This window comes from Haliotis asinina, chromosome 8 (assembly GCF_037392515.1).
Source record: "Haliotis asinina isolate JCU_RB_2024 chromosome 8, JCU_Hal_asi_v2, whole genome shotgun sequence".
In the NCBI taxonomy this organism is placed as follows: Eukaryota; Metazoa; Mollusca; class Gastropoda; order Lepetellida; family Haliotidae; genus Haliotis; species Haliotis asinina.
The window spans coordinates 32,679,820-32,751,908 of record NC_090287.1 but is presented as its reverse complement, the minus strand read 5'-3'; the positions used below and the strand labels follow the sequence as shown (position 1 = coordinate 32,751,908).

General features: G+C 39.3%; 1 protein-coding gene across 1 annotated transcript; it reads right to left on the bottom strand.

Annotated features, from left to right (window-relative positions):
* Positions 1-33,357: 33,357 nt before the first annotated feature.
* On the bottom strand, positions 33,358-49,659 carry LOC137294692 (uncharacterized). The gene is made up of 10 exons (XM_067825766.1): positions 49,481-49,659; positions 47,383-47,513; positions 46,718-46,815; positions 45,368-45,586; positions 43,420-43,511; positions 41,469-41,599; positions 40,978-41,069; positions 39,991-40,209; positions 37,353-37,388; positions 33,358-35,650 (listed from the first exon to the last, which is right to left on the bottom strand). The coding sequence occupies exons 1-10, from the start codon at positions 49,607-49,609 to the stop codon at positions 35,565-35,567; spliced, it is 1,233 nt and encodes a 410-aa protein (XP_067681867.1). The 5' UTR covers positions 49,610-49,659; the 3' UTR covers positions 33,358-35,564.
* Between the last annotated feature and the right edge of the window lie 22,430 nt (positions 49,660-72,089).

Genomic DNA, 72,089 nt, shown 5'->3' with positions numbered 1-72,089 from the left:
CAGATCACACCATACCAGGGTCCATGGGACTTTGCTACCTGCATGGACGTACTTGGATTTACACCATCTCCTCAGCTGTTGGCGATTGTAAGAAAGTTTAGCCGAATTTAAGATCGGGTAAGCAAAAATTAAACAGTTTTGGAACTTACGTACCCTCTCGGAAGGACAAAAAAACTTACGATACTGTAGCCCCCCCTTGGGGATACAGCCAGTAACAATACCAGTTGCTACTTTTTACTACCAGGTTTAAAAACAATTTATATATGTACAAATCACTTAACAAATCTAAAACTTTTAAAAATGCAGTACTTAAATGAGAACTGACATTATATAAAAAATCCTCCACATTTCGTAATTTGAAATAGATATCCTTTGTTATGGAATATTCAACACGGCGGTAATGATAGATAATAGAGAGATGTTATTAACATTCTCGCTATTTATTGACGAGCATTTGGTTGTGTTCAGAGATTACCTTGCCAACATGACAAAGTGTAACTACAGCAGCGAGGTATTTAGTGTATGGAGGTCGGTCACATGTAGAAATAGTCAGAAAGTAATGTTTGAACTCTTATCGTTGTGTGCCCCTTGATTGGTTGCCTCCAAGCGATTAGTTCACCATCTAGCCGTTACTTGACGCTTCGACGCAATCCTCGCAGTTGTAGTAGATTAAGGTGTCTGAAGCTGCTAGCTGCTTCTGATTGCTGTACTTCGAACGACATTCGTTGTGGACAACCACAGCCATTGCTAGAGACCATCGAACTGTGAAGATCCGGGTTAGAATTGGTGTTCAGTAATCCATATTTGTCGTAGGAGGCGGCTAACGGGGTTGGGTTGTCAGCCATGTCATCATATCCCAGTTGCGTAGAACGATGTCCATGTTGTTAATCACTGGATTGTTCAGACTGGAATGTTACGTACTGCCGCATTACAGCTGGGGTATGGCTGAATGCGGCGTTAAACATAAATCAATTTAATCAATCAGTCAATCAATCATAAAGTCAATCGAACCCCCTAAGATGAAGGGATTTGGTAGTAGTGAAACATACATGAAAAACTGAGAGTTGATGTGTAATCAATAATTGTAATCAGATCGTTGCGATATTGCTTTTAGCACATTCCACTCCGTCACTTAAGGCGAGGCGAGGCGAGGTGAGGTGAGGTGAGGTGAAATGGGTTTTAACGTCGTACTTTAAAAAAATGTTATAATATAATGATATAAGCTGGTTTTATAGTTCTAGCTCTCTGGTGTACCAGGGTGCAGATAAGCATGAATACCCACATAGACAGAGTATGCGAACTCAGAGCCGACCTGTTCTTATTGCAGCCACAAGTGCATGCGTCAATCAGGGAACAACAAGTACCACATTTCAACGATTTGGGGAATGCCGCAGTCTTCCGTTCTCTCAGCGGACGCTCTAACCACCGCACTACAGAGGCGTCCCTGTCACTTTAAGGACAACAAAACTAAGATATGCTTGAATACAAAACAAGCGCGAAAAAATCTTTGTTTTCTTGAAAGTATAGTAGTTTGTCGGTGGCTCCTCTTGTTTGGATGTAATATGTTGGGCTTTTTTATTTTCTTTACCCAAGCACGAACAAACAACAAAAAACTAAACAATACATATAGAGATCATTTAACTCCTTAGGAACAAAGAACACTATGATTCGTCCAATAAAGACAACACTGTACTAAACTCAAAATGTCCTTCAGACATGCAACTGAATCAAATTTTCTAACAACGAGAATCCTTTTCAATGTAGCACCGCTTCATTCATCTAATGTGTCAATTACTTATCTAGAATAGCGCACATACATTAACCTAAAAAAGGTTGGATCAGAACCGTGAGAATAAAGTCATAATTCTACGAAATACAAACATGACAGATTATTATATCACATGATTTCCTTCCTTTGAAGTTCTGTCAGATTCTTTCCTCTGGGGAGTTTGGTGGATGCAAATTATAGAAATATTTACAGCGTTACTAAATTTGACAATCAATCGTGAAGAATAATGTATTTTTTCTACTGGGCGTTAAAATGTTTCATGTTCTGTTATGTAACATTCAGGTTGCATGCCTCCTTACACGCACGTTGAGGAAGTATGGATTATCATCATTGGAACCGTGAAGCTATCGCGGGAATGATCAACCTTACATTCAATAACATTCGTTCTAAGGTGAATATGTGTCCCACGTTCAGCCCAGGTCGAAACTGTATATACTGCAAAGTGCAATACTGAATCATTTCTAGCGAAATCATCAGCTCAGAGAATAATGCACTTGATGTAATGATAGATGGTCAACAACTGAAAATAACATCATGTGAGGCCTGCCACTTAATTTTGCATTATGGCAAAAGTGTTCTGTCAAAGACACATTGGAGTTGACACATTGAACTCATTTCAACCTTTTTTTCTTTACGTTGTAATAATATCAGTGTCTTGTCTAGAAGACAAGATGAACTAGTCAATACAACTGCAAAAATACCAGAATGTAATTTAGCATCCCAATCATGTACACATGAGCATTAGTCTTTTATCAGTCACATCGAACCTCCCAGGCAGTCCTACTATCCACCAGACCAATAAGACGGTTATTACTCTCAGTAAACCTGCTTTTTATAACAAGCAGTACCTATTGATGATGGATATTATATATAAATGCAAGGATGAATCCAACTGCAAGAGATTGAACTATCCCACTTTCGCCCAGTACTTGCTGTATCCACCAGAACGTGGGGCAGTTGTTACTACAAATTGGAAACTAATGATCCCAATACGAGCACAATGCGACAAGGAACTTGTCATCTCTCTCTTAAGATGATGACTAAGGAACATAGAACAGCACAACCAACCCTGACTTTGTAATCTGCATGTTATCGATGAGCGACAATAAACACAGAAACGGGATCAAATTGGATCAGTCACTATACCATCCAGGCATCGGAAAAAACTACACTGCTGGGATATTTTCTTACAAACAGACAAGGAATACCAGGAATATTTTCAAATAACGGCATGTGATGGTCATCCTAATTGTTTTGGGTGAAGAAATTCTGCTAATGCGGACAGGATCCCAGCCCCCTTGTCCGTCACGGTCGAGGGAGCGGGTGCTGACCTATTTTGCTGTTTGGTTTCGTAATTAGACCGTTAGCGAGAAACATTATTCGTTCCGCATCAACACCCCTTACTTTGAAGAATATCAATTCAATTATGTTCCCCTGGTCCCTTATTTCAATAGCATCATTAGATTATGGCCTTGCCGCTGGCCATCAGAATTTGCTTTACTTCCCACAGACACCCACAATCATTTAATCCTGTAACCTCGTTGTTTCTTACTTTGCGTGTGACATATGTAGGGTACATCTGGGGTCAACATAACATACGAAGACATCAATATAGTAATGTTGTATAGTTGTAAATGGGAGAACAAACCTTCATGTTTAGCAACATGTCGAGCAACAGCTATGTAGGACACAACATCAATGGCATTCCTGCAGGGAAACACTTCGACAACCATAACATTAGTGATCCCTTGCCCTAGAAGTGCATGTCTCACCATCGTAGCGAATGTAGTGATAGTGGATGCTTTTGAAAACCAAAATTAACTACGGCGATCCTCAATCACAGATACCTGGTGGACTTACAGGACGCAGTTGCGTCGCATAAGGTGACCAGTTGCAAGCCCCCGGTTAGGTTGGACTATATACTAACTAAATAAGTTCTCGAGTAACTATTTCAGTCGTATCTATTGGCGATCACTAATGGTCAAGTTCAAATTCGTCAAGGTAAGACACCAGGCAATACGCTGTCAATGTTATGGAAACCATACTGTGCTTCTTCCAACACAACATAATCAGACTGATACCGGTATCATTGTCGATTTCAACATATTATGCGATCTAAGTTATGATCACATGTCACAAAATAAGCCTCATGTCTAATATGAAAAAATCGTGGGGAGAAGGTAGTTTGAAAATGTGTTTTTTTATGTAATCCTGAACATGTACTGCCATTTTGAAGCACCAGCTTCATCATTATGTGGACATGACGACTCTGACTTCTATAATAATATACTCATAATTCTATATCAACATGTGGAAGTTAGGGGGACACAAATCAATAGAAAACAACCTTCAGAGAGGAATGTGTTAAGCATATCACAACATACGCTTAAGAATGAAGAACAGTAGTTGATGGATTCATTGTCTTTTGCAGTGACATATCTAGGTCTGGGTAGGTTTTCATTGTGTCTTCGCCACTCTCTACTTTTTCTGCAAAGGCTTGAAGATGGATGGACTTTTTTGTTTGTTCTTGAGTAGTTTTCCCAACAACTTTACAGACGCTGACAGAAAACAGATGCTGATATCCGAATTATTACAATGGAACTCACACATGAATGAGTTTTTGCATAGAGTACCTGACATTCAGCAACATTCTTCTTCATGCACTTGTAACCACTTGTGAAGACTGGTATTTGCCATGTTTTCGTTTCGGATAAGAACTTGGGCTTAGCTCAAACAGCAATTGTCAGATATACAATTAAATATATGTAATTTACATGCTCAATCATCTACCAAGGGAGCTGGAAAAGATCGCCTCCACAATAGTCTCTGTCAGTTTGAATAAAAATGTTTTCTATTTGTATTTTAACCAAAACTGACAAATAAACATGCTTTTGACACCAACGGAGCATAATCTGTCACCCAAGATATGAGAAGACTTGTGAAAGAAAAGCACCTTTTAAAGATTTTTGTTACCGCTGACACATTTGTGACAGTGCGGGTGATGATATTTAAAACCACTATTACTTGTACAGAATTGAAATGAGTTTTCTAACTCAACATATACTGTTTAGAACAGAGTTTGTGATGCATCTAAACTAGAGTATGTGATACAGGGGACAAGGAGGGCGAGCAGTTTAGGGTGCCACGCTGGAAAGCGAAGGTGTCTGGATCGATCAACACTTGTGACTGGGTGTAAAAACCTTTGACCTGTCATTACTTGCAGGCACTTTCAGTGTAACCACAGCCCCTAATACAATACACAGCCTTTTGCACTTAATTAAACGAACCCACTCATCCAATGGTAGGTGACCAAATGGTGGACACACAAACATGTGCAAACACCAACTTGTGTTAGTTACGTGCAATATCATTGGCAAAATACTGTGACTGTGTCCCAATTCACCCAGATGCAAATGGGGACTTTGTGAGGATGACAGGGCTGCATGAGTTAGACACTCCCACGGAAACTGAGTTGGTTAAGTGAATGCCAGGAAAAAGAGATCCGTTGATCATGAAAACACTCCAGCGCATTGAGCATGTACTAGTTGCGTGGTTATGTGCGCTATGTAAATATCCTATAATAATAAATAACACATGACACAAATATGATTCTCCTGCCTCATTACCATGTGCTTCAAAAACATTTCCCCGTTCAATGTTCATCATTTCTATCCCAGCCAGCGGTAAAACACCGACATCGTGTACTACCCAATGCATATTATTGCATTGTCTAAAATTGGTGGAACGTCAGTGCAGTAGCGAGTTTCTAACAAAGGTGTCCAAAGAAAACCCACAGCAAGTGTCATTTTAAAACAACAAATACTTCCACTAGATACACCCCATCATACTTATGTACGCTATACTAATGTTAAACACTTTGTAAAGTTTGTATTTCATGCAACACAAGAAACAATAATATTAATTCTTAATTCAAAGGCTCGAAGTCGGCCGTAATCAATGGGGCGATGGCTTTTATTCACATTGAGACATTCATCATCATCATCATCATCATCATCGCATATACACGTCATCATGTCTGCATTCTGACTTAATCGGAATGGATCGATGGCCTGTATTCATATTGAGATGATGATGATGATGATGATGGTGTGGTCACATTTGCTGAATATCTTTCATTCCCTACATTCTTTCCAATTTGTATATACCAGTAATCGTGTTCAAAGCAAATTTAAATAAACTGCGGAACAACTGAAAACATACACATTACAGCGGAATTGTTTACAGAAAGTAACGGTAACTAGCATTGTCACCAGCACAACAATGATACCGATACCAAATGGATCCTGATGGTTTTAGGTGCATTTACTTTTTCTGTCAAATGCATCTAAGCTCGATGACGCAGATCAAGCTTAAACACTCTGTGCATCCGCTGAACTAAGACGTTACAAACGTTATTAACACCGATTGCACATAAATAGGTCTTAAAACCATTACAAAAACCATGCAGGTGTCTCTTTTAAAAAGGTCTTTACAGAATTCTGTTGGAACAACCCCTCTATTTTTGTCTTTTCCCATTACTGAGATTAGAACCACCATAAAACTTTCATGGTTAATTCGAACCACGTGCTAGTTCGGCATCTAAGCCTCTCTTTATCGTATGAGAGGGTTCTAGGCAAGTCAAATTATCAAGAAGTTCGTAAGAAAGTATGGAGAAACGAAACTTGGCAGATATGTTCTACAAACCTTCCTATATAACATACTAAAAGTCCCCAAAATCCAAAAAGAGATAAATCTATAGTGCACATGCAAACATGGCTACCCTATGCACCCTTGTAATAACCTAGAAGACCCACTGTGATATATCCTGAAGGAAAGAAATGGGATCACGTGAAAGCACAGTTTAGTGTATTGGAAGACAGACGTCCAATGCAGCACACAAAAAGTTCATTTGCCTAAGATTATAAATGACCTAACAGTCATATGTAAACGTCGTAAGGTCAATATAGTCTAGGGTAAATGAAGGTTTTAAGCACTAAGCACACAAAAGTTTCTTTTACCTAAGAAATAATTGACCTCACCACGTTTAAATTTATGTATGACTATCAGAGTTTAGAGTTTTTGTTTTGTGGTATATGACCGACCGACCCCATGAAAGACATAAGGAACTGGGAACCGCCAAGTCTGACAAACAAAACTGAGGCTAGAGTACCTTTGTTCTCGTGGGAACATCTTTCTCATATAGAGGTTGGTCAAACGTCACAAAAAATGTTTTCTGTCCATATTTCCTGCACTTATTAGCAGATTATGCCAGCCCAGAATATACTGCGTCTGAATTTCGTTGCCTGCAAGCTGACAAATGGCAATGAGATCACTTTGGATACAATCTTCAACACTTCATCATCATTCATCAGCTTTGTATAACATCAGATATACAGATTTACCTGGTGTTACATATATGATTCCACCCATACTATGAAGTCTGCCATAGAGATCAAGTGTGCCAGCATTTTAAAATTTGCATTGTCAATGACTAATTGTATGAATTGTAGTCATTTTGTTCCAGAAATACAAACAGATGATCAAAGTTTTTCATCCGCAGACATACCCTTCCTTCGAATAGGAGTAGAAATCAAGTTTCAATTTAAATGTTTAAATAAAAAATATCTTTCAACTATTTGGTAATATTGCATAGATAAATCATAGGTCAATTTATGTGTGTCTGTATATGACCAATTAAAAGTCATGATATCAAAACGTTTCATCCCAAAATTCAAACGAAGGGTCTCAATTTCTGAGATATCTATAGTCAAAACAAAACGGGATGTGCACGTGGTATTTTTATATACAAGACCTGTAGTCCATTATATCTGTCAAATTGGGTGAGATTATATTCATAAATAAAGGCTTTTTGAGTTAGTTCTGTTTTTGAATTTTAAACGAGATTTTCTCCGAAGAAAAGTTATCGTAGGATGTGCATGTTTCCACATGCACTATGCATTTATGCATTGTAGCCTTGACATTTTATTTATTGATTTTATATACTTTTTTCATTCACCACATGTTCTAAAAAGGGCATCTTACTTGATTCCCTTAGGGTGTTGAGAGCACTATGTTTCTAAATCAATCGTCCAAAGATGTGGTCTACTTGACCTGCGACTTATCTTAACACATTTAATCTGTGAGCGTAGACAAAGAGGTTTCGGAATCACATTTCACTCTGTCACTGTCAGCAACAGGCATCATAAGGGCAGCCGGTGAATGATCGCCTACCGAATCCTTCCTGGAGGGCATCACATGCACGTCTTAACCTGCTGTACCTCAGGAAATCTCCCAAAGCTGGTGTAATGGTTTGAGGCTAACGACGAAGCCTGCCAGATCCCTATGATGATTCTTTTCAGCTTCTGAATTACTAGTTGCTTCTCCCGGTAATCTAGTTATTTAGTCTCCGTCGGCATAAATGTTTACACTACCTTACTTCATGTTCGTGACATTGATTTTGGGAAATGCAGTTCTTGTTGTATCAGTTACTTTTGTCAGTGTAGAGTACAGGTAACAGTGTACAGAAACTAATGACTTCAGGGATGACTTTGTGGCGCATACCAGCTTCAGAAGACTACAGAGAGTTACCAGTGATATTTCCTGTCGCCCGGTGTTGATTGTTTCATTTAAACACATTATTTCCCTCCATTATCTGTGATGTTCCTTGTCGAAACTTATGGTCACTTTACTGATATTTACATTCGTTGGAAAAGTCTCCCAAAATAGTTCTGACTACATCACTCTTTTGAGAAATTGTACTGAAGTGTGCACTTCTAACAATAAGAACCATGGATATCAATACATGAACAAGCCAATCTGACAGCTGCTTCCTGTATGGGGAGTATTTATAGGTATGTCTGTTTAGCCTATAGCTGAGCGTGAACAGTTTTCCGTGAGGTTTCCGCTGGATAAATCTCGCTGTTTAGGGGGGTATCTTATGCTTATTTTGGCGCGATTTATCAGCGCTGTTTGAGGTTTACCTCATTTGACTGAAAACAAAACAAATAGAGAAACCGCAGACATTAGCAGTCTCGGATCTTTATAAACAAATCGGGACAATTCTCAGGTAGAGAAACTGACTCACTGACTCATCGATAAGAAGACTCGAAATGTAATATGGCACGTCAGGGCCATGTATAATAAATGTTGTGTTTTATTGTTTGAACATTGCATATACCATGAGCTACAAATATTCTGTCAAGGAAAAACGGGTTATTCATGAGCATAAGGATCTGCATTAATTTGTTCTCAAGACAAGCAATTGTTTCTCTGGACCCATGTAACATCCTGATATCAGTGGCTGGATGGTTAGAAGGTCTCTGTGTGGGAGAACCTTTTTAAATAGATATGGTGGCAGAATCCTCAGAAATGGTTTGTTCGTTCCATAAACTCGGAAACTTCTGATGGGAAAAATTTCGATCAAAGTTCCCATGGGGTGCCCATCATAAGACGTGTTAAGTCTCCTCACACATATTTCATTCAAACTGTTACAAAAAGTTTTTTTCCGAAAAGACACCCATCATTTGCACATTTAACAACATGAGATAACACAGTAATGGAAATGATTACGTTTGAAAACCAAATGTGAACCAAGTTCCATAAGACAATCTGCTCCAAAAAATGCCCTATGTCTCTATGTGCTAGATAGTCTTTATGGTTGTTTCATATCTTTTATGTTCAGTGTGTCTGGAGGTGTGAATGTACACGTGCGCCTAAAAGCTATTTCATGGATTTGCATATACCAACGCTTTCACTGTAAGTGTCAGTGAACCTCTGTCAGTAAACCACTGTTTTGATGTTCTTGGGTTTTTTTCATGTTTAGGAGTTATTTTGTTCTAATATCAACACTTTCTTAATATAAACTGTACAAGGACAACGTGTTGCGAGTGCATGTATTAATAGAGCAAGTGATGATGGATAATAAAGAGATTTGTACTTAACATTCTCGCTGCTGTTCATTCATAAAAGTAGCAATTTGTAACCCCAATTAGTAAAATAAGAATAGCAGATTCATGTTACTCAGCGTGGAAATTTGCAATCTCAAATCTATTCGCAGAAATTTCCATTTCGACATGTCAGGGAGTAACTAGCTAAAGTGGAGAGGTCGGTGGTCAAACGTCTAAAACCAACGTCTAAAACTTCTAATTATATTTGTATCTGTGAATGATTCTGACTGCTTGTTTAAGGGGCATTCTAGAAGTAGGTGAGTCAAAAATGAACCATACAGCTTTATAGATTACAAGTTCTTGTTCATTGCGTTGTTCGACGTTTTGATGTATATTCTTAATCGTTTTCAAGCTAAATGTGATTACAACCAAATAGTGAGGGACTTATATACATGGGATCTAACTTCTACCCGGCAGGAAACTGCTCTATCCACTAGACCATGAAGACAGTTATTACTGTCAGCTGCAAACAAGTGTCTGGTGAAGATGCTATGGAACGTATCAAATATCAATGCCCGGACTGGAAGATAAAATGAACTCCTGTAGCCGTTACAAAAAAGAATGTTATTTAGCATCCCACTTATTTATACATTCTCTAATCTTTTATCAGTTACATCGAACATTCCAGGCAGTCGCTATGTCCACCAGACCATGGAGACTCTTATTACTCTCAATAAACCTGCTTTTTCTAAGAAGCAATACTCATTGTTCATGGATGTTATTGATAAATTCAAAGATGGTACCAAGAGATAAATCCGTCAAACATTCGCTCAGTGGGCAGTTGCTCTTGGTTCACCAGATCAAGGAGACAGTCACTTTAAATTGGAAACTAACGATCACAATACAAGCACAATACAAGAAACTCGACAATCATGCCTCCAGTCTCGGAAGATGATGCCTATGGAACTTCCGTAACAGCGCTAAGAACCTTGAACTTTCAATCTTCGACAATATTTGATTTGAGGACTGTCACTGCAGTCATGTTTCCCAGGACCTTTATTGGCATCCCACCACTAGTTTCGTGTCAAGGTTAGTGCCTTCCTGCTGCATACCAGGATTGGCAGTACCTCTCACCAACGGTCACAAGTAATTTTATTTCATGTGACCTCACAGTTTGATACTTGGCATGTGACGTCCACGGGACAAAATTGGGGTCAGCATAACATAGTCTTTTTTAAAGACATGTTTGGCAATTTTCCAGGAACAATCATGTAAGATAACAATAAGACACCAGCAGAGAAACATTTTGCCCGGCCATTGTTCATTCAGAAGATGATCTCTTGCTCTACAAACTGCTTATCCTATTACTGAAGCTAGTCTCTCATTTACTACGTTTCACATGGCAGCACACTGCGAGGATGATCACTATCAAATTTCTGTCATATCTTTTACAAATACGTAAAATGCACGGCTATCACAAATGCCTGGTCAAAGCAAGGGACGCAACTGTGTCGCATACGGTGCCAGGCCCTAGCTATAGGTGTCATACAAAAACTTCGCTTCCCGAATAATCATTTTAGTACTGGACACTGGTAAAAAATATATATACAGTTTGTTTCATCAAGATAAGACACCAGGAAATCCACTTTCTATATTCAGTAATCAGATTGATACCAGTACACATGCATTATTATCAATGTCTGCAATCCCCAGCAGGAAATTAAGTCATTCAAATTATAAGGACATGTCACACAATAAGTCTTATATCTAATAAATCTGATATGGAAAATCGTTTGTGTTGAAAACTCCATACTGTCAAGCAGTACATGCTTGACCATGATTCTTTCATAACAAGGCACCTCCTTGACTAATGATTTTGTCATCACAAGGGATAGATATTTTAATATCAAAACAATCAAGGGTCTTTTAAATGTTAATTACCATTTAATCATTGTTTTTTTAAAGAAAATGGGATTATTAGATAAATTTTGAATAATATGTTTTGCAGATAGAAAACATGTATTATAAACATGGTGATATGAACTAGCAACTGCGTTTGTCAGTGGCCGTACCCTCAAAAGGGGTTAAAATATCTACAATTATTGTCCTCCTGAGAGGGTATGTAAGTCCTAAACTTTCAAAGTCAAATTTCACCTTACCAGTTTTTCAAACATAGCCTTTGTGTTCTTCTGAAAATCAACTACAATCGCCGACGGCTGAGGGGACGGTGTAAATCCAACTAGGGTCCATGCAGGTAGCCAAGGCACTCTAAGTCCCCATGGTCTCTGGTATGGTGATCTACATTCAGTTGTTGGTACTAATTTCATCTCATGTATAGTCTAAATTGTGCTGTTAGTGTTAAGTTCAGATGCTACTTTTAACTTTGAATTATGATAATCTAGTTGTATTACCGTCCTTTGACAACATATTCTGTATAACTATATTTGTTCTTGTCACGATATGGCTCAAATATTGCCGATTAGACGTTAAATAGTAACTCACTCATTCATTCATCATAAGGGATGCAAACGGAGGATCCTCACCATTTAAAATGTATTCATGAGTATATCTAGTATGGCCAATACGACATCGTCGCATGAACACCTCTTCATCGTGGGTGCAGAAACACATCCAGGAACTGGCGGTGTTCTTTGTGTCCACCCCACTTGTTTTCTTAAAGGGTTTGGTGATGGGTGGATACATTTTGTTTTTATATGTTCTTAAGTAGATAAAGATGAGACACTCGAAGATACTCTATTATTTTTGCAAGTTTATAGGCACAGACAGAAAGCAGATGCAGATCTTCGAGTGGTTACCATGGAACTAAAACGGAGAGACAGACATTCAACAACAGTTTTCTGGATGCAACCACTTGTGTAGACTGATGTTAAGCCGCTTTTCAGAGGTAGAAACTTGACCTGTACAAAAACAACGTGTCAGTTAGATAAATATATGTATGTAAATTTCGTGTTCGATCATCTATAGAAGGAGCTGGAAAACATCACCTCAATACTAATTCCTGTCAGTTTGAAGAAAATGTTGTCGAATTGGCATTAAATTTTACAAAAAGTAAACAGCCAGACAAAACAATATAGACATTACAGTATAATTTTCCTTTAGAAAAGTAACACATCAAAACACATCCGCATTGCCGAAAATGCTATAGCCATACCAATCTAGATTATATATCTATTTTTGTTCATTCTTTATTTATTGTCAGGTGCTAAACTCGATGACACAAATCCAGTTTAAATCTACACATCTGCTAATCTAAGATGTTACAAACGGCATTAAAATGTGATTGCCCATAAAACAGGTCTTAAAACTGTTACAAAAAACCTTGCAGTTGTCTTACTTAAAAAGCCTTTACAAAAATCCATTAGCGCAGTCTGTCTAATTTTCTTTCAGAAATCTCTTCCCGTTACTGAGATTAGAACAATCATTATTCTAACCACGTGCTAATTCGGCATCTGAGCCTTACTGTGTTGTATGATTGGGTCCGTTCCTACCAGATGTTATTGATATCTCCCAAACATCTTAATTCCATAAATGCTGACTTGGTATTTTGTTTATTGATTTCACATATCCTTTAAATTTCCATTCTGCCGATGTTCTGAAAAGACCATCTTACTTGATTCCTTTAAAGTTTTGAGAGCACCGTGTTTTTAAATTAATCCTCCAAAGATGTGGTCTACTTGACCTGCGACTAACTCATTTAATATGTGAGCGTAGACAATAAGGTTTTGGAATCACATTTCACTCTGTCACTGTCAGCAACAGGCATCATAACTGCAACCGGTGAATGATCTCGTGTCGTATCGTTCCTGGAGAGCATCACACGCTCGTATTAACCTGTTGTACCTATTTTGTCTATGTCAGTTACCTTTGACAGCGTGAGTCGCGATTAACCGTGTGTAGCATCTAATGGCTTTGAGAGAAAGTATAAAGGATGACTTTGTGGCGCATATCAATTTCTGAAGACAACACTTCATACCCACTGACATTTACTCAGTGAGAGAGTTTAGTTTTACGATGCACCCAACAATATTCCAGCTATATGATGGCGGTCCATAAATAAATAAATATAAATAAATTCTGGACCAGACAATTCAGTGATCAACAGCATGAGCCTCGATCTGCGCAATTGGGAGCCGATGACATGACTCAACCAAGTCAGCGAGCCTGACCACCCGGTCCCGTTAGTTGTTGATTGTTACATAACAACACGTTATATTTTCACTGTTACTCATTACAGGAAAAGCTCGACAGTGCTCCTTCACTGACGTTTACATTCAAAACGTTTACATTGCATCTTTCAGCTCGCGAAATGGTATTTAAAATATTCCACTTGCAACAAGACGAACCCTGATATCAATGAATGACCAACTTGATATGACGGTTGCTTCCTGCATGAGCATAATTTGTGCATTTCTTAAACCCGAAAGGTCGGTGTGAACATAACTTTTCCAATGGATAACCCTCGCTCTTCTGGAGGTATCGTGTGGTTATCTAGGCGAAATGTCTTATCTCATGAGAGGGTGGGTGTTGTAGGGCTCTGCGTGGGAGAACGGTCATCTCTCTCTCTGAGTGAAAATGGATTGGGGACGCACAAAGATAAAGATGACAGAATCCGCAAGAATGACCTGATAGCTGATAAAAAGCGTCGGAGGCTTGTGATTATCTGAGCATGATGGATTTGTTGTACCCTGTTTTTTCTAGGAATTCCAATCCTCGTTCCCATGGGATGTCTCTAATAACAAGTTGTTTTAAGACTCTTTATACGCATTTCATTCAGAGTGAGGCAAGGAGGTTTATTTTCCGATAATACACGACTGCACATTAACCAATACAAGAGACCACAGTAACAGGAAACGATCATGTTGCAGACGAAATCTGATAATAACTTGCAAGTTGACAACCTGCCCTACAAAATGTAAATTATTAAAATGCACTCCTACTGACTTTCATATCTTTCTTATCTTATGGATTTGTAAAGCTGCGTGAGTGTACACGTAATACTATAAGTTATCTCATGGATGTTATTCCTTTCCTCTCGTTATGCCATGGAATATAAGCCCATGCTTTCACTGTAAAAGCAGGACCCCCTGTGGGGAGACTTGTTTCATGTTTTGGAGTTGATCTTTCCAATATGACCAATGGCCCCCTTTCACAAAGGTCTCGTAAGCCTAAGATCTCGTACCTTTTCTCGTAGCTTTCGTACCTGCTATACTGTAACATAGCAAGTAGGAATGCTACGAGAAAAGTTACGTGACCTTAGGCTTACGAGAGTTTAGTGAAAGAGCACCCAGGTGGTCAGTAATGGACTGCACTTTTGTAGAAGGGAATATTGTTCTTTCTTGCAATGAGGGGCATAAGTAGCCCTTTATTCACGAAACTTGCTGAAACATGCTGGGGCTGTCAATTCCCAATCTGAAAATTACATGGTTGTCCCTCACCATGAGGAATGCCATCGATCAAATCCATAACGCTTTCATTAATTTTCAACTAACATTCAATTTCTACAACATGAGGATGGGTATGAGGGGTTATGAGGAGGATATCTTCAAATGACTCACCCGCTTTGTTTTCTCAGTGATAGCTCTCCATCTCAAGTTCAAAATGTTCATAGTTCACGCGGAAGCTAATGTTTGTGTTGTTATAATATCCACAAAGTAAAGAATATTATCAGATGCAAAGTTGGATTCAGTTAGCTCTTACAGAGTGAGACAACTATGTACGCGAATCTGTTTTACTTGGCCAATGTTGCTATGTTTTTAAATAGGCGCACTTCGAGCAAAAACGAAACAAAATAGTTTTCAATTTAGCTTTGGGCCATGGCAAATACATATGAGTACCATGTCACATCAATGTTATCCTTAAACTTCCAAGAAACAAAAAATGTTAGAACACGATTTCATACTATTCATACATTTCGTTTCAGGTATATAGTCCCATTGAAGGCTCTCTTTGGAGGACTTTTAATTGTAAATATGTGATTGAAAGAAAATTTTCTATTCTGATAGTGAAAGACCGGAGTGTCATCTCACAGGTCTAATACGTTGTATTACCGGGGATTGATGTTATCGGTGACCTCAGTTTGGTTTGATATTCAGCAATAGAGGTTAACTATTTCCAAATTTCAATTTCAATCATAAATGATCTGTTCGTTTGATCATGTTTTTGTTTTTGTTTGTTTTTTTTTTAAAAAAATAGACAGAAAGAAAACGATATTGAGTTGTTTCATACATTTCATACATCTTCTTTATGTACATAATGCATGATTTTTATGTTTGGTCGAATACATTTGATAACTAAATAATTGGAGAAGTAAAGGACACACATGAAGCAACTGCCTAATGCGAATGTGAATCTATTAAGCCGTGACGACCTTACAAGAGAACATTCACTATTGATCGTCGTTGTCAAGGTCAGGCACAAATAACAGGAACTATGAAACAAATTGGAACTGTCGCGAACCTCGTCCGTTTTGGACTGAGTGAACAAGCTTGTCAAAATGTATTTGTTACAGAATGATTCCTTATAGGCAGCGAAACTCCATTATTCCATGCTGTGCATGCCTATAGGTAAGCACGACACAACAACGTGCCTTCAAATCCGCACACAGGGCGATTTCAAGAAAAGAATTAAAAGACTCACTATGTGCTACGAATCCTTTTAAAGCAGAGGAATGCTACCAGGGGATTAAGCCTTAGTTAAGGAATATCCCGGATGTACAAAATGAAGTCTATTGTGGAGCAATACATATATGCCTTGTTTTGTAGTGAGCGAGTGAGTTTAATGTTTCGCCGCTGTGTAGCAATATCAGGCCAGGGGACACCAGGAATAAGCTTCTCACATTTAATCCATGTGGGGAATCAGACCTTGACCTTCAGCTTGACGAGAGAACGCTTTAACCACTAAGCTACCCCTGTCATACAGTCTTGTACAAAGTGAAGATCCACGTTGGATTTTATCTTTTGTAGCCCATGCTTGGCAAAGGCAATAAATGGGTTGAGGTGGTCAGGGTTGCTTACACACGTCATCGTTTCCCAGTTGCGTAGATCGGAAATCATGCCGTTGATGCTGATGTCTGGTCCAGACTCTTACTTACAGACCACAGTCATGTAGCTGGAATATTGCTGAGTTTGGTGTTAAAAACAATCAAGCAGGCAAGCAAGAATGCATAGGTCCAAGCAGCTGAGATACAGGGATTCACTAGTATTGAAACAACTTGGAAGAACAACTAACTGTTGATTAGTTACCGTAATTAGTTGTTTCACGAATAATCACTGCAATATTGCTTTGCACATCTTCACTTTGCCACCTTAAGGAGGACTTAATTCAGAACTGCTTCAAGTCAAAATACGAGGAGATGTCAATATGTTTTGAGCCTTGCATAGAAAAAGACAAAATATTGGTATGAACCACATTTAATTTTCAACATAGTCCTCTTGTGAGTCAAGACACGTGTTCCATCTTTTCTGCCAGGCGCCGATGCCATCTCTGTAGAAGGCGCCATTTTGGTCCTCAAACCAAGCCTCAGTAGCAGCAATAAGGTCATTATCATCCTGAAATCTACGACCACGCACGTGTTTCTTGAGATTTGGGAACAGATGGTTATCACTTGGTGCCAGGTCTGGAGAGTAGGGGGGATGCGGCAAGATTTCGTACCCGCATTCCTGGACAGCAGCGGTTGCAACGCGAGAGTAGTCTACTGGAGTATTGTCTTGATGTAGAAGAATACCACGTCAGATTTTGCCCCGGCGCTTCTCCTTGACAGACTGTCGCACTTGCCTCAACAAGTTACCGTAATATTCCCCATTCATTGTTCTTCCTTTTGGTAAGTAATCTATGTGGATGACGCCCTTGCTATCCCAGAAGACTGTCACCATTACCTTCTGCACTGATCTGGAGGCTTTGAACTTTTTGGTCCGGGGAGAGGTGACATGTTTCCATTCCATGGACTCTTGTTTGCTCTCAGGATCATAGTGTCGGATCCAGGTTTCATCACAGGTTACTAGCCTAAAGTAAATATCTTCTTCTCTTCTGATATCTTCTGTTGTTGGGCGACCAGGACGGGGGTCATCTTCAAGACTCTCTCTACCATGCTTAAATTCATTGACCCATGATGAGCAGATGAAGGGGAAGACTTCCCATAAACTGCTGAAAGTCTTTCCTCAATGTTCTCCGCCGAGTTTCCTTCAAGAACTAAAAACCTAATTACTGCTCTATACTCAGTTTTATTCATTTTCACTACCGTGGGGGGAGGGGGGGAGGGTCTCAGTGTGAGCTGTTCAATAACTTCTGAGAGTAGGATACCAAAACTTATATATCACATCAGCTACACCCCAAGGTTCAATGTCGTACCACAGGCTGTGACAAGGCTCATAACGTATTGACATCCCCTCGTAAATATGCAGCGAGAGGGTTTGGGTGATCCTGGCACAGTCAGGCCGGTAAGGCTATATGATCAGCTCAGGGCCCTCGCCCTTCTACGCGCAGCCCAGACAGCGAATGGGACTTCTCCCAGGAAGCACTGCCTAGTCGAACCCACAAGACCTTTCAGGGGAAAATGAAGGCTCCCACACACTGCAGCCTTCTGTTTGTTTTCTGAAATTATGGACGTGCTGTCGACGAAATCTTCTAAACGTGAGTATAATGTATTTTTTTCTTTCATCAAGGACGAACATACAGAAAAGATATACTACCGACAAGAAATAAGGGAACTAATGAAACAATAGCGAATTTGAAACTGCTTTAAAGATCCACTAAATCAATTTTAGGCGTCAAGTTCAATATTTGGTGTGTCCACCATGTTGGGCAACACATTCACGGCACCTTGATGGCAGGCTGTTAATCGATTTCCGGATGGTTGCCCGTGGTATTGCCCGCCATTCCTCTTGGAGAGCTGCACCAGGCTGGGCCAGGTTGGCGGGTCCTGGGTCCCTGGTGTACACCCTTCGACCAAGAACGTCCCAGAGATGTTCAGTTGTGGACAGGTCTGGGGACTTAGAGGGCCAGTCCAATGTCTGGATACCTTCTTGTCGGAGATAAGCGGAGACAATTCGGGCCCGATGTGGTCTGGCATTATCATCTTGGAATACAAAATTTCGGCCGATAACTCTAGCCAATGGAGCCACAACAGGACGCAATATTTGGTCAACGTATCGCTGACCAGTCATGGCTCCGTTAATGATGACCAAATCTGATCGTCTGCCATGTGTAATCCCACCACACACCATGACAGTACCACCTCCATATCGATCATGGTCACGAATTGCTGCTCTGGCATATCGCTCCCCGCTCCGACGCCAACAACGTTTTTAGCCATCTGTGAATCGTAGGCAAAACCTTGACTCATCAGAGAACATGGTGTAACGCCAGTGGCGCATAACCCGTCCCTGATGCTGCCTAGCCCATGCCAATCTTTGGCGCTTATGGTGAGCTGAAAGGGTGACACCCTTAAAAGGCCGTCTTGCTTTCAGACGAGCTTGATAGAGTCGGTTTTGAACGGTTGAGGTTGAAATGCGTCTTCCAGTGAGTGTGCGGAATTCTCTATTGATGGCAGGGGCCGATTTAATCCTATCGCGTAGAGCAATTAACGTAATGAGACGATCCACGCCCAGGTCTCGTTGCAATCCCACCCGTTTGACGGTACTTATCCCACAGGCGTGAAATTACACTTTTTGATTTACCCATCTGCCGGGCAACTTCACATAATGATGCCCCCCCCCCCCCCCCCCCCCCTTTCTATCATCCCCACAATTCTTCATTTTGTTGCTTCACCGAGATACTGCCTCCTCGGAGGCATTTCTGTCAGTAAGTGTCAATCTCTATTGCATTAGTGATTGCGACTTCTCCAGTACATTTACAGGAGTTAACTTCTGTATGCACGTGTAGCACGTGCTGGACATGCATTATGCGAAATTCCATTGTCATTGGATGTTGCGTTTGGGAGATACGCCACGATAACGGACCCTGTCACAGTCAAAGTCATCTACATTCAATTTCTTGGTTCCCTTATTTTCTGTCGGTAGTATATATTCCCTGAAGAACAATCAACACAGTGATTCGTCAAAAAACGACAACACTGTGATAAAGTTAAGTATTATTCGGGCATTTAGGAAATCAAATTTTCTCAAACCTTGAATCGTTTCCAATATAGCAACCTTTCACTTTATAATGTTTCAAATACACATTTAGGAAAGCGCACACACATGAACCATAAATTGGCATTGTTTGGATTAAATCTGTGTCATGACTGTACATAATGCAAACGTGACAGATTATTAAATCACATGATTTCCTTCCTTTGAAGTTCTGTCAGAATCTTTCCTCTAGGGAGTTTGTTGGATGAAAAACGGTTAGAGAAATACTTACAGCATACTAAATTCGACAACCAAACGTAAGGACTTTACAAAATAGAGTTATTTCTATTGGACGTTAAACTGTTGTATGTTCTGTATTTTTTAGGTCGTCAGTGCATTTAGGTTGAATATATCCATATATACTAAGGAATTACTTGTTTATAAAGCTATTACTGGAATGAGCAGCTTGTAATTTGTGGCCCTTGTTCAGTCCAGGTCGAGACTGCATTTGTTGCAAAACGCAAAACTGAATCATTAAAATTTTGAAGGAAAAATCATCGGCACATCGAATAACATACCTAATACAAAGTTAGATGGTTGATGACTAACAGAGTAAAATTTGTTAGGCTTGCCTAGCTCTTGTTCAGCATGCTCTCGGGCAGTGGGGTAGCCGTGTGGTTAAAGAGTTCGTTCAAACGAACGCTTACCAGCTTGGATACAAGTATGGAAGGAAATTTTCCCCGCCGTGATATTGCTGGAATATTGCTAAAAGCGGCGTAAAACTAAACTCACTCACTCACTGTTTTCTCTTGTGATATTGTTGACAAACTAAGTCATACACTCATGTCAACCTGTAGTCCTTATATTGTATTACAGCTTATGGGCATTGTAAGCAACTTCATCTATGGGTAATTTTAAATTGATCCAATACTCAACAGTTGGACAATGCTGTGTGATATGGGTATTTTTAAATTGATCCAATATTCAACAGTTGGACAATGCTGTGTGATATGGGAGCTTCGTTAGAGGCTTCGTAATTGCAAACTTGTGATCACAATACGACACAAGATTTTATGTCTTGACACTGGTGCCACCAATCTCTGAAGATGTTGACAACGGAATTTGAAAAATATAAATGGAATTATGTCCCTGATGACTCATTTGAATAGTATTTTTGGGTTGGTGCCTTGCGGCTGCCCATCCGAATTTAGTGTATTTCCCACTGACGCCTATAAGTGTTTTAATCCCTGTAACCTCGCTGTTTTATATGTGGCACAACATACTCTGACATCAGATGGTATTTTTGTAGTATGAGTGTTCAAACTTTCAGTTTGAACTGTACATGATTTTAGAGACAAGTTTGCGGCAACAACCAAGAAGGGGACATGAACAATGGGATTCGTGCAGGCCATCACTTCTGAAACTACAGCACTGCCACTGTTTGTTCAGATGATTTCTTGCCCTACCATTATAACGATCGTACTTAGCTTGTCATTGGAACATACTGGAAGGGTCATCAGAGTCAGCTTTCGATTATGTCGTTTACAAATATGTAAAATGCACGAGTACGTTTATGGTACATTGATACGGAGATATGGTATCTGATCCACAATTACATGTGCTTGGCGAATCACATCCACGTAGTTGCGTTTGCATAAGGTGCCAGGCCACCCTGGCTTCCGGTTCATTTAGACGTATTACATATAAGCATGCAGGGATGGGTAGATTCTCTTGGTTTACTGACCTTTTTCTCAAATAGGTTGGTAGTGGGTGGACTCTTTTTTGTTTTGGATTGTTCTTGAGTTAGTTATTAAAAGTTAGTTATTAAACATATAAGACATTTTACGTTTCGCTGTTCGAAACAACGACATTCGGGACACAAACAACAATCAGATGTAAATTAAGATTACCATGGAGCTCATACTTGTTCGCAGGAAAAGCCTTGTTTTTGCAGATGTAACCACTTGTATAGGCTGATATTTAGCTGTGTTTTCCTTTGAGGTAGGAACCTGTATAACAATTGTCAGATATATAATTAATAATTTAATATTTGTAAACAGCGATTCGATCATCTATCGAGGGAGTTGAAAACTATCGCATCCCAATAATGCATGTCAGTTTGAAATAAAATGTTTACAAAAACGACTCAGACGGAGGATATAGTGCCTCCCAAGATATGAGAAGAACTATTGATTGGCAAAGACACATTCAGGAAAATCAGTGACTCAGAGGGTGATGACACTGAAATGTTTTTAAAAATTAAGCTATTTATAACTATTATTGGTACAAAATTGAAATGCGTATATCACTCAACATTTAGTGTTTAGAACAGCGTATATACGGGCAAGACGTTCGTGTCCCATTAACATTCGCCTGAAAATCATTGCTCTGTCACCATTTATTTACCAACCACTGGTAAATCACCGACAACACCTACTACCCAAGGTATATTTCATTGAATACGTTTAGTGGAATGCCAGTGAATTTGCAATTTTCCTAATAATTGGAGACAGAAATGTGTCTAGAATAAGCCTAAAGAAATCCTTATACAATGTACACCCTAATGTACAGAGGTGCACTATACACTAATGCCTGTAAGATATTTTACAGTGTTTGTATATCATGCATCATAATGAAGAAACAATTATATTCATTCTTAAATCATAGACTGTAAGTCGACTGCAATTAGTGGGACGATGGCCTGTATTCATGTTGAGAAAAAGATGATGATGATGGTGGTGGTGGTAATGTGGTCACATTTGCCAAAAGCCATTAATGCCCTCGTGTTGGTATATACCAGTAATCATGTTCTAAACAATTTCAAATGTACTAAAAGACAATACGAAACATGCACATTATAGCTGGATTGTTTTTCATAAAGTAACAAATCAAAACGGAAAGAGGTATTGTCAGTAATACTGCACAACGATAACCATAAACAGACAAGTTTGAGTAAGTATCCTTTTTGTGTGCATTTATTGTTTGCTGTTAAATGCATCCAACCTCTGTGACGTGGATCAACCTTGATCCATCTGTCCATCTGCTGAACAAAGACGTTGCAAATGTTATCAAACATAGCATAGGTATTATAAAATCGCTACAAAGACTTGTTATTGTCTCACGTAAAGAACTTATAAAAGTCTAATGTAGAATGTTTCCCGTTACAAAGAAGTAACATGCTACTTTGCATTTGCATAATACTATTTTTTAATCACCTGCTAATTTGCATTTTATGGTATGAAGGGGTTCGTTCCTAACAGATGTTATTGATGCCTCCTAAACATCTTTATTCGATAAATGTTCCCTTGGCATCTCCTTTATTGATTTCACATATTGTTTTCATTCCCCATGTTCTGAAAAGACCATCTTACTTGATTCCTTAAAGTTGTTGAGTGCACCATGTTTCTAAATGAATTCTCCAAAGATGTATCCTACTTGACCTGCCACTTGTGTAAACAGATTTAATCTGTGAGCGTAGACAAAGAGGTTTTGGAATCACATTTCACTCTGTCACTGTCAGCTATAGGCCCCATAAGGGCAGTCGGTGAATGATCTCGTGCCGTATCCTTCCTGGAGGGCATCACACGCTCGCCTTAACCTGTTGTACCTCAGGAAGTCCCCCAAAGCTGTTGTAATAGTTTGAGGCAAACGATGGAGCCTACTGAATCCCTATGATGATTCTTTTCAGCCTCTGAATTACTAGCTGCTTCTCCTGGTAATCCCCTTATTTAGTCTCCCTCGGGGTAAATGTAGAAAGGACTTTACTTATGTTTGTGGTATTCCGATGGTTTTAGGAAGTGTAGTTCTGGTTGTATCTCTGTCAGTGTAGGGCTCGGCTAACAGCATGTAGCATGCCATGACTTTGAGAGGTAGCATCAAGGATGGCTTTGTGGAGAGTAGCCAAGTTAGAAGACCCTGCTTCCTTAACATTATCATTTACTGTCTTCCGGTGTTGATTGTTGCACAAGAATGCATTATTTTTCTCCATTTGCAGTGTTATTCCGCGTCGATAAAGACCGACAGTGTACTGGTGATTACATGTATTAGACAAGTGGCTACGATTGTTTAAATTGCACCACTTTTTAGAGATTTTTTTAAAGTTTGAACTTGCAACAAAACGAATTATGTCATCGATTAATAAACATTTCGACCTATAGGTGGTTCTTGCATGCAAAATATTTGTACATATATCTTTGCCAAGTAGCCGCGTGTAGAATTGAAATTAAAATCTATAAGTTTTCGCGTTGATATACCTCACTGCTTTTGAGGCATGTTGTACTTATCGTGACTAGATTTGCTTATCTTGGAAGATGTAACCAGTTTGGCATCATATCTTGACGTGTGTGGTACAGGGTTGCCGCAATTCACTGTCTGAACAACCAGAGAAACCCCCGAACATTCACACAGTCCACAACTAGCCAAACAAATATATAAGTCGGGTTCAGAAGCCCAGTCACCGAATACCGACTTCAAAATATTATTGCACCCAGGGCCAAGTAAAAATAATCTTGTGTTATGTTGACAATAGCAAAAGAAAAGACTACTTGTAACACATTATCAAACTATGGTGCTGTCATTCCAGAATCATGAAGAAGATGTATTGGTTTGGTGTATTGTGCAGAAATATCCCAGCTATTTGAGGGTAAGCATGCACCACACTTGTGATTGATCACATCGGTTGTAATGAAAATGGGTCCGTCCTGATCATAATTATAATAATCTAATTTTCTGTGTAATGTATAAGTAATTGGTTCTGCCTGGTGGAACCGTTATACTAACTTCTGAGAAAATAAATACCCTGCATGGGACAATAAGCATGGCAGAACCAGCAAGAATGAGTTGTTTGTTCAATATACAGCATCGGAAGTTTCTGACGTTCTGACCAAGATGGATCTGTCGTACACTGGATCTCAGATGCTCGTTTCCGTGGAATATCTTTGACAGTTTTTGGACATATTTCATTCAAAGTTAGACAAGAAGGTTTATTATTCCAAAAACACACCAGGCGGTTGCACATTTAACAACACGAGATGCCACATTACAGGAAATGATCACGTTTGAAGACAAAATGTGATACCAACATGCAAGTTCCATCTTGCAACCTGCTGGGCGAAAATGCAGAGGGCATTCCGATACATTCTCAATGGCTGTTCATATCTTAAGATTTATGTGTTGGTTTGTGAAGGTATGAGAGTGTACACGTGATGCTATAATGTAATTCATGGATATTTATTGCTGTTCTGTGTATATTAGCAACGCAGCACTAATCACAATGTCCAAAATGTAAGCCAAACCTTTCGCTGTAACTGCCAATGAACTCAATAATTGACTCAGCCTGTACTTTTGTAGAAGGGAATACCGTTATTTCTTGTAATGAGAGGCATAAATAACCCTTTACATAAAACTCTTTACGTTTAAAATATCCGGGCGCTGTCATTTCTCTATCGGGAATTCATATGGTTGTCCCTCATGTAGAAGGACGCCACCAAATTCAGAACACTTTCATTTCACTTAAGTTTACAGAACAGCCTAATAGTATGCTGACAGCCGCATGCTGGACAAGGCTTGAGCACATGCCTTCACTTCCCACAACATGAAGATGGCCAGCTCTTACGAAGAATGTCTTACAATGTGTTACATAAAAATAACCCCGTTTTGTTTTCTAAGCGATAACCTTTGCTCTCATGATCAACAGATAACCTTCGTATCGCACGAGGGAAACAAATCTAAGCAGAATGCTTCTAACATGGAAGCAAGGTAAGGGTCGAGCTATCCGATTCGTCATGTATTACAAACATAACCCAATTTTCACGAACTGCGAGTGCGGTAGAAATCTGTGCTTGGTGACACCATCACCCGATCTCTAGGAGCAGCTGGCTGCAACCTAACGATTCGTCATGTCTTTGTTGACGTCGAGAAATCTGCACAATAACGAGCTTGTTACACACTTTATAAACAACTAACTGAAAACCCTTCCTCACATTACGTCACTTCCGGTTTGCTGCAGTGCCCTGGCAACGTGACTTGTCTGTGGTCTCATGGGTGGGCCAAAGTGAAGTAGACGACCTTTTGGTAAAGTTACTCTCTCTGTATTAATTAAACACATTTTTTCTTAAGAATGAATTTGGCGGTCCGCTTAAGACTAACCACACGCATTTCATATGTACTGGTTAAAAGGGTACAAAAACAGTTTATTCGGCGTCCTTTTACAACTTCTCTTTATTGTTTAGCCAAAACCTTTCTCGTCACTGTATGGATGAAATAATGAGTGAGTGAGTTTAGTTTTACGCCGCACTAAGCAATATTCCACCTACATGGGGGCGGTTGGTAAATAATCGAGTCTGAACTGGACAGTACAGTCATCAACAGTACCAGCATCGATCTGTACAACTGGGAACCGGTGACTTCTGCCAACCAAATCAGCGGGCCTGACCACTCGACCCCAAGTAGCGACAAGTCGCCTTTTGTGGCAAGCAGGAGTGGCTGAAGACCTATTCTACCCCGTATCTTCACGGGAAATAATGTCGTGGTGACGTTGATTTTAACTCCCTCAGTCATAATACCTCAGAAAAATATGTTACTCTTATGAGCCACTATTATAAAAAGAAGTGGTTTCTTCAAACCATCTCTTCATCAAAATTTATGTATCACATGCTGTCATTTTATGTATTCAACTGCAGTAAATGATGTATTGTAATGATGTATCAGCCTTCTGTGATCTCTGGATTCAAACAAAGATTCTTCCATTGATTGAAAAATGAAATTCGCCCGCCTTGCCTAGTCAAGACCGAGTTTAAAGATGACACGTTTTAAGGTTGTAGTCTGTAAACAAATCTTGAGGATGGACATGGCCCCGAAAGACTGATCAATGTCTCGGAAATGAGTCTCTAACAATAGAGAAGACCTTTACATGTAGTGAGATATCCCAAACGTTTTCTCCTACGACGTGGTTTCCAACATACAAAGTGCGTCAGCGGTCAGCGGTCACACCGGACAAAACTTACAGCAACCCCATTGACACAGGGCTGCTAAATTTCTTGAAAGAGAAAGTAAAACGATCGATATTTATTAGTGGTGTTCACACTGAAGGTAAGTGCAGACGCCAGGCGATCAGTGGGTGACTGTTGTTTTACGCCACACCAACTATATCTACTTCAGTCAGCAGACTCTTGACCCAAGGCATGACGAACGTTAAACACAACCATCAGTGACCAAACCAGACGGTGGGTCACTGCTTCTTCAGATGAAACGTATTGCAATAATATGGTGCTGTGGATCTTTTCATCCAGGGAATCTTCAAGAGTTTCTACAGAGTACCAATGCACACAAGGACGCAACGACGATCCAATTCATCTGGCATACTTTGATAATGGGACTGTTCTTGCAACAATACTATGTTACTTTCGCTCTGAAAATCAAAACAAAATAATGACATTTTGACAAGTAACTTTATTGTTGGAGCCAACTGTATGAAACTTTTTCCAGAGTTGGTCTGATTTTTAATTGCATTCTGCGTTGAAATGAATTTTTGATCATTCAGACCCAAAAAGACTTTAATATCTCGAACAAGCTTACAGTCAAAGTAAAACTGCCTCCAAGATGAATGGACGTCGTTCCTATAATATACAGTAATAGCTTTAATATACACAATTATGCAAAGTTATGTTTTGTGCCTTTACCTAGATAATATGTGTGGGCGCTAATGAATCAAGTATATCAATGATGATAGGGAATGAAGAGATTTAATTAACGGTCTTGCACTCACTCGCATAGTACACGTAACATGTTCTGAACCTGATTCGTACAATCAGAACAACAGAACATTTCTTAACGCGGCGGGTTACAATCTCCAATCCATTTTGAGACGAACATTTGCTATTTTCAGAAATTGTCTTGCCAACATGACATTGTGTAACTGCAATGGAGCGGTATTTTGTGTGTGTAGGAGGTCGGTCGGTCATGTATACATACTACGGGGAATGTTTGAACTCTGTGGTCATGTGATCCCTGGATCGTTAGTCTCCAGATCGAAGTTATTGGTTCATTCTCCAGCCGTTCGTTGACGCATCGTCGGAGCCATAGATTATGGTAACTGCTTCTGATAGTAGGACTTTCTGTATGTAACAACACGACCATTGCTTAGTCAGATGGCAGTCAGTTGTACGGCTAAAGGTCCATGAAAGAAAATGTGATAAACAACGAACTTTATCATAATTAACAGTTTCATGAAGCATCGCCACTTGACCTTGCATTGATGTAAACGCTGTTCACTTTAAGAGGGCCTGGCACATTTCGCGGAACTGCTTAAAGACAAATTACGTGCTAATAAATCTAATCGCAGACGAATACACAGTGCCAGACATCAGAATTTCTTTCATATCGACTAGTTACGGGGTGTGTGTTGGATCTTGTTGGATGATAATATATGTTCAAATACAAACATTAATATATGTTCAAATACAAACAAAATATTAAAGTCCACGTGTTCTTTTGTGTGTGACACGTTTCCTGTTAGACAAAATGCTTCATCCCTTGAGAACAATCAACACAATGGTAACATCGTCATTAAGTCAGATGTGCTCCAGACGTGAATTTTTTTAACATGAATCGTTTTTCATATAGCAAAAAGTTCTTACGCAGTTCTTTACCAGTTACATAATTAGAATACCGCACACAAATTAACCTTAAATTGGTTGGATTAATCTGTGGGATTAAAGTAAAAATTATACAAATACAAAATATATGATGGCGTATTATATTGCATGACTTTCTTCTCTTTCCTGTCAGATTTACTCCCATGGTAAGTTTGTTTGGTGAAGATTAAAACAAATACACAATGCTTGCTTTTAATGGACGTTAAAACTTTTTTATGTTCTGTTTTCAACATATCATCTTTATCGACACTTCTCGTCTAATACAACAGAGAAGTTGCTGATCCACAAAAACTGTTCATCTTTATAATACGAATTTCCAAATGGCACATGAAGTGACATATTGTCACCTTCAATCAATGACAGACCATCGCCCAGTTTTGATGACTCAAATGCAAGCATTGCAAATCTTGTTCTCATCAGTCTTCCTCACATGTCAGAACATCCCCCTTTTAATGTGGCACCACCCGTAAAGATCCGGGTTAGATCTGGTCTTCATTAAAACCGGTTAACCCAACTTCTCATAAGAGGCGACTAATGGGATTGGGTGACCATGGTCGCTGTCTTCGTCGACAAATGTGTCGTAAACCAATTGCTTTTGAATACTGGATTGTCTAGTGCAAACCTGGATATTTTTAGACCGATGCCATATACGCCATATAACTGGAAAGGTGCGGCGTTTCATAAAAACGAAGATCCCTTCTCTCAAGTCTGAACTTTTATCATTTTCAATGTACTTATTTCTCAGTCAGCGAGATGCAAATGTTTTCCCGAGGTCAAACACACGAAAGGATACGACATTGGCGTGATGAATGCAACACAAAAATAGTCCTGTCATCAAGTCAAAATCAGGTGCTAGACAAGCGTCTCGAGCAGCAGTTAATTTCATTTGCTACTGACTGTTTTGTCATTACTGTTGGCGCTGTGATCGATGGACACTAGTATGAAAGGAACATCGCTGACATGGGTCTGGCTGGAAATATATCTATTCTAAAGACGTACAGTCATTACTGGTTTCCAAATACTGCTACATTTGTAATTAAAAGACCGGTTCAGTAAAGAATAGCACCCTTCATGTAGGGCTGTGGGTGGTTCTGACTTCAGAAACTGCATTGTCTGTACGGAGTTACCGCACTGGCATCACGTAGTGAGTGAGTTTAGTTTTACGCCGCACTCGGCAATATCAGGGCAATATGGCGGCGGCCTGTAAATAGTCGAATCTGGACCAGACAGTCCAGTGACTAACAGCATGAGCATCGATCTACGCAACTGGGATACGATGATGTCATTACCACAATTCCATTGTACACGTATAGTCGTGTATTTTCTGTATGGATGTGTATGTTTTGTGTTGTTTCTGTTCGACATGTTAGCTCAATATTATGGAAGGAGGTTCACATTCTCGTGGGTTGCACTAACTTACAGATCGCATTTGTGAGTGTCTTCCATATGACGTTGACAGTTGAAGCGGTTTTGTAGGGCATTTAATTACATACCCCACTAATTATAGGTGCCATTGGCAGATTTAGACCTAGCATGCTTAAGCATTACATGATCATAAATGAACAGTTTCTTGACAAAAGACATCCAAACTTTGTCCGCAATGGTGCATAAACCCATGGGCGTGTGAATAGTTGACTTTGACGCCGCCTTTAGTCATATTCCAGCCATATCACTTTATGAGACACTAGAACACCATGGTATTTAGATATTGGACCGTTTGAATATATATGGGATCAGTGAATCGTCCAATAGACGTGTGTTCTTTGACGTCGGGTCTGAAACAGAAACCCGGAAACCATCATAGAGTTATATTATATACTCAAAGGTTAGAAATGGTTGGAAATTCCAGACACAAAGACATCTGGATGTATTGCTCTCTTAACATATACAGTTTATGAACTATTCACGAACAGTTAAATTAAGATATATGAATATTTTGCAAACACAATTAAAGCATGCGATATTTCAACTATCTTTACACAAAGACATTTGGATGTATTGCTATCTTCAAATATGCAATGTATGAACCATTTATATTTTCTTTCTCCGACAAGTTGACAGCTTGAAACGCTGCGACTGGACATGATTTAATTGCCATATTTTTAGGACATAGGTTCCGAAGACAAATGTGCCTGCTCGTGTTTAGATATTTAAAAACATATACTCTCATTAGATTCATATTTGTGATGCTGGGTTTTTAGAACAAAGTGTTGAATGGAACAAAATGTGCTATCCGTTACTATGAACACACCTATCCACTTCGATAAACATATGTTTACACATTTCTCAATCATACTTGCGTGCTACGAAGGCTTATGTTAGAGCTTGTCTTTTGTCGTGTTTGTCACTTTCAGTATTTCTTCAGACTTGAGAATTGCTGAGACACAAGTGGTGACTACATTGAAACAATGACTTCCCTTAATAACTATGGGCTAGCATGTTAATACGACGGTTTTCAGAATATGTGAGGCTACTGTCACACAGTGTATTCTATACTGAACAGCAAAAGAAACGCAAGTTTCAAAAAATAAAATCTCATAAAAATAAGCGATCATGTGTGTGTCCTCTATTTACAAACTTGACAAGAAAGACATAGTTGCGTTTGTTTTTCAGTCAGTATATTACGACCATATCATGTAGTAGACAAAATCCACTCTTCATCGTATAGCATGTGTAGGTATATATGCTGATATCACTTTCAACTGGTATGTCACAATCAGTGTGTAAAATATGATTAATTTTGAGCAATTTGTCAAATCCTTTCAGTTTTCATTCTCTAACGACAATTCTGTCCCTGCATTTGACACCTCGACTAAATTCATGGGAAGTTCAATAGGGTTTGAATTATAACAACAACTAATTATACGAGAAATATCACCTAGTACGTTTAATATTGTTGCCGTGGTGCCGTTAAAAGCTCAAAAAGCCACCGAGAGTTACAAGCAACGTCAACTTGAACCCATAGCGTTATAAGGGTCGGGAGTTCTTCAGAGTCCAGACGAAACTATGTATGTACGTGGTGAGAATGTAATGCTTGCGAGAGACGCTTCCAAGCCTTACAACTGTTTGGAAAAGAATTCGCATGTTGGCCACGTCTGTCATACACACATGGGCACTAATATATCCCATAAAGCAATTCTAGAAAGGAAATGTAATTAAGTCTAGATTACCATAGTTGCAGCCATGAAGAAAGTCCGTGTGCTCCTTTTCATCATATTTAATGATTATAATTTTGAAACCATTATTCTGTCAAATATGGTCATTATAGAGAGTAGATATCGATGTTAGTCGAGCCACCGCCACGTTACACCTGCCACTACACTCTGTAGGGAGGGTGTCTCAACTCAGTCCTTGCTGGAATATATGGTTACACTTCACTCAGGAAACGACAAACGTCACGTTTCACGTGCTACAGCACGTTGTGGAGAGAGGCACTTGACTCAGCCTGCCTTGAAACATATGGAAATAAGACTTCGTGATCAGCTGGTCATCCTTCCGTCGATAATTAAATAACAGCTTAGTGTTTCCGATGTGGACCGAATCGTCACGTAAAGAGGAGGAATGGTTTGGTCCATTTACCGCTGTAAGAGATCAGATTGAATACAAGATTAGAAGTGCTGTCACATTAGGTTACCTTCAAGCATTGTGTGTTTTATTGATTTGTGACATGCTTACATCGGCAAGACTTGATCTGTTTAACGGCGGTCTGTGTATGATCCATTCAGGAAATATTGTACTATTTACATCATACATCTTGTTGCCGTATATAAGGCTATGGGCATCCAAATCACTGTCCAGTTCTCATTTTGATTCGAACTGAAAACATATAGCGGTCGTGTTTGTGTGTCTGTTTGTTGGTTACTGTTGTTACTCGGCAATATTTGAGCTATGGTCCGGCGGTCTGGAAATATATCGTGTCTGGACCAGGCAAACTAGTGACTAAATCACGAGCACCAATCTTTGCAACTGGGATACGATGACAACCAAATCAGCAAGCCTCACAACCCGATCCCGTTAGTCGCTTTTCACAAGCATGGGTTGCTTGAAGACAGGGATCTTATAGCGGTCATGTGCCTCAGTGATAAAGATCACCTCAATCTCACGTACAGATAGACGCCCCTCAACAATACTGTGAACAATTGATGGTGGGTTCGATTCCAAGTTTCTCTCTAATTATAGTACTTGTGGGTTTATTGGAAACACGTTCACACACTGGTGTGTCAACAATTTGCAGCAATATGAAGCAAACAGATATTTCAGGATAATATATCCGGGACGTGGGGTACAAAAGAATAACATATAAAAAGGCGGGAGTGAATTTTGGTTGCGGATGTGTCGTGTTTTCACGATCCCTATGTTTATAATAGAGAGTTTATTTTTAAAAATATGAAAACATAACTGCGTGAACCTAAGGTTAATATCTCTAAAAGTCAGTATATTGACTCAAAATTGTAATGTTTTTCTCTCCCAGTGTCGGATCAATCACGTAGAACCCATTTCTGTTCTTGCACGGGTACCCCTTACTTCTTCTAATATTAGTCCCGACTGTGTTAACAAGTCTGTTGATTAATGCCACAGGCAGCAGTCTGTCTGTATTGACGAGGAAAAATAACGGACCGTAATTATTGATATTACGGTCGGCGTCCCATCCAATGAATCACAACGTACCCAAGTGAAACACTGTGATGGATTATGTAACTCTCAGGTGCATTGACTGCTAGGTCTTTCACTTCATAGAAAACGTGAAAGAAAACAAAGGTGCTAAAGATATCATTGATCTATATTTTTAGAATGACTGAGAAAATGGTGAAAGAAAAGGTGCTGCAACCCATTCTGGATGTAAAGATAATGTCTGTCAGTATGTATTAAGCCAGGGCTGATCCTCTTCAGGTTCTCCAACAGCACTGGGCACTGTGTCATAATGAAACAAAGTCAACATATGCCTTCCATCATTTATCTACACACGTCGTTGGTTCGTTGTTGTGGTGTTTGACGCAACGTACATTTTTTATTTAATGAATATCTGGAAATCTGCAAATTTAACTTTGCAGGAAAAAATAGTATACAGTTATAATCCACGCCATGCTCTCTTATCAATACTCGTTCATATCAGTTTGCCCAGAGTGCAAGGATGAATCATGATTCTTCCGTAAGTGACATATTTGAACTGCATACATGAGTTTCAACCACCACGTTTGGGATCCGTCTTAGTCTCGACCAGACAATCCAATGAGCAACAGCAAACGAAGCAATCTGCGCATTTGGGAGAGAGTCTGACCACGCGCAACCCATTAGTAGGAACATGAAGTTGGAAACGGATTTGGGATTCGGGATTCGGGATTCGAGTCCCGAATCTGAATATTTTGTTGAGATTCGGAGTTATTAACAACAGTGTCAACATACATTATCTCACCCCTTCTAAGGTTCTAGGGGACGCTAGTAAACCTGGGTATCGTAAAAACATGAACACCCAACCTAACATTTTCCCGTATTTCAGCCAGACTCGGGATTCCAATAATTTTGTACGCAAGCCAAAGAGTTATTAGACGCTGCGAAAATGGATACTGTGGCACCATTCATAAGGAACAATGCATCAGTTGTCTCAACCCACCTTATAGATGTTTTATGGGTATAATGAACATTTAATTATTTTTTATATGTCCTCTTTCATGTTTCTAAGACAGTGTAAGTGCATCTGTATTTACATTCTTCTCTTGTCAAATGTTCTACAACAAAATATTCAGATTTGGGATTCGAATGCCGAAACCCGAATATGAAAAAAGTTAAAGTTGAGGCTGAAAAATGGAAAAATGTAGGTTTGGGTGTTCATGGTTTTACAATACCCAGGTTTACTAGTGGCCCCCAGTACCTTAGAAGGGGTGAGATAATGTACATTGACACTGTTGGTCATAACTCCAAGTCTGAACAAAATATTCAGATTCGGGATTTGAATCCAGAATCTGAACAAAATATTCAGATTCGGGATTTAGCATATAGCTGGAATATTGCTGAGTGCGGCGTAAACGCCAAATCACCCACCCACTCACTTCAATTTTTACATGACAATTCACATGTATACGAACGCCTATCTACATCGTACTGCTGATCTTTACAAATTTAGTGTTAAGTATTAGTATTCGCCTTTACTGTTTAGAAAGCACCAGCATCCCCAGGGATTGGGCTTTATTCAGATTTCTATTCTGAGCCTTCCTTATTACTGTTCGCGAAACATCACTGGAGGTTACGAGCAAAGTGAACCCAATCTAGAGTACACTTATTTGTCAAATAAGGCCAGCACTCAACGAATGGCTAAGAAAAGCTTCACAAGATCATTGTGGTAGTAGTGCCCACATTGATAGAACGTCCCACGAGGTTAAGATCACATTGTCTTCAACATACCTTGTAGCCCCAAGAGGCTGAATTTAGTACGTTCGCAATTAACTGTGTTTTAGTCTATTTTATGACTCGGCCTTACAGATATATACTAGGTGCAAATTAGGCAAAACCCTACAGCTACCGTCATTTTTGGTAACAGTTAGAGGTTCTGCAATACATGTAGGCATGGCTATTCTATTTGTACCACCAATTATTGGTAATCACCATCATAAATGAATCTGTGGATTTATTAGACCACAGAGTGCAGTTCATTAGTCGCCATTATAAATCGCCTTCACGCTGTCAAACAAGGTTGACTGGAAATAGTATAGGCTCTACTGGCTGTTCTACAGTTTCAGCGGAACTGATAATTCCTAGACGACTTTTAAGAACGTGATCCTGTTTCATCTGAAAACGTTGTGTTTTTTTTAGAAACGTAACCCATAAAAATAGCCGTAGTCTATCAAACTAATCGCCACTAAAACATACAGCATATGGCCGTGACTAGATAGCAGTTGATTATATCCAGCAGTTCGCGATAACCGTGTTCGATAAAACCGTAGTTTACTGTATGTCTGCAAATGCACGTAATATCCTAAATTTTTGTACCTCACAGCCAGCTTAGGTTGTTCACATTGACCAGGGGTAATGTTAACGTCTTGAGCAATCGCCAATGTATATTAGATCAATGTAAATACACACATTATTCTACTAGTCCACTACACACAAAGCCTAACATTAATACATACTTGTGGGTATATTAAACTATTCTCTAATGGTGAAGACATGCTCCAAGAAGTTGAAAGAAGAGCAACAACAGTAAGGGGATATCTCTTCGCCTTGCGATCCCATTGGTTTCTGAAAAGAAGGAGATAATGTATTAATAATATATATATATACATGTATCAGGGCCCCGATCCACGAAGCCTTCGTAGCACTACGGCATTCGTAAGCACATGACAACGTATAGACTTACGACATGTCGTAACGTTACGAACGCTTTGTCACTCATACATTAAATAACAGGAAATAAATCAATATTTGTTACCATCAGTGGGTGTAGTTGGGTATTTAAATGAATTCTATCTGCGATTTATTTCTTGAATTTCGTTCAAGAATGTAACGAACTTTAAGTTACATAGAAACCCCTGGCAGCCTTCAGAACCCCATACGTAATTAAGTCGAGGTAGACAAACTGTTTGCCTACATCATCAGCAGCGACACAAGGCATGTCATTTGTGTTCGGTGGCACAAAAATAGACAATCAAAGCTATAAATGCCTTGTTTAGTCGGTTAATCGAACACCGCTTGCCACTTAGATTGAATATATTCCTTGATTCCCAATACTTTTGACGTGTTAGTGGATGTAGAATCCGCTGAATGGCCCACTTCAGCAACCGAATGCATTCAATTTGTAATACGTGCAAGCCTCGACAGACCAATGATAGATACATACTAATGCCATTGTCTGCCCTGTTCAACACTCCGGGGGAGATATGGTAGCCTACTGATAACCCATGTTGCATTTCCTGAATGAGAAGAACGTGTGAAACCTGTTTCTGGTATTACCCGTCTTCATATTGCTGAATATCCCTGGAAGCGCCGTACAAATATACTCATTCACTCCAGTATTTTTTATATGTAACATTAGCCACTTCATGCTAGCCAGTTGAAGCAATTGTACATTTTCCAGTGCCTATGTCTACGAGAAATCTCATGTGCTTCCTGGGTATGGCAGGCTAATACAGAAAGTTTTGTCAAAATTGCTCACATGTTGTATCACCATTTAACAACCTTTTGGTGAAAAGGGTAAATTTCCATTGGGATTGATGTTGTCAGACTGCATTTGAAAAAAAGCCATACTCATGAATTCAGCAGTATCGCAGGCACCAAATTGTGAGAAAGCATTTTAAATTGCAAATGATGTAGGTGCAGGTGCTGTCCTGATTCAGGAGGATGATTCTGGAATTGAATCCCGTTTGTTGTTTTTCCAAGAAGCAATTGAGAAAGAAACAATAGGTCTTTTGCTAGCTTTACAGCATGTAAGTGCTTGAATGTTCTTGAATGAGTGAATTTGTATATAATGGCTGGCTTTTGAGACAGTGGACACACATAGATTAACTGGAGTACATCATTCGGCCATCATCAATCTCAGTCAACGCTTGACCTACATGACCGCTGCCTGACCGCTCGCTGTGTAACATTCAGTATATCTGTTTCTCACTCCCATACCAAGACTTCGGTGAGTTGTCATTATATTTGTGACCCATTAATTTAAAACTGACTCAGTTGTATTGTACATGAAACCTCTATTGTGTACCACTGTATGTTGCTGTTGTTTGCTGAATACATATCATTGAAAATATCAAACTTCTCAGTGCTGTATTTGCTGGTTCTGGGGGGATTTCGTATACCTTTTGTCACGGCAATTTTTAACTGTAACGACTTCAATTGCATTTGTTCAGTTAGTTTTTGAAAGGTTACCCATGGCCAGTATTCCCATTAATACATGTTCTTTACCTGTAATGTGAACAAGCATTCCAAACAGGTAGTTACTTACGGAAGAAACACGATTCACCTTTGCATTCTGGACAAGCTGAAAGGAACGATATAATGCCGGTAATCAAGAATGGTTAGAAATAAAACAAACATGTAAACTGCGATATAGGACCCGATGTTTTTATGGCAATGTTAAAGGGCAATTTGAAAGTTCCAGTAATATTTCAAAACAATAATGTAGTGGTTGTAGTTTTGTAACTTGAAAGAGTAATGTTTCCCGTACAATATCTATACGAAACATTATATAAGGCCTTACATCTGATGTGTGGCGGAGATGGATAAGAGTTGCTCGTCGAAGATCCAGCTTCGATTCCAAGCATGGGTACAGTGTTTGAAACCTATTTGTGGTGCACTCCGCCGTGACGTTGTGTTAAATCATACACACTCTAGCGCATGTTGCAGAATGAGCATGCAGACAAAGTTTTAACAGTATCACGTTATGAAAATGCCAGTGCCAGATTAATCGTCTGAAAATACACCTCTGGATTTAAAAGGGAAATAACTATCTATATCGCTGAAACCAACGATGACACCAGGTGGTCGCGAGAAAGGGCCACCTTCCGCTGCCCTACCAGTATCAATAGTTTATAGTTTGAGCTTGCCGTCCACGTGAAGCTGACGCTCTTTGATACAGCTGAAATGCTGTTCAAAGAGCAATTACCCGACAGGCTCCATCACTCAACACTACAGCTGGAACAAACAGTACAGATGTTTCCGATCCTCAAGTCTCTAATTCCACTGTATTAGCAGCTGAGAGCATATGATTACAAGGAAAAGCCATGTTTTGATTCTGACATCTCGCTCAAAGATATATCGACTTGGGTAGTCTTGAAAGAGAGAACACTGGAACCTGCGCATCACCAGACGGTGATGAAACCATCTGTTTGTTTCCATTAAGCAGACAAAAGACCTCGGAAGTAAATGTTTAGCGAAAATCTGCCTCCTTTTCTCCTATAGAGTGCATCTGACTTAGCTAAAATCATTCAGAGCAGGGTTTTTCCTTCAGTACGCCCTGTCTTGAAGCGATGCCAGTGGAAGAAGGTACCGTATATACACAGCCTCTATTATTAGCCTGTCGGTCTAAAATCAGGACTGCAAACATCTGCAGACATGCGGGTAAACGCTCTATACATTTAGAAACAGGAAGACAAGGTACTGCTGACATGTCTTATAGAACATCTTTACACACCGACCATGTTTTCTTAATCGACTGTTCTTTGCCGCGCATGTCTTGCAGAACTGATCGTTAGGATCTTTAGGGAGGTGTGAAACAGACCTATTACCCCGATTTCTGTGGCAAGAATTGTGTTACCGTAATTGCGTTGCAACGGATTGTATTACTCAAATTACTGTGCCCAGTGAGTCATCACGTCATACACGGAAGATGTTTGACAGAGAGTGTGTTTCAAATCTTCTTGCTCCCAACATGATTGCCTTGTCAAGTGTTTAATATAATGTTGTGCATGTCGCTGTGGTAGCCACGGGCGGCCAAGTCGTTAAAGGCGCGGTAGTTGTCTATGCGCCCCTCGGCACGCCAGAAACCTGGACCGGTGCGATTATGGTCCTGTTTTTATGGGAACCACGTCTATGCCCGTGGGCTTTTTGTTTAGTGAATGTCTGAAACCGGCTTTCAGTCAATCATTTCAGTCAAACTGTGCGAACACGACGCGTGACATAACTTAAGTAATCTTAAAAGCGGCTCCAAATCACTCAGTCAAAGTTACTGAAACGGCTGGGTATATAATGTTTGACCAGAAACAACAACTCTCAGTGATCCGTGTGATTAGGTCAAAGCAAGGCACCGTTGTCTCATGCTTCCAATTAGTGTATATATGGTTGCCAAAGGAATATTTTCCCACTCTTCAATAAGTGCATTGCCGCGGTATTGTAGCTTATTACAGCGTTATTTACAGCGAGAGGGCTAGCAGGAGCTCGTTTCCCAAGTTGAATTATGGTTAGGTTCGGACCGGCCACTAAATGGTTTCCAGCCCTGGCACCGTAAGGTCGTATATAAGGATGAAGTCACAAGCGCGGTCCTTCGAATACATTTACAATGCATTTCTACAACTCACAACTGTCATCATGCCTTGCTAAAGGACACTGGAACCGACTCTACTGATCCAACATCCAACACAGGTTTCCAAACACAACGTATATATCGTGCCCATGACTGCAGACCTCTTCTGTGTAACAGAAAGGGGCAACCTACTGGTTAAAGCGTTCGCCCGTTACGCCGACTCACCACATGGGTACAATGTACGAAGCTACATTCCGGCGTCCCCCGTTGTGATTTTACTGGAATATTGATAAAAGCAGTGTAAAACTAAACTCAGTCGCTTCGTTATGAAATTAATGTCATGTATGTTACCAAAATATATTGTACCGGGGAGTTCTCATTTGTTGGATGTTTCATGTCATAGAAACCTTATCCTCAAATGTGAGTACTACCTGACCAAGGAAGTATGTCCTGTTTAAACGCCATATCACACTGAAATGGGTTATTGAGATTTGACTCTACTATACATTATCTGGATTTAGACATTGGATATTCCTTTGTGTGCATATTGTTTTTTTACTAGAAATACCCAAGCCAATTAGATTAGAATGCTAGTAGTGATGGTGTAATGGTGAAGCCTTACCGTCGAGATGCGAGGTACCCAGAAAGGCCGCAGGGTTCACACATAACGCCTGCAAGACGGTGTTGGCTCTGTATTGGAACTGTCGTGCCAGTTTGTTCTTCCGGCTCCAAACGGTGGATCGAACAGCTGCACAGTTACCGTCGCTGCTGACGTTGAGACATCCGTACATGACTGCGTAATTGGTGTAGTCGGTATCAATCACCCAATACGGGAACTGATCTAGAAATGAGGACGTGTTGAGCTTAGACAGGTGGGCGTACAAAGTCGTCAATGATCTAAGGTTACAACACAAATGCGTATACATCCTTATCGTGAACACAACACTGGATTCCCCCAAATCACATTTACAATCATTATGCATTTCTGCAACGCACACCTGTCATCATGCCTTGCTAAAGGACACTGGAACCGGCCCTACTGATCCAACATCCAACACAGGTTTCCAAACACAACGTTTATATCGTGCCCATGACTGCAGACCTCTTCTATGTAACAGAAAGAGGCAACCTACTGGTTAAAGCGTTCGCCCGTTACGCCGACTCACCACATGAGTACAATGTACGAAGCTACATTCCGGCGTCCCCCGTTGTGATTTTACATACATAAACTTATACAAATCAGGGAAGTATGATGTATATAAGTACCATTTTCATATATCTTTCAGATGAAAATGAAAGGACGGCCGAGAATCAAATACCTAAATGGAGAAGTAGAAAGGGTCTACAAAAACATCCAGCATCTCCTGTTGTAATTCAATCAAGCACGGTTCTGTCGAAGATCAAAAATAGACTAAGTCAATATTTCGAACACGGTTGTGAACAGCGGTGATGTATAAAACGAACGGTTATGCCGGAGTGAAAAGCTTGATCAATGCTTATTCCATATTCAATCATTCTTGCGGGTATGTCCAACCTGGGATAACTCGAAGTGTTTCGTTGGCCCATTCAACTCCGCCACATCCTTTTTGACATTATTTTTTAATCTTACCTTTGCTTCCGTCCAACAGCTTCAGTGTAAGTTTCCCTGGTGTGGCTGAGGCCTCTAATATCGCCTTTCTATAAAAACATCCATCTTCGGTCCTGGAATAAAATATAACATCAATAAAATCTGCTCCATGCGCCTTTTTAAATGTTATCGACAGATTAAGCAATGACTCGTCGACTATCACTCGATATACTGTGTCTGTTGTATATGTATACTTCAACTGATTACAGTGAGTGAGTGAGTTTTGATTCTCAATTGTATGAACGGTTTTTTGCTGATTGCTCGTCCGCCCACCATGACAGTCTACTACCACAACCTGTCGACGCGTAACATGCTCCCGATGACTAATCAAAACCTAATGTTATTTTACGAACACGTTAAAAATAATATTCCACCGCTCAATGAATAATAGATATTTAAACTTGATTATCATGAAATGGAGAGAGAGGACTTTTTCCCTTCGGGAAAACCTGTAAAATGGAAGTGAGTGTGACCTTCCGGTGATGACAGCCGCGAGACCTCCGTCCCCCTCGGGACTGTAGACATGTTGGTAGTCCTGGAACAGCTCGGTAGACGAGATAGAGGACTGAGCCAGCCGCCTCGTCTCATACCACGAACCAGCATACTGACGACAGAGAAAACACATGTATACCTCATAACAAACTATTTAGAAACTGTAAACTCTATTTTTATGGTCATTTATGTGATTTGAAAAAAAGCAATGAAAACATGGCGGCCATCTTGAAAATAGCCGCCAAAGTGACCTTTAGTTAGGTGATGTGTATGTAATGATATCATGAACTAACTGATTTACATCCAAAGATCCATTCACATTAGCACAAAGGTCATTTTCGGTGTCAAAGTAGCACTCAACAAATCTGTGACACCACTTTTTTTTCCATATTCCGATTACACAGCAATAGAGATCTGATGCAGAAGAAGTGGGACACTAAAGTAGGTACTGATAAATTATGTAATTATTGTATAATTTATATTATATTATATTATAAAACTTTATGTCGGTTACACCTATGTGGGTAGTCAGTCCTGATTTCAAGAGGTCATTTTGAGACGATGACTACTCAGCAATACCTATTAAAAGTTGAGGATCCTCCATTTTGCATTCCATGTGTTGAATGAATCACGGTCAAGCATGTCCTGGTTGACTATATTGATTTTTCAATCACAAGGGACAAGTATTTCAATGTGAAAACAATGAAGGGTCTTTTGAATCAGGTACTTGTTAATTTAATCATTGAGTTTTTAAAAGAAACTGAATTAATGGACAAGTGTACATGTCCGTGTAATTAGCTGATATTTGTGAAAACACGAATGTTACTAATAGCCGTTGGCAGTTACACTAAGTACATAATACATACGCAGAAAGTATAACTTATAATACAAATCCTTCAAACCCTTGTGCTTCAAATCAATACTGGAAAACACCATGCATTTTATATGTCCGCTTGGTTTCGAGTTCACAGTGAAACAACAGAGTTTATTCGATACCCACTTCATTAAATGCTTTGTTGTGATGATAATGTCATTCAATATATATTGATTCGTAGTCTTGTTTATCATAATAAGTCCTCAATAATCTCTCTAATGACACAGGACAGCGTGCCTATTATAAACATGTTATAGTTATCCTCACAGTTATCCTCGGATAATGCCGTTAATTGAGATAATACAGATCTAATCAATGAGGGCGGTTTCCTCAGTTCATGTGTTATTAACTGTACACACTGGAGCACACAGACTAGCGGCACTGGATTGTAATGATACGGCTTGCATTGACACTGGTCATTATTTACAGGAGATCCTTGTGGTTACCTGGGGACCGTCTACACCTGATACACGCATGACGAAAATAGTTCCTCAATTAGAAAACGGGATACCAGTAAAACAAATGCATCATATGTAGATACATGCATAAACATTCAGAGTCCACAAGGCTGTATGACATGACCGGTGACGCCAACCTCCAAAGAGTCATTTGTCACTTTATAATGTTAGAGCTCCAGTTTGTTTATAGTGTTTACATTTGACAACTTTTGTGGTACGATCATAATGATTTCAAACAGACTTGTGCACCTCTTGACCTTCAAAAGTAGCTTGAACTAGAATACAGCATTACAGGTTCAGTCGCATAACCAACCGTGTTTCAGCACGAACGTCTCAGGAGTATTAGAGGGAATAGAGGGGCATTGTCATTTCTATTTGAAAACAAAACGTCCATACACGAGATATGCGAGTTCACTTGTGGCACTTGTATGATTGAGTGAGCATTATTTAATGAGGGACATCAGAAATGGGAATCACACATTGTACAAAAGGTACCATCGAACCCGGACATGGGTGCGAGGGGCGAAGGCTTTATCCACTTGGCTACCCTATCGCCCCCTGTCAGAATGTACACCGCGTCCCAAGGTAATTGATACCCACCTTTTGTATGTCGAAATCTTCTTGAACGGCTATGTCGGACACATCGCATTTCTGGTCAGTGTTGACGTTGTACAGGACCGGGAATTTGCACTCTGAAAAATATCAAGTCAATTTATCACGGTATGCCAGGCTAGGCTTTTACCACTTGTCATCTCACAGTGTTTGTAGTTGTATGTACTGGGACATTACACTGTGTCTGTTGAGAAGGCAGGGAGGATTATTATATTTGGACTAGGAGACAAGACCGGTGTGCATGCCTTTATGACTTCTTCTAAATGTTAAAATGAAACCAGACCCAGAGAGTTGAATAATGTATGCACTTGCTAACAGATGTTATCAACACAACTCAACACACACACGGACGCACGGACGCACGGACGCACACACACACACACCCACACACACACACACACACACACACACACACACACACACACACACACACACACACACACACACACTTGGAACCGTTTGGTACCGCCAAAGATATTAACGTATTTGACAAACCCCTGTCATAGTTACGGACATGAAAATGATGGGTTTGCTGATTATTTTCTGTCGAGCCGGCTGATGGATAATGACAGACAACCAGCATCTTTTGCAAAAGGCCTCAGTAAGATGCCAGCATTCCGCTAACCAACAATGTGCTATTATGTTAACGATTGTCAGTTGATGAGGTCCCCATGTTTGCTTGTCAGCAACGTAATCATTTGATTTTCCTTGTTATCAATTTGAAAGAAAAGTTTTCTGAAATTTGTTGTTTGTTTATGTACACGTACTGCACGTGGTGATAGTCGTCTTTGATCGTCGCTCGTACGTATCTAAAATCAATATATGTTGCGCCGGAAATATATCATACAAACAAATAAAATAATCATACGAACAAATATAATTATGATCAGAATATAAATGCCTATATGCAGGTTAAAACTGGTGTTGCGGCACTTCTTCCTTGTGTATGCTATTTCCTGGCCCCGTTGGGAGCATTAACTCCAATACGTGATGGAACAACTCTACAGAAATAAACAGTATGATGATATCTTCCAGTCGAACGCCTACTCGATCACTTCCGGTGCAGGAGGTGAAGACGCCAGTCAAATAAAAATAAACCATGGTAAAACTTGTGTTAAGGTGGAGATTGGGCTTCAGAGATATGGAATAAAAAAGGTTTTCTTAAATGCAAGGGAGCATTGTATGGCCCCCGGCCTCCATAGGGCTTCATTCATAATTGTTAGCGTTAACTAAGACTCAGTTTCAGTCCTCGCGTTGGATGTTTGACTATGCAGAGCATTAAACTTCCTGTTGTGTTTTGTCTGCTTTTTTAACCGACATGAACATAAAAAACTCCTAGAAAGATATGACCCTAAACAGACACAGTCATGGACCAAAGAACTGATTCATACCCCTGATACAATATGATGTAAAGGTCGATTCATGGGCATGCACGTTTGCCAAGGGTCTATAGATTAGCAGCCATGTGTTTCCAAGACAGTACAAAAAGTAAATACCTGATTAAATGTGACCAAATGGGTGGCTGAGTGGGTAAAGTGTTCGCTCGTCATGCTAAAGATCCCTGTTCGAATCCGTACGTGGACAAACGTGTGATGTCTTAGGTGTGACGCCGGGTAAGACGCCATAACAATACTACAGACAAATCAAGGTGACATCGTTATATAGCAAACCAGTGATTGAAAGTATGAGCGTAGGTCCAGATTACAGTGTGTGAGAAACCGATGCTTGGGATCTCGTCTGGTCCAAAATCCACTCAGGATCAAATGTCAGACAGTCATTGGAATTCATGCTGGGACTGTTAACGCCCTTATCCAATTTTCGTCAGTGAATATATTTGTGAATACTTCTGTATTTGTTAAGCATTACATGATAGCGTCCCAAGCCAGGCCTGATATGTTCATAGTGAGAGAACAAGAAGACAGAACGTCCGTTTTACCTGCTGTTTGGGGCGTTTCCAGAAAAGTTGCCGCAGACAGACAAGTCCGATTGTAGAACAAAGGAGCTCTGTCAGGTATCACTTTAGGGATACTCGGCGTTCGGCTCCATATCCACGCACGTGCTGCATTGCATGTGCCGCTCGCCGAGACGTTGTAGCAGCCGTAGACGAAGGCGTACTGGGTGTAATCAGTCTCCAACACCCAGTAGGGGTACTGTCCTGAGGACCCAGGATCGCACACAGGTTCACAATACACAATAATCAATTGTCCAAGGCATAAAAATGGTTGGCTGAGAAGAATTCAAAACATGTAAGTTACGTTGTCATACAGACAAGAACCGTTGTTTCAGTCTTGAAGGAACCTTCATAAAGAGGAGCATTTGACATGAGTTGACAGCTTCTTCAGAGCACTGGATGCGTCGTTTCGGAGCTCCAATTGCAACAAACGCTCCAGTGCATCGAAGACGTTGTTAACACGCGTAAGGTGTTCTCTATATCACATCAACTAGATACGTAGAAACCATGCTTTATCTTTGAGACAAACGTTTCTTAATGTCCTTCAAACATCAAATCACACTAAAAGTCAGTGCTACTTTTTGTGATGATGGAGTTAAGGATGGAGATGCACAAGAAGAATAGTGAACAAAGCGTCACTAAAATGCAAAACAAATTACTAAAAACACATGCAGGACGATTGCTATGTTTTTCAATGGGTCAGAGGGAGAACGATTTAGCAGCAGTATCTGTAAAGTGTGTACACGACCAGCAATGGGCTTCAGTGTGCCGATATGATGCGAAATATAAATGAAAATAAGGTCTTATGTATATTTTCATATTACAGTTCACATGTAATTGACGTTCTCTCGTTCATAATCCACTGACAAAAAGCCTTTGCAATTCACATTATTATAGCCTGCTTCCGTGGTGTAGTGTTTAGAGAGTACGCTGCGAGAGCGGAAGGTCGTGGGTTCGATTCCCATACCATAACCAAACTCTTTAATATACAGTACTTGTTGGTCTCTGCTTGACGATCTGCAGTTATGGGTACAACAAGAACTGGCCGGCTCGGAGTCAGTATAATGTGTCTGAGTGGGGTATTCATGCTTAACTGCGGCATGGTATCTCACAGAGCTTGGACTATCAAAAAAAACATTTAAGTCTGGGCTACCAAAGGCGGTTCCCATATACATGTGGCGAAATATTCTGAAGTACGAAGCTAAAAACTACATAACCTCATGTCATTATTGATTCTTAACGGATAATATTATTAAGGTAATATGTATGAGGTAAAAACGTTGTTACACTAAAACCGTATGTTTAAAACGGAAAAAAACATTGTCTTTAAAGTACCTCCAGTTTCGCTTCTCCAGAAAAACTTTCCAGGTGTGTGTGTTGGAACTAGGTGCATGTGGTAGAAGAAACATTCCCCGTCTACTTCTGTAGGATCCCTGAATAAGAAAAACGAGATATGAAATACATTTGACTTCCACTATTACACATTTACAAATTGTCCTGTTTCACATCAGTTGAATATTTTCGGCTTATTTTAGCACTAATTCGAGTTTCGTTCGGAAAACAACACGGACAAGACCTAATGTGACTATTTCTCAATCAGTCAGTCAACCATCTCACTGAAGACCTCGGTGTGTGTGCCTAGAAGGGACGTTTTTAAACTGCTACTCAAATTATTGTTAAACCTCACACGATTACTCATCCGTCCTATATGAACAGATTTGTGAGTGAGTGAATTTAACTTTTATCATCACGTCGGCAGAATTGCAAGACTTAGTGTATCGATGACAGTTATCATACCGGACTATAAAACATTAGCATGATATCACAAAATTCGACAGCTCCAAAATATTTTTTTCAAAATAATAAAATATTCTAGTCAACACACAGATTAATATCTTGGATATGCCACCGTCGACTAGAGCTAGACCACCTCACTGAGGATATGGACTTTTTAACATTGAGGAAACAAGTGAGGTTTTATATGAGTCCGACCACCTTACCTCCCACTGATGTAGTTGGTGATGTTGCCATCAGCCGTCTGCACGTAGTAGTGGAAGTAGTCCTTAAACCTCTCCTCGGGGGGATAGAACTCTAGCGTATGCCATCGGTATTCATACCATTTACCTAGATACTGGATAAACATGAAACGCAAATGGTACACGAGTAGATGACAAATGCACCTGGTTCTGCGTTTAGTGTACTTAGAGTTTCGATATGTCGAACTTTCGGTTGTCTCGACGTAATATAGGTCCCTGCCTATTCCTTACTAAGACACCTTTGTTTACGATCGTGTCAAACATCGGATAACGCGAAGTTTTAACGCAATCCCTTCAACTCAACACATCAGTATTTGACTGTGTGCTATGCCTGAAAGTTTTCAGTCCACAGAATAATTCACTAGCCCGAAATCTGACTATTGCAACTAAGGAATAGATGATAGTAATAGAGAATGAGAAGCTGTCGGCATGACACTGGTTTCATAGTTCAGCTGCTAATATGATGAACATTTTTGTCAGTCCATAAAGCTTGAATGATTTAAAAGTGTATTATAATTTAACAAGTTGGAGGGAGTGATAATATTTACAAAATAACCTCGTTAAAATTCACTAGCCTGAGAAGACTTACAGGCCCAACTGGATTTTTACACACTAGCGTACCAGTGTCTATTTCGCACATTGGAGAGTTGAGTTCTATTCAACCCCGAATTCTGGAGCAGGTTAAGTACAAGGGAAAACAGTCAGCTCAGTTGTCTAACCCGCTGCAGCTAGCTGTGGAGACATGAGCGCATGCACAACAGGAAAGAAACAGTCAACTCAAATGCCTAACTCACTGCAGTTCATTGAGAAGAGATGAGCCCAAGGACACGCCTGAGCCCCCTGCTCATAGTTTCGACCAGATGATGTTCATCAGTTTTTTGGTACCATATGCGTGCTCGAGCTTTTCACAAAACGTGATACACCAGCATCACCTTACCTTCCTCCCGCCGCAAGCTGGCACATGTGAAGAACCTGTGATGCTGGTTGAAGCGACATGAAACCTAACGTATTCACATCAACGCCAGTTTATTTTACATAAATATATGCGATGCGATCAGTTGTCATGCTGCCTGCTTCGGCGAAGGCAGATATGCCTATCATAACGTGGATATATAAACGCTCTTCTGTTAGCAATGGGATACGACTGACCGACATTTTCTGTCGTTACTGATAAAGGCCAAACCATTTGATTTAGAGTATAAACTGAAATGAAAAGCAACTTCACAATGTGTTCGTCATACATGTTACAGTTACTTTCTCTTACATAAATTCTGCAGCATCAACATTTTGCTTCTCAACAGAAATCAAATTATGACTGAAAGGACAAATCAACTTGAAGCTTCAAATGAATGATTTATCAGTCAACTTCACAGAACATATCACACTATAACCCTGTTCTTTCTTAATAATTAAACTCGCAGACAAATATCTCGGACTAACACCAATGAGAAATGTCACAGCCGCACTGTACCGCCTACAGACCTGAGTCACCATGACTTGACATACACGATACCAGTCGAACACACTGGAACAATTAAAAGCAAATATGAAACCATGCAAATCTGAAGTGTGTGGAAGATCACCATTACAATATTAACAGAACTCACAAATACGTAGTTATCATGTGGGATAAAACCGCGAACGTTTGTGATTTAAGATTTAAGTCATACCGGCAATATGTCGACAAAAACAAGTCAAATATTGACAATTTAGATTATAAAACCAAATGACGGAACTACTACAAAATCACATATATGAAATTATACCATGCCATTATATCATATTATACCACTGAAGCATGTCATGGTATTCCAACTCCGTAAGTCGATGCTCTTGTTCTTGATCACTGGGTGTATGACCTAAACTCAATCATTCTCATGTCGCAGCAATACAGCTAGAATATTTCCGAGTACGACGTCAAACACCAAACAAACAAGCAGTACAGACAGGAAAAAACATCGCCAGCAACTGAAGGTAGCCCGCCATACTGGGAACAACCATGGAGATCTACACAACGTAAATATTATCACATTCGAAGCCGAACAGGAACGATGCAACTTACCATAGCGACATCAAAATCTCTCTGCACATTTATGTCATCGACAACACAATCACCAGCCCAAGCAGGACACGTGAACAGGTGGTACAGGTAAATCACCAGAGAAGCAGATAGTTTACCATTTAATGCCATGATGCCACAGTAGGTCGTCTACAGACAGATGGAAACTATCTAACCCACATACTACAGCTTTTCCATTCCTCATTCGGGAGGTACTTAATGTCTGTTCTGCTTTTCTGGCGTATTAAGCTGGGCGTTAAACTTTAGGGACATATCCTAAAGCATATCTTGTTTGATTAACAGTTTAATTGGCACTTTGAAACTGGGGCTAGTCAGTAGATTTATGTGATACAGCAATCATTTGAGAAATGTGGTACTCAAATGGATACGAAATAACATGATTACACTCCTGCTTAATTAACAGGAACGGTTAGGGGGAAGCGTTAGACGTGTTCTGTTGTAATGATGTTTCTTGTATAAACCTACACATTATCCCAGCTTTTTGACGATGGTCTGTAAATATACGGGTCCGGACCAGACAATCCAGTGATCAACAGCATGAACATCGAAGTGGTATATGATGACATGCGTGGACCAAGTCAGTGAACTCGAACTGTAAACTGGAAACTGAAACGGTTCATAATGTTCATTAAATTATGTCCTTACATAGTCAAACGTTTTCTAGTTTGCTAACAAACATAATTCGTTGTTTTATTAATTGTCATACATCTACAGAAGAAATACTCTTTTGGCCAGTTGTCAAATATGTTATCGTCACGATACGGCTGACATATTGCCGATGTGACGTCAAACATATAGTAATTCACTCACTCACTTTTGTCCAGTGCCTAAGCAAAGCAACCATGAGAAATGCCATATCACACCATATCATATATCAGAAAAGCCCTTCCACATCCGTAAGAAATCTGTTCTGCAAGGAGAATCGATTGTACAATTCTGACTATGTCATGAATATTTGTTTGACGCTGCATTCAGCTGTATCTGTAAATCAGGGAAATAAGAATGTAACTTTGCATAAGTTTACATTTTACAAATTTCAGGGGTATCTTAAGACGCAATTGTATATAAAAGTACTCTACCACATATTACTTTTTCACAAACATTAAAGAACCAGTGAAGGTTAGATAGACCTTAATTGACTTTAACGAAATGATATCCAATAAAAATTCGAACACCTCCTTTTACTTGTCAGATTCGATAAACAAAGACAGCATGCACATCAAGGAAACACATGGCAATACTACATTTTAGTGCAACATCTTGTTAAGCGGAGAATGCTAACGCGAAAATCCATATTTGGTCCGTTACTTGCTGGTCTTCCATGGATACGAAAACCATATAATGGAGTGGTTTGTTGTTACATTTTTCCCGCAGTTATAACTATCACCATTTTTGCAAACAAACCATTCCATAAAGAGATGATGCATGTGTTGACAATGAATCTTTGTATCACACACGATGTGAGATTATATTTTCACGCTGAAAACATCAAAGAAAAGATGTGTGGAGTTTTTCTTTTCATTACACATGAAGCATACGTTCAGCTCAAGAGTGTTATTTGCAAATCAAATTATATTTGCTGTATCATTCATAATTCATCAATCCCCTTATCAAAACATTTACATTACAAGCAGCAAAGGATTCTTTTGCACCATGCACCAATTAATTACTCAGTTTAACCTCAAGCTTACAGAATATTCATAAGCCCTCGTTAAAAGTCCAAAGTTTAAATGTTGACTTTCTCATAGGACGAAAGAAATGAAAAATGTATGCTGTTATCACAGCCAAAGTGAGATCATACCACCGTCTAGACATGTAATACGTGACGTTGTGGAACAAAGTCCCACTGGAATACAACCAGTGTGTTCCAGACACCTTTTATTGTAACGTATGTGTTTATCGTCAGTCGAGGTGGTGCATCACATGTGTCATGGTCACTTCCCAGCTTACAGAGGACTATTCTGATTGACGTACATACTTTTTATTGTAGCGAGAGTGTCTGAGTGCCTGTTACAAGTCCCTGGTGATGTACAATAGTTGATATATCGTTATTGATTGAGATACAAATCTGTTGGCCGCATGAATATTCACGCAGTTGAAGATGTTAATGTTTCCATGCTGAGATTTGCATTATTTTTTCATTTATCTGAGTTTACATTCTAAAATATGTCTTTTCATAGTTTCAGCTCCTTAAATCAAAAGAAGTATTGATGGAATTGAGATTTTAGACGTTGTCAATATTGCATTATTAATGGGGTTTAACTGACAGGAAGGGTAGGCATTTTGGGCGTCTGTGCAACATTAATTGTCTTGGAAAAGGAACAATCAAAGACCCTTACCCCCAAGATAAACATAGAAAACAAGTGCAATAGTTATTCAAACATTTGATTATGAACGCAATGACATTTATAATAATACCCTTGCTGGATCATGATGTTAAGCACGATCGTCAACTTAAGAAAGATAACGGTATTATTTGAGTTTAATCCTGCTTATGGAAAAGCATTAAGCTTTCATCATTTGAATTTGAATTTGAATCCAATATTTTCGTCTGCACCAGGCCATTGTTTTCTGACGGTAAAGTTCTAAATGAAGCAAGACTTGATTAGACTGTCACTTAGACTCAGCATGTATATTGTCAAAATAGTTTTGTAAATTCAGTACAAATTCCTAGATAACGTTCTTGTTGTTTCAGATTCTGCATGTTTACCTCTTAACTTCTTAACTTCTGAGCTTCAAAATGGGACTGAACTAAGGTCATATTCTCTGAAAGTTTTCCAAGTAGGAAAATACATGGAGAAGATGAGTAACTTCCTTGGATCCCTTCATCATGTTAAGTATTTCGCCACATATTGCAACAGTCTCTCATAAAAATAGACGCGTTACTGTCAAGGACGCCGTCGTTAATGCTCACGCTACGTGTAATTCCCAGGTACTGTGCACATGCGTCATTTAGAGTCGAAAAGGTGCTTCTAACTGATTAAGTGACGTCAGGAACAAACTTTTCACTGGGCATCTTAAGAACCTTTGATGGTCAACCCAGAGACAAAACAATAGTTCACGTGCCGATATGTCTAGTGATAATTTCTGTCTAGTCTAGTCACTATGTCTAGTGATAATTTCTACCAGGAAAATGACGTCTTTGTAGATAAACAGGGGAAGGTAAATCTAAATTTATTCCGTCCGAATTACAAGGGATATATACCAACCGTAACGGAAGTGTCCAGACGCCAACTCCATCAAGCAGAGTAAACCACCAAATGTCATGTTCAAAGGAACCATACGATCACGGTAATGCTCGCGTCAAAAAGGCTTTGGCATATTGCCCTTGCTAGGTTACAGGATGTACCTTTATAAGTGTTTGGGTTTTTTTTTGTACTGAAGAAAAGGAAACATGACAGGAATGGTAGAATCGGCAATATGTCTTGGAGATGAAGGTTATATAGAGGAAACTGTAATCCAGGAGACTTAACAGAGAGATGGTCTAGAGAACAACATTTGAGCAGGAATTCCATGTTCAAAGGAAATACACGTCAATGGAAGGTTTCATCACTTCTATAACAGTCATTCTTTAGATACAATCTTGCATTGCATGTTTGATGCATTCACTAGACATAGTTGTATAATAAATATGATGTAGGAAAGGACATATCTCTTTGTTGCAGTTTGCAGCGGGAATAACAGCATCGAAAGGCTATAACACAGATAAGTGTAATGAGTAGCGATAATTCATTGTCACAAACAACACACGACTTTCTGAAGAATATTCCATTTTCTCTCAAATAATTTCATGCTGAGATATTTTCTAACAGTGCATTACGGTATTTAATGAATCGAAGCGCGGTAACAGTGTTTCAGGATCTTTTTTTCATTTGTTGTCGTGCCTAAATTATACAAGCATGTTTCAGATGTATACATTGATGATTAAAAACAATAACATTATATATTTTGACCCAATGTTTACATTTGGTAACAGAAATACACCACTGTCTTCAAATCTTAATGTTATAAGCGAAGCCATGACAAGCTAACATGTTCACCGGTTATTGATCTAACCTTATCATATACGTGTCTTGGCGAAGTTTCAACAATGGCTACATCGTCCATTGCATTCAATCCCCTGGAATCATATTCCAGTTTTGGTCATTATTTCCATTTTTGTCTAGCCCACTTACCCCGCGAATCCCCAACCTAAACCTATGTTGATAAATGGATGACGCAACTTTCCAGTTTGGCTTGATATTGTTTCCATGTAACTGCAGTGTGGTCTGTAGATAACGGCAGATCAGGTGGCAACGTTCTCTCTTCCGGTATTACACCAGAAGACATTCACTATCACTATCCAAATTGGCTCACACGTCGAGCTACCATTCTACGATCGTCACCCAGCATTCGAAATGTCCTGAACACCTCTTTTATTTTGGGTTGCGTATACTATATATACTTAGGCAATACCACATTGGTATTACATGAACAAGTCTTTTTTAATAGTATATAGAATATAGAACAGAAAAGTATTTATGAATTACTAAGTGAGTTAAAATTTAAAATCACTTTGGTAATATGTCTACGGGTACAACTAAAAGAATATATGGACTAACAATAATTTAAGATAGATTATACAAACCTGTAAACGAAGGACAATGAAACTAAAAACTAGAATATAACAGATATACATGGAATACTTGTAATTAAATGGGCGATAGGTCGCCAACAACTGAAAGTAGATCACCATACTAAGGACCATGGAGACTTACAGTACCTTTGCTACCTGCATGGACCCCAGCTGGATTTGCCATCCCTTCAGCCGCGGGCGATTGTAAAAATATTTAGCCAACGTTAACAGAACAAAAAATCTACATTAAATTTATCTTTGAAAATCTTGTGACTTACGCACCCTCTCAGGAGGACAATAATTTTACGATACTTCAACCCCCTTTGAGGGTACAGCCACGAACAATCTCAGTTACTAATTTAAGTTATCAATGATAAATTATTTAATTATACTATTCATCAAAATGTATCCAATAATTCCATTTCTCTTACAAAATGCAGTAATTAAATGATAATTAACATTACAAAAAGATCATTCAATGATGTTTTGACAATAACACATTTAACCCCTGTGATGGAAACGTTTTTATGTAAGAATTTGTTTATACACTTATAATTATGGTAACCTTACATCAATTTAGAGCTGTACGATGGGGTTTCCTATCGGTTGTGGGTGCAATTTGTTCACATTCATTTTCGAATGCATTATGACAGACACAAAAAAACACATTATATTTAGGAGTGAGTGAGTCAGCAATTCATACAAACATGCTCTGTCATCGCATTTCACGTTTACAATCACTGGATAATTGGTTCAGAACGGAGATGTTTACAAACACTATCATACAGCTCTAATACTAATGGAACAATTATCTAATATAGTCAGATCGGCAGTATTCCAGCCATAGAGTAATAAAACCTGTAAATTTACAAGTGAACAAAAACAAACTCAATATGTTGAGGAAATGTTTTGAACATGGGATCAATTTTCTTGTACTTCAGCAGTCTGATTTGAAAGTTTTCTTTTGAAGTTTCGTTGCCTTCTTGCAATAAAGATGAGCATGGGGTAAACTCTTTCGGTGCTTGATCTGGGTTTACAATTATCCCACATGTATTCCTGTCCTACCTGCAGCTGAAACATCTCAGGGGAGAAATCAATAGAAAAGTGGTAACTTTTTCACTCGCCTCGCATTAACATGAGTCTGTACGTGTCCAAGTGCTCTCCAGGAATCGCAATCTGTCTACGTTAATGTTGGCCAGTGAAATGTATTCTGTTCAGGTATGACCAGTTCTTTACAGGGAAAAGTGGTATTAAGGTTGTGATATGTACCGAGGGTGTCCATATGAGTTAGATCGAAAATAGACGAAGTCTTCTAATGGTCTTCTCAGTCTCTGAAAAAGCGTAAGGGATGGCAGTCGTTTCGATGTATAGGTTTTAGGTACATTTGGCGCTTGAATCACATAGATTTTCTGTCTGGATTTGATAGAACTGTGAAACTATTGAAACAATTGGAATTTCTCCAAGCTTATAAACAGTCCGTTGAACACGCATCTGTTCAATAACAGATTGAAGAATGTGACGTTCCAATGCATAAACTATAATTAGAGATGCACTTTTCTTTTGTTAGGTCATTTGGTGTGTGACTTTCATATGGATTATGTTTCGCATTAATCAGTATGTATGAAACAACAAGGAATATGGCATGCAGATGAATTACATGACAATGGAAACCCTTGTGTATTCAAACAAACTGTACACATAAAACAGACGAATTTGCTCAGACAGGTAGAACTGGATACACTGATGATTCACATTCATGATGTGCAAGGTTCCACATAAGTAGAAGTCTTAATAATTTCCAGAAGCTTCGAATGAAATGGCTCTCTCACACAGGCACTTGTTTTAAGTAAAAACACAACCTTATGTGAAAACCTTACGGTGCCTTCTATGCACGAAAACAAACATCTCGCACTTTTGAATTATCTGCTAGTGCTTGCTATTCACGGGACGAAGGGAATCAGTTTCCAACTAGAGTGCATCTGCACCAACGACAAATCCAATGTGGAACACATCGACGTCATTGTTCATTCTACGTTTAACTTTGTGATTGTACATTTGCCAGTTACTGTCACAAGGTCAATTCGGTGTTGTCAGACCTACCTTCTGACTGATGACCTTTGTTGAACCGCCTACAGGCCTAACAGTATATATCTTGTTTCTGTGTGGAAAACATGGTATATTTGCACAAAGACAAAACTGGCAACGTGTCAATATATACTCTCTAAAAAGGTAGGGTACTTCATTTTTTAATATTCTTTGACCTTATTTGTTTGTTTGTTGCTTGATAGCAAACAAGAAAATACCGCTCCTGGATGGTGCATCTTAAATCATATGTACGATTTTATCTTTCAACTGCGGCCCCTCCACACACACACACATATATATAAAACAAACGGAAAACAATAAAACAAAACTGCTAGAAACAAATGCACACTACTGTGTAGAGCAAGAGTATTGTCAACATTAATGGTGTACTAAGATTTACAAAAAATCAAGGATACCTCATGCGCCTGTATGGGGCTAAATGTATACTGTGTTGTGTACGTGCATACTATGCGCTGTATTTAGGGGTGGTGATAAAGAGAGATGATGGTATGTACATGAGATGTCTGTCTTTGTACACTTTGTTAACACTTATGCTACCTTCCAACTAATAGCAGACAAAAGAAAGCCAATGAAAGTCTCAAGACGCCAAGTTCTCCAAATAGAGAAATACCTGACAGTGGTATTTCTGAACCGTACTAGGCTGTTATACTATCAGAGATATATCCTGGGAAAATGTTCCCAGTTTCGTTGTTTGGATACGATAACATGTTTTACATTGTCAAAATGATGAGTGTAATTGTTACAACAATGGCCAAAGTAATGTTTTTTTTTATTTATTGTGATCATCTATTGTTAACCCCTTAAGTACGTCTGTTCAGAGAAAAGATTTCTCATAGAAAAACAAACGTCGGCGTTTTTAGGGATGTGCGAAATATGGTAAATTATAACAAATTTTGAACACAAGCATTCCTTTCTCATTTTCAACCGTTTGTTTCATATCGGTTTGGATACCTCTTGACATGAGGATCAACAGAATGTAAATAGTATAATGAAATAATTATATTCGATGCCAACTGGAACGATGTGACTAACTATAGCGACATCAAAGTCACCCTGCACATTCATGTCATCGACACAATTATCAGCCAAAGGAGAACACGTGAATGTGTAAATGTGTGTATACCATACCGCGTCGTTTACAAACAGGTGGAAGTTATCTGGCCCACATACCACAGCATTTCCATTCCTCATTCGGGACGTAATGAATGTCTGTTCTTCTTTTCTAGCTCATTAAGCTGGACATTAAACTTCAGGAACATTTCCTAACGCTTATCCTCTTTGATTAAACTCAGCAGTTTAAGCTGAAGCTTGGTTTATGTGATACGGCAGTCATGAGAAAGAGAAACATTACACGTCTCCTTATTTGATGGGAATGGTAGGGAGTAGTTTCAGAGGTGTTCTGGTATAACATTGTTTCTTTCTTGTTTAAGACTGCACGCAATAACATTCAGCCTTTTGGGGGGAATCTGCAAATAACGAGTCTGGACCAAACTGTCCAGTAATCAACAGCATGAGCATCGACCTCAGCAACTGGAAGAATGGGTGAGTTTGGTTTTACGCTGCATTTGGGATACGATGATGTCAGTCATGCCAGCGAGGCCTAACCCCCGATCCCGTTAGTCACATCTATCGACAACCACTGGTGGCTTGAAACTGAAATTGGGATTTGAATCGGTTTATAACGTCGGTTAAATTGCGTCTTCACAAAAAAGACACATAGTCAAATGTTTTCCATTTTGCTAACTACAAATAATTTTGTTTAATTAATTGCTATACATCTAAAACACAGACAATGCTTCGTCCATGTGCCTGAGCAAAACAACCATGATCAAAGTCATACCATGTCATATCACAACGTCCCAGGCAATCAACAGAAAAAAATCTCTTCTAAAAGCGAAATCAGTTGTACATTCTGACTATGTCATCTGTATTACAGCTGTAAGTTGCTGTCTGTAACGCACGGAAAGATGAAATTGTCCATTGAATTTATCACATGTTTCACTTTTTGTTGAAAACATCGAAGTATCAGTCAGCAGTATTTTATCCAAAATCTCAAATCTATTGGCACTAAGTCTATAGAAGAATCGGTTATCTCTTTTTCGCATAAATTCACATCTTTCAAATTGCAGGGGTACCTATAGAAGCAATACGTTTGCATATAGTCACCCACTGATTATCCTTTTGACAAAGACTACAAGAACCATTGAAGGTGAGATAGATATAATCCATCTTAACGAAATTTGTATAATTTTACATTTCCTTTTGCTTCTAGATTCTAGGAAGAGATGAAACACCTGTCGCATGTACATCAATGCAACACATAGCTATTTTGAATAAGATTAAGTCATTTTTGTGCGATACCCTGTTACGTTCTGCCCGTCAAGGAGATAATACATATTTGTTCAATCACTTAAACAATGGAAACTAAACTCATAAACCGGATCAGTTTATTAATTTAAGTTTTTAATGCAACTTCAACTATTCGTATCTTCGGATACAAAGTATTCCATGAAGAGTTGACACGTGTGTTGACAAAGAATCGTTGCATCAGACTTGGTGTGAGGTGATGTTTGATGTTTTGCTTTTTATTACACATGATACGTACGTTCAGCTCACGAATGTAATTTGCAAATCAAATTACATATGCTGTATCATTCATAATGCATCAATCCCCTTATCAAAACATTTACATAAAAAGCAGCAAAGGATTCTGTTACACAATGCACCAATTAATTACACAGTTTAACTTCAGGCTTACAGAATATTCATAACCCCTAGTTAAAGTCCAAAGTTTAAATGTTGACTTTCTCATAGGACGATAAAAATGAAAAATGTATGCTGTTATCACAGCCAAAGTGAGATCATACCACCGTCTAGACATGTAATACGTGATGTTGTGGAACAAAGTCCCACTAGAATACAACCAGTGTGTTCCAGACACCTTTTATTGTAACGTAGGTGTTTATCGTCAGTCGAGGTGGTGCATCACATGTGTCATGGTCACTTCCCAGCTTACAGAGGACTATACTGATTGACGCACATACCTGTTTAATGTATCGCGAGTGTCTGAGTGCCTGTTACACGTCCGTGGTGATGTACAATAGCTGATATATCGTTATTGATTGAGACACGAATCTGTTGGCCGCATGAATTTTCATGCGGTTGAAGATGTTAATGTTTCCATGCTGAGATTTGCATTATTTTTTCATTTATCTGCGTTTATATTCTAAAATATGTTTACATAGTCTCAGCTCCTTAAATCTCCCTGAACATAATTCTGGATCCGTGAGGATCAAAAAATTGCGGAGAGAAGTATTGATGGAGTGAGACTTTAAACTTTGTCAATATTGCATTATTAATGTGATTAACGTGCCAGGAATGAGTAGGCATGCTTTTTAATCGAGGTAACTTCGGCTAACTCTCCCCACCACCGTCAGCAACTGAAGGGATGGCGCATATCCAACTAGGGTCTATGCAGGTAGTAAAAGCAATGTAAGAGCCCATGGTTCCTGTATGGCCATCGGCTAACAGCCCGTTGTTTATATTCTATTGCCTAAACTGTTTCAGTTTCCATGCTAGTTTTATATGCATACCTGTGATACCCTAGTATTTTACTGTCCATCTTAGCCAAGTCTTATTCTTCAAAATGTTGTCATTTTTAATTATGTAAATTGTTTTTATCACGATATGGCGGAGATACTGCTCATGTGACGTTAAAAATTAACTCACTCACTCACCCACATTTCCTTTGCAGTATTGTTTTTTACAACTTCTTGTTTATCTGTCCTCATTGCTTGATTGTATATGCCTGTACATTTCTGGCTTCATGTAAAGCTTATTATCACTTCATTAGCTGTACATGGTTCTGCAGGGTGTTCACTTCTCCTTATGCTCCTTATGCTCCTTATTGTTTGTGTCAGCTGGGTTTCCTTTATCCCTATTATCGATGTTTTTTAATACTACGATTTGATGGGTCATCTGTTATTGATCGTATATACAGGTAGATCTCTGGTTTCCTGTAAATTCTGGTATATATATTATGTTTTGTACATCTGTACACCCGAAGAAGGGGCAAGAAACGTGGTGTTATGCAATAAAGGAGTGTTATGCAATATGCCATCCATATACTTGTCGTCTTATAAATGTTAAAGCTCAAAATGAAGCGTGTAAGGAGTTGCTAGATTAGAAACAGCTTAGACTCTGCATGTACGAGTGCATTATTAACATAGTCTCATAATCTCAGTACGAAGTCCTAGATAATGTTCCTGGGGGTTTTTTCAGATAGCTTCTGCAAGTTTACCTCCTAACAATTCAAATCGTTTGCAGTAGGTTCATATTGTTTTCCAAGTGGTTAACTTGATTTGTCCTTGAAAGGTAATACGTGGAGAAGATGAAAAACCATTTTGCATCCATGCATCCGCGTTCAGTACTTCATCACCTGTTGCACCGGTCTCCCTTGAAAACAGGCGCATTACCGTCAAGGACGTCGTCGTTAATATTCACGCTACTTGTAATTCCCACACACTGTGCACATGCATCATTTAGAGTCGAAAAGGTGCTTTTAACTGATCATGTGATGTCGGGAACAAAGCTATGACTGACCATCTTTAAAACCTTTCATTCTCAACCCTCAGACATAACAATAGTTCACGTGACGATATTCCAGTGATAATGTCCACCGGGAAATTACGTCTTTGTAGATAAATAGGGGAAGACAAACCTGAATCTATTCCGTCCGAATTACAAGGCCATGTTCAAAGGAACTATGTGATTAGGGTAAGAGAAGAGGCTTTGGCATATTGTCCTTGTAAGGTTACAGTATGTACCTTCATAAAGTTGTACTTACGAAAGAGAAGCATGACTGGAATGTTAGGGTCGACAATATGTCTGGGAAGTAAAGAGGCTAGTGTAGATCCCTTTGGTGGGGGAGGGCAACACGTTCAAAGAAAACGCACAGCAATGATGTTTTTCTTTTATTGTCTTTCCTGCAGCACGGTAGCAATGGTTCCAGATTGTTTCCACTTGTCGTCGTGCCCGACCTGAACGTTTCAAATATATACACAGATTGACATCAGTGCTTCAGTTGTATTTTATGAGGGCTCTGTACTTTCATTCATCGTAACCTTGTAGTTTTTACAAAACATACTTGTACATTATAGATTTGTCTGCATTCTATTTTGCTGGGTTAAAGGTGACTCAGTTGCCCTTGTCACAGTCATGTCTACGCCGTGTCACTTGACCAGCTAAAATGTTCATCAGGTATTGATCTCTCTCTCTCGTATTGTTCATGTCCTGGCGTACCTTCAATAATGACCACATCGTCCATTGGTATCAATCCCTGGGAATCAGATTCCAAACTTGCTAAGTATTTACGTCTCTAGCCCACTTATCTAACGAATCCCCTACCTAAGCCTATGTTAAAGTTGATAAATGGATAACGCAACTTTTCAATTTGATATGGTACATTACTTTTTGTTTCTTAAAATATTCTCTAACATTTCTCACAAATTTGTATTTTACAAATTATAGATCTGTGTTTCAAATTTCATTTCTTCGAATCAAAGATGTCCCTGGCTCTCTCACATGTCCAGTTTAAAGCCACCGGCTGGCACAATATACACTTGTATGTGGAATGGGCAAACAAACTAGTTTCTTAAACTAAGAATCAGTAGAATCAATTACTAATTGATTCAACTGATTCTAATTGAAATTAGAGAATCTTTTGAATCATTTGTTTCCTGCTCAGGGAATTTCACGTCTTCACAAGGGCAGATTCCATTGTTTCAATATAAATACAATATCGTTTATAAATCAACTACTGGTCCACTTGACAAAATTTGGTCCTAAAGGTATACAGGAAAACATCCAGTATGAGTACCCAAATTTGTTAACATTCTATGACCACAGGCCACAATTGTTAATCGAAATTTCCAGAACGTCGACTTATCTCTGGTTGCCTATAATGTAAATGCTTAGGCAATACCGCATTGTTGTTACATGACGGGAATTCTGTTGACATTAAATAAAATATGGTTCAACAGAAAAGTATTTATGAATGAACTTGAGTCTAGGAACTTGATGGTGGTCAACAGCAGATCTCGACACATTCGCCAACATAACATTCCACGTGCTGCTGTAGTTAAATGTCAAGCAAGGTGAGATTAAACGTCACAGGCAAGGTGTGGAACAACGACAGAGAGAAGTGTGGTCTTTTCCTGCAACTTTTTACGTTCTTTGTCCAAGGGTAGTCTATGGTGTCAATACTGCAATAAGCCCCAGCTATGCAATGGTGTTTGAATAGTCTGGGGATGCAAACCTCCTTCTCGTGTAATGTGTTGCAGCCCACAAGACCACGCATCCAGTCTTGGTAAGTATTTGCGACAAGATACAATGATTTCCTCAGGTATTACCTATGAAAACAGTTGTTCAAAGAAATGCCCTTTCGACTATGATATCCCAAGCACAGGATCAATTGCCTTGTGTTTCAGCAGTCTGACTCTGAAGGTTTTCTTTTGAAGCTTCATCGTCTTCATGAAATAATGATGAACATGAAGACAAACTCTTTCTGTGCCTGTTCTGGGGTTACAATTATCCCTCATCTATTCCTGTCCTACCTGCAGCTGGAAGGTCTAAGGGGAAATCGATAGAATGTGGTAACTTTTTGTCTCGCCTCGCAATAAGATGAGTCGATACGTGTCCAAATGCTCTCCCGGAATCGCAAACTGTTAATTTTGGCCAGTGGAATGTATTCTGTTCAGGTATAGGGAGTTCCTAAAAAGGAAAAGTGATATTAAGAGGTGATATTAGTCGATGGTGCCCATATCAGATAGATCTAAATTAAAACGAATGTTTACAATGGTGAGAAAATGTTTAAGACACTTAAAACGTATTCGCTGGCAAGCATTTCAGTGTATAGGTTTGAGGCACATTGTATGCTTAAAACACATCGATTTTCTGTCTGGGGATGGTAGAACTGTGAAACTGCAGGAAAACACTGGATTTTCATCATGTTTTCAGTCAATTCATTGAATACGCATCTGTTCAATGGCCCTGTGTTATATTTAAATATTGAGTGAAGGATGTGAAGTTCCAAAACATAAACTAAAATTAGTGATGCACTTTTCTTCTGTTAAGTCACTTGGTTCTGAGTGTGTGGCCATCATATGTGTCATGTTTTGACATAAATTAAACTCTTATCTATTAAAATAAACTGACTAGATCAATCTCAAACCTAAAAATAGAAGTTGACATTTTGTGGGAGACGAATTTGCTCAGACACGTAAAACTGGAAACCCTGAGGATTCACATTCATGACATGCAGGGTTCCACAAAACCGGAATTCGTAGTAACTTATATTTACGTGAAAAACATCAAACACATCGTACTTTTAAATGTATTGACCTGTGCTTGACAAACAGAATCAGTTCTCAACTAGAGTACGTCAATGCTCATGCTACGTTTAATTTGGTGATTATAGCCCCCGGAATTTGCCAGTCACTGTCAAAGGGTTGATTTGGTGGAGCTGGCAGCACTGATGACCTTTGGAGAACCACCTGCAGGTGTAACGATATATTTCAAAAAGAATAAAATATCCCTTGCGTATGGGTGGCAGAAATGGTATATTTACACAAACAGTTAACTCAAAACGCGACAGTATACAATGTATATTACCTTCGACCAGATAGCAGTGATAAACAATGCCAACGAAAGTCTCTCGACGCCAGCTTCTCCAAACGGAAAAAGACTGACAGCAGCTTTTTTGAAACGAAAGGTTGTAGATTTGATTAGAAGCAGAGTCTGTGACAGTTCTACATTCCCTTTATTTAGGCACGCATTCTTTGCACGTCCTCTGTGTAGACTTGTTTTGACACATACGTCATTTTACGATGCACGTTGTTACAAAGTTGCAATTGGCCTGTAATTTGAAATGAAAGCCTGGATACCTCAGGAACGGTGGACTTAGGCCAAGTATAGATTCAAGTTAATAATGTAGTTAACATATTCCTACTTTACGGTTGCTTTGTCAAACAGAGTCTGCATTACAGTTACTGTATTACTATGCTGACATATCTTGAAAGCGGATGGAGTACAGTGGAAGCTGTAAAAACCGGCATCTGTCCAATCCGGCAAGGTGTCAACAACGGTATAAAATCTCAGTCCTGTCTGTGGCTTGAACATTCATCATCGGCTCTACAAACCGGTACGTTGTCTAAACAGGGTTATTTCTTCAGTCCCGATGAGTGCCGGTTTAGACAGCTTCCACTGTATTTATAGTCCTCCAAATAAGGAACGCGTTGATATTCATTATATTGATGTATTGGTCTGTTAAACTATATTGATGGGTATATCAGTTCAAAGGAAGACGCATCACGGGAAAATATTACCACTTTGGTGTTTGGGATACAAGAAAGATATTATATCTACAACGTCGAACTTGTGAGTATAATTATTTCAACAATGTCCAAAGTAACTAGTTCTTTTTTATCATGTACATATATTGTTACTTTTTAAGTATGTCTTTTTAATGAGGCCATTACCACATCCATGAAAACAACCCAAACGCGATGGTAATGCTTCAGATCCCACAACAATGTCAGCTGTGATGGTATCTGCGGGTCATGTATGATAAATCATACTAAACTTTGAACACAAATAATTCTTTTTTCATTTTCAATCGTTTGTTTGATCAATATCGGTTTGTGTTGTTGTCTCCTGGAGAACCATTCTTATATTTCACAGTACATCGAAGAAACCCTAAAATCATTACTTTTTAGCTTTATTCAGCATATTGTACTGGTCATCGATAATGGCTAAGTATTGCATTCTTGGGATGAATTGTTCTTGGAGATTGTCGGTTACCACTCGTGTTCGGTTAATACAAGCCGTTTGGTGTTCTGAGGGATAGCATGGTCCATGGTCCATGGTCCATGGTCCATGGTCCATAAAGTCCACACAGCATGCCTATTTGCGCCAATACATGTTGAAGATGAGTGCTTGAGTTGACAGTTTACGTATGCAGTATTTCAATCATAGCGTGACGAAGAGAAATTAGACATTGATAAGGAATACATTTTACTGTCGTCGATGGGCCGTAAATTAAGCGATCAGATTATCACAGAGATAATTTACGCTTACATGTAACGTTAAAGGGTATCACAATTAAAGACAACATAAAATCGTGCTATAGATCACCAGCAACCGAAGATAGATTACCATCGTACTTGTGCTACCTGCATGGACTCCGACAGGATTTACACTTTCCCTTCAGACACTGACTCATATTCAGCGATCCTTTCAGTAAAATACTACGGTTAAAAACCCGATAGGCTGATATTTACTTTGGATATGCTGGACCTCGGGAGGACAACAATTGTAGTTGTCCAAGATGCTATTATCGCCATTATCTCTCTAAATTCGAACTGTCAGTCTAAGTAGGTGTAACCGACAAGATTAATTGCATGTAATGTGCATATGCCTACTTCGCATAAACTCAAGGATATAAGATCTAAACTCTTGTTCAGGGTAGGAAAATGGGACGAATGGAGAGTATTGCCTAAGCAAAATCAGACATTGTACGACTAGAATTGAGACAATGGCTGAGTAACCAGCATGACCTAGTATTGGCCAGTAGTTATATCATGAGATAATGCAGTTATTTCGTTATAAGTGGATGTTTAGGTAACGTATTCTAAATAGACCTAGGACACAAAAGTCAGTGAAATATTATGCACTATACTTATTTGTTTTTTTAACTGATATATATATATATATATATATATATATATATATATATATATATATATATATATATATATAGAGAGAGAGAGAGAGAGAGAGAGAGAGAGAGAGAGAGAGAGAGAGAGAGAGAGAGAGAGAGTATTTTTCTTTGAAAATAGATCTGCTATCTGGTAGTTGAGATAATATCATCCTTGATCCTTTGACAGTGGCACGGGCATTTGCACAACCATCCTTGTGTCCATTTGTAAACATAGATTACATGTGTCATAGTTATTTCTGATGAAATTCTTGTTTATACTTTAAATGATTTATGTCGGGTTTATTTTTATGGGTTTTTTTAGTTTGATTAATGTTAGATCTACCTGTGGTTTCACCAAAGGTGGAGGAGAGAGCTGGAGATATATTCCTCAACATTAGCCGCAGATATAAAACCTTTACTAATACGAATACGAGAACACCTTTTTATTATACAGATCCTCATATTACACACAGTTCAATGATGGGTCGGAATATAGAAACTTACTGCAAGGATACCTTAATGTAGCGTTGTTTATGAGGAGACTCGTTTTCGGAATGGTCCAAAAGAAAGTCTTAGACCTTGTTGTTGGACAGTATCATGTGATTAAAAGCCGTTTTTGCAGACTCCAGTGTATGCGATGGTGAGTGGATTTGAAATCTACACAGGTGTAACATACTATATATTGTGCGGTATTTAATGGGAAACTGAAAAGGCAGTCAAAACCAAATATTGGCCTCCTTAAAAACCTTGATAGAGTGGGCAGATAAAATCAGGGTTTTAAAGTGGATTATATTTTCTGTAAAAAAAATTCTGCAATTAGTTTTAGATTCTCACAATATAAACCCGTTTCCAAATGACCACTTTTGAATTTTCTGAATTTGTGCATAGTTTTTCCACAAGAAGAAGCATTAAAATCATCCATGAAAAGTGATCTCTCTACTGATTCACCTAAAACAATCTGAAGATCATATAAATGTAAATCGTTTAAAATACCGTGCTTTCAGATTTGTCGCTGCTAGTTACATTTGTCTAAAGATAAAAAATTATTGATACTAGGTGTCGTTCACTTTCTGTAACATTTGTAAGAAACTGCTCTTATGGTAGGAGGTTGGCTATAATAATTCGAGCTTTCTGGATCCCACTTTGAATATTAGTAATTAGGCTATTGGTTTCCAGATACTGAATCATTGACCATTAGTTGGATATAATTGTCTGATAGTTACATCTAGATAGATGTGTATGATGCTGGTCAGGTTTTGGTATATAGACCAAAATGGCAAAATTGTGCCCCAGGGGTGGGATATTCTCAGAAGTTCATATTCCTAAAAGGACCTCGAGACATGATTCAGGAACTTGTTTTAGGAGCTGACATTTTCAGCCATTGTTACTATATCATGAGCATTCCTTAGGACGGTGGACAGCTCATGTAATCAAAACAAATCTTTGTTGTATGAAGAATCGTTCCTACTGAAATTCAGTTTGTACCCTTTCCTTTTGATTCTCATACTTCTGAGACTCAGGTGTATAATTTCATGACAAACAATATTTGGCTTGCATTTCAAACTGTTTATCGGAAATGTCTGTTTTATCAGTTCATGAATTGTTCCACACCTTTGACATTAGTGCACGAGAATATATATTATAACATGATACCTCTTAAGAATGATACCTATTCTGTCTAGATACTCGTTCGGGAGAAGCCGGCGATAAGTGGTGCACCTGTGCATAGTCTTTTGGAGAATGAAATGTGAGTAAAGCAATATATGTAGAGCTTTAGCATTTGGTGCTTAAAGTATATCTCGAATATGGGCTGAATGCATATATTATTTAATCATGAGACACATGCATTGTTAGGTCAACGATGTCATGTAGCATATCCAAAAACACATGCTCATGATCTGATCACGCTTTTGGGACGATCGTGATTTAAAGGAATGTTTGACAATGTGCTTTTGGCAATATTCTACCAATATCACAGCGCAGAAATTAGCTTCCATATTGTACTCATATGGGGAAATGAACCCGGGTCTTCGGCGGTACGAGCTGAAGCTTTAACCACTAGGCCACCTCACAGCCTTCAACATGATTCAACATGATTATACGCGTGGAGGAAATGTTGACATTTGTAATATCAGAGTGTATCAGTGACATACACGTCATCTGTGATATATATGTTTTTTACTGTGTTCGATTTAGTGATGAGTCCCTCTTTCACATTTACTGCAGAACGCCCTGGGTCTCATTTCACAAAGCACTGTGGTGATCGTAAGCCGCTAAGGTAACCTTCGTACACTGTTAAAGAATGGCAGTTAAGGTTAACCTTAGCAAAGGTTGTTTCGTGAATGGAAGGCCTGATCGGCAAGCTTTTCAGCATTGTTCTTCGTAAACATGATATAGTTAGACCTTGCAGTGTCAAGTATGATACCACAGACACACCAAACTCAATATTGGTTAAAGTCTTTATTGGTAACAGATTGAGAGACTGTTTTCTATGTGCATTGTCCTTTTCCCATGTACCACTACAAGAAAGCGTTACGTTTCTGACTTCTCCAGAAACATTGCCACAGCCTTTGAAATGGCAAAACAGTTGGGTTTGATGGCTAATAATTACCAGCCTCAGTCACTAAATCCAGCTCATTAATCAAAGTTTGTAGCATCGTTTTCAGTTCTTCTGGACGGCTCTTCTTTCATTTTAGTTGAACCAACTTGTTGTGGGATATGATGAAAGAATTTGATTGGACATCTCTGCTCCTGGCTGTCAACAAGGACAGTGTCAAATAGCACCGGATATCAAAGGTGTTAACGCAATGCGGAGGTGTTATACTCAAGCGAGTATGACACGAATTGCTTTTCAATTCAATGTCAGACTGTTTCGACCCATCTCAAGAAATTGGAGACATACATTACTCGTAGAGCATCGCAAGACTAGCTAATGAGTGTCAGCAAGCAATACTGTCAAAATCGATATTTAAATTGCGCATGTATGGCTAAGATTTAACGCTCCGTTTGAGAATAATGTGCACATAATATCTTGTGTACTGGCTTTTATAAGACATGTTGTTTCTACCACCCATTTTGGTGAAGTGAGGGTCGAAGTGAAGTGAAGACTTTCTGAGTAAACAAAAACAAAATTTACAAAATGTAATGTAATTTTTAAAGATAATCAATGTTTTTTTCTCTGATGATACATCTATGTTTCCGAAATGGGATCTCTATCTTTCGACTGTAGAAGAAACATTAGCAAAACCCACTCAATCCCATCCATTCGTCGTGCAAATGACGTTAGTGCCAAATCAGGTTTTGCACGTGCAGTCGATCACGTGATCTTCGCATTGAAGTTTTCTGCACGTGTTTGCATTGGCCTCAAGAATTGAAAACACTTTTAAACTACAGTTCTAACTGTAGTTTAAATGCTACGATTGTCAAATGTGCAACGTGAACGTGTCATTGGCATGTTGCAAGCGGGAAGATCAATTAATTAAGAGCAATGGAATGCAGCCGTCGTTCTGTGTATGACTTGCAAGGTAGTCTACAACAAACTGGCACCACTTCTGATCGCCTAAGGTTGCCCACGTGGCGTCACGAGCGGAAGACCGTAAAATCGTCGTCACCTACGTGACAGCTTTTTGCCGGCTACACGAACCAGGCGTGACATGCTTAGAGGTCAACTGTCCTCACAGACCATTTGAAATCGGTTGCGGGCTGCCAGTCTCCATTCTCGACCTCCATATCGTGGGCCAATATTGACGCCGTTTCATCAACGTCAGCGTCTGTCGTGGACCCAGCGTCACCTCAGATGGACCCAGAGACACTGGAATCGAGTTGTATTTAGCGACGAATCCAGGTTTACCCACAGATTCGCGAACGGCACTCATAGAGTCTGGAGACGACGTCGTGAACGGCATGCCCAATCTTGCGTACAGGAAGTCGACAGATTCGGGCGCGGAAATTGCATGGTATGGGGTGCTTTCTGTGGGAACAACCGTTCCCGACTTCTGGTCATCCGTGGAAACCTCACAGCTGCTGCTTACCGCGACCAGGTGCTCACCCCTGAACTCGTTTCTTTCATGGCGGCTCATGGACCAGATCTACAGTTCAAGCATGACAATGCCCGGCCGCATACCGCGATGTTGACATGAAATTTCCTTCAAAACGCTGGAATCAACGTCATGGACTGACCATTGAGGTCCACTGACCTTAATCAAATAGAGCACGTTTGGGATGCACTTGGGACAAGGCTTCGTGGTCTTAGGAACCAGCCTCAGAATTTGCAGGAACAGGCGCTGCCTTACAAGAGCAATGGCGCAGAATCCCCAACCACGTGTTCACAAGCATCAGGCAGTCGATGAGGAGACGGTGTTTGGCAGTGGTGAATGCGCGGGGCGGCCATACACAATATTGAACTGTGAATTTTCGAATTTTTATTCTTGTGACTTGACATTCTGTATACCCATGTTTTGGAACGGCGGTGTAGCCTAATGGGACTGATTGGGGCGCTGTCAGTGTATCGAGTACATCATATAGAACTCAGCAATGAAATAATTTAACCATCTTACCATCTCTTTTCTTTTATAGTGACCTGAAGAAAGAATGTCAAGTTTCTTTTTTGACTCAGTATATTTTCACCATTTTCCTAATATAATGTTCGTTTGCAAAACAGAATACAATGTAAGACCTGAACCAAGTCAACCAAGTCTTAACATGCATTTAAGCTGTGTTTATGATATAAAACAGAACAGAGATATTCAACACAGCGGTAGAATGGCCTCTTCACAAAATCGCTTTGTTTGACAACAGTTTTACTGTCACTGACATGGTCTTCTCAGCAGTCGTCTCTTCTGCATTATTTTGAAGATCATTTGTTCAGCCACCTTTATTATATCAATGTAAGAGCTCGTGACGGAGACACCGACAGGGCCAATCATCTGGGAGGTTCGGCGAAGCCTCTTCATTAGCACAGCGACAGGCGAAATGTGCTGCTTTCATCGTTTTCTGTAACTCATCTCCAGACATTTACTTTGGTATTCTTTTCGCCCACGGTATATACCATCGAAGTAGTGAAAGGTTCTGCGTGCTTCCGGCTGCTAGGTCTATATCCGGCTCTCGACAACTCTTCAATGATGCACCGAATGCAACACTAGTCCCTAAGAAAAACGCAGCGTTATATAAATTGACTTGTGTTCATTCATTATCTCTCCTGATCAAGTAAACATGAACACCACAAAAGGATGCATAGATAGTACCATAATGCCAGCATGAACAGCTTTCCCTTTTGATCCTCACATGCGCTGCTCTAGGACAAGAATAAGAAAATGGTGTGGCATTAGCAGGAGATGTGTTGACAGACGTTCCTCCGTTGGGTCCAAACTATCAGTCAGAGGACGTCGCATTCGTTCCTATTGTTATCAAATAAACAACGAGGCCGCCCAAACTGTTAACTCTCGTTTACTCCTGTAGAAGTGGACATGCCGGCCATGACCTGACTGAAACATTGCTGTGCAAATAGACTTTTTAATGGACACCTTAGTTAGGCAATTGTAGAGAGTTCAATGTATTTCGGCATTCTCATTCGAATGTGAAGAGGGATAAATTAAAGCAATATTTTACACGCAAATTGTTGTGCATTTTGAGTTCGATTCCAAGACATATCCATTTTGAGGACACAGGTTTTATTAGCATTGAAGACATGAATTTTCAGAGAGCGGTTAACGTGTACAATATACTTTTCTTTATATACACACACACTAGTAAACAATGAGGCCGCTCAAACTGTAATCCGTCACTTTCTCATATAGAAGTGGACATGCCGGGCCATGACCTGATTCAAACATTGCTATAACAATAGACTCCCTTGATAGACACCTTTGTTTGACATTGCAGTATTCCGATTTGAATTTTGCTGAGAAATGAATTTTAGCAATATTTTACAGGCAAATGTTGTGCATTTTGAGTTCGATTCTTGGATAAGCCTGATTTAGCATACTATGGTTTATCAGCATCGAACTGACTTTTAGAAAGTAGTTCAAGTGTACAAAATGCTTCACATTAGACAAAACCACACACCTATCTTCTGCAAATGGTAGGTTGGTGTCTCTCAATCAAATGATTATCAA

Coding starts and splice junctions, on each gene's coding strand:
- LOC137294692 (XM_067825766.1), bottom strand. CDS start 49,609: ATGGCATTAAATGGTAAACTATCTGCTTCTCTGGTGATTTACCTGTAC. Junction 46,816..47,382: donor ACCAACTACATCAGTGGGAG/GTAAGGTGGTCG, acceptor TTTCTTATTCAG/GGATCCTACAGAAGTAGACG. Junction 45,587..46,717: donor CTGGAGAAGCGAAACTGGAG/GTACTTTAAAGA, acceptor CTGGGTCCTCAG/GACAGTACCCCTACTGGGTG.